The sequence below is a fragment of the Myiozetetes cayanensis genome, unplaced genomic scaffold (assembly GCF_022539395.1).
Source record: "Myiozetetes cayanensis isolate MyiCay16 unplaced genomic scaffold, myiCay2020 scf1, whole genome shotgun sequence".
Classification (NCBI taxonomy): domain Eukaryota; kingdom Metazoa; phylum Chordata; class Aves; order Passeriformes; family Tyrannidae; genus Myiozetetes; species Myiozetetes cayanensis.
In genome coordinates this window covers 59,873,926-59,945,066 of record NW_026086604.1, presented here as the reverse complement: position 1 = coordinate 59,945,066, position 71,141 = coordinate 59,873,926, and the positions used below count along the sequence as shown (strand labels likewise).

Sequence of the window (71,141 nt, the reverse complement as noted above, 5' to 3'; positions counted from 1 at the left end):
AGACTATATCACAATACTTAGGAAGGGGGAGAAAAAAATTTTCTTCAGGCCCAGAAGATTCTTCTTCACTCTTATATTTCCTAACTTCTAAATGCTTGACTACAGCTACATAACTTTTAAAACAACTTTTTCTGTGTGTGTGAAATACATGTATAGACTACAGCAACTGTTCAAGTGTGAATTTATTTTTAAATAGAATTGACTCCCTGTATTAGTATAGGCGCTATGGAAGTGGAAACATTTCTATATTATCACCATCTATCTTTTGAGAAAGAGATGGATATTTTTACCTTGGCAATTCTGGTAGCACGGTGGAGGCAGTTTTACAATAATCTGAATATATTTAAGGTGTGCAGTTCATTTTTGTACCTAATGAATAACTGTGTGCCCAGGTGGGTGGATGGAAAATAAGAAGCTTTTGGATTAGATAGAGAAGGTAAAACATGTTACATTTATGCATGTAACATAGATATTCCAATGCGTTTGATAAAGTCATTGTTAAATACCATTTTTAATGCATGTGATGGCAATCAGTTTTCTTTGAAAACTGTGATTCCAGAAGGGGGGGAGAGGGGGGAATGTATGTACAGTTTAAGAACGAATACAAGTGTTTCATTTAATTAAAGCAGAAATCACATTATTTTCCAGTCACATTTCTCCTATGGCCCCTGTGGTGCTGTAGGCAGCGATGAAATAGAAACTGGCACAGCCTGAAAGGACTGCCAGCAGAGCGGGCACTCACTAACAGGGCGACACACGATTTCTTCTGCACCCAGTGGAGTCTGACACCTTGGCTCTGCAGCTGCCCCATGTGGTTACAAAAGACAAGCTACCAAATGCTTTGCTCACGCACATTTGGTAATTAATAGTAAAATGGTGACTAGGAGCACTGAGGCAAATTAGGAAGAGCATTATCAAGGGAGTACGGTGGAAACAGTCCAACAGCCTGCATCAGGGAGCCTCAGGCATGGAAAGGAAGGACACCTGCAGAGACATCTGAGGTTACAGAGAAGCAGGTAAAGTGAGAGTCTTCTGCCCCATTCCGCTGCAAAAAGATGGCTGGTCCAAAAGCATCTGTCAGTCCTGCTGGCAGGAGTTTGCCTGGGAGGTCTCAGTTGGAGGCAGCAGCTCCATCAGGTCCGTCACTGTTGGTCAGGCAGCTGCTGCCCCTGTTGCCGAGCTAATCAGCAGCTGTAACCAAGCAGCTAACCAGCTGGAGTTTGGGGAAGAAGATGCTCCATAGATATTAAAAAGTCATCTTTTGGGAGGACTACAGAGCTTTACTTCTTTCCAGCAGTCGTGATCGTTTCCTGGTGTGATGAAACTTTCTGTGTTTTCTAGCACTTCCTTGATAAAAATAGTAAAAGTTGCTCCTTTGTCTTTAAGGAACGTTATGTCTTGATATAGAAAAAGTAAGCACCCCTTGGGAATTACCCATGGTGGCTGCTGTGTCATTATTTTCTCTATCCCGCCCTTCCTTCGGCAACAAAAAGGGATCTTTCATTTGTCAGGAACATTTTGTGTTGACATAGGTTATCTGGGAGAAAAAGAAATTCACATACAACAATTGGCTTGCCATTAATTTCATTGCTTTACTTCTCCAACCCCCCCCCCCCCGGGTGATTTTGATATAAAATATGACACAAGATTCCAGTAAACCACTTCTGAAAGGCTCTGTGGCCTCTGAGCTGGTAGTCATCCTGACCACACGCTCTGCCCTTCAGAGCAATTTCATTCAACCTGTATATTGGCTTCCACTGAATGTCCTAGGAATTGGTAGAATCATCTAATTCAGCCTTATTTGATTGCTGCAAATCAATACAGAAAACAGTGCATTGCAACATTCTCATCCTTTGTGCAAAAAAGGACAACATTTTTAATGAGAAAGGAAGAAGCAAATACGACAATAAACCCAAGAGCCTGTTCATTTAGATAGCTTCTAAATGAAACATTTGTACTTTGTGAATAAATCTGCATCCCGATGTCTGATATCTGGAGAAAATCGTGACACACCTTGGGTATCTTCATGCTTGGGAGATAGATCCAGTTATAAGGGTAAATCTGCCACCTTCCACACGTTTGGCTCACAGTACTCTCTTCTCAACACATGATTGCATCTTAAATTTTGTGCTCAATATTTCATGTTTCTGGAATGAATGAATCCTGGGAAGGAGACAGAGCAGAGGGAAAACAGATATGCTATTTCTTGCCTTCCAGGTCCCATGGGAGGTATTAATTACAAGGCAGCCATAAGAAAGAATGCCAATAGCCACATATAGTCCCCTTACAAAAATAAACTTTCTCCAGAATGCACATACACTATTGAAATTCGAAAATAATTTCAACATATTGAAATATTAATTTTAAATGCATTACCCTAGGATAATACAACAAAGGGTGAGGCATGGGAAAGGGAAGGGAAGTACCAGGGGAAAAGGTGTGTGACAGAGATGGATTGCTCTACAGAAGACTTTCCCGTTCTCCTGTTGGTTTGGAAGACACTCTCTCTCATGGAATAGTTGCCTTAGCCACAGCAAGTGAGGGGCTGCTGCCCAAGCTCAACACGCTCATAATCTATGCAAAATAGCTAAATCCCAGTCCCAGAGGATACTAGCAATTTCCCTTTTTTCACAGACAGAGCCATGGTCATGCCATTGTGTGGAAAACATTAAGTTTAGGGAGGGACTGCTAGATTGATGCTTGTAGATGAATTATTTTAAATTTTGAGATGTGCATGTGAGAAGGAGAAAGAAGATCTTTAGATCATCCTTTCTTCCTCTGACTGATACCCAGCTGCTGCCACTTTGAAACCTGGTGATTAGTTTATTTATGTTTCCAAGGTTGCCTATGGGAAAAAAAAAAAGAGAGAGAAATTTGATTTTAAAATTATATACCTCCAAAATCGGTGGTGTTTAGGATGCCTGTCACCTTGAAAAGGTAGCGCTTGAAATAAATTGCAAGTGTGATGCATATCAGGATAAACCTCAGAATTTTCCCAGATAATCTGAAAAGTCTGGAAAAAGAGATGGGTGCCTGGGGCCCTGCTTAGGCATCTGTTTGCCATATGTTTTCACTAAGGAAATGAAATAAAATGTCAGAAAATCTGCAAGAGGTAAAATGTAGGAGGCACCAAACTAAAAATAGCAAGGCTTACGTGGAGACTGGACAGCTGGGTCTTCATGGGCTCAAAACGGAGTGTAGATAATGCAGTTTTTACCAAGTGCTTCTGAAGCACTGTGGTACTGGTCCTCAGAGAAGCCATAGCTGGTCCATGGATCTCCTCCAGAATATGGAGGAAAACTAGATTGATTTACCACAGTTGGATTGCCTGCAGTTGGATGCGGGATAGATTAGAAACATCAACAAGTTAAAAAGTTAGACGTGAATGAGATGCAGGCATCAGACGTGAAGAGGAACTTGTCATGACACCAGGCACAGGCACATCATGAGATAACCCTAGGAAAGAGAAATGTCAGTGTGTAGTAACTGATGCAGACCACTGGCAATTAATAGAGCAAAACACTTGAGTGCTCAACTAGACAGGGAACTGCTGGAAAGATGAAGTAGTAGAAGCGCAGAAATCTGAGTATAAATATGTACAGTAAGCTGTATAACTGTAGATAAAAGCTGTACACAAAGCCTATTAAACCTATTAAAAACTTATACCTATGTCCTTCAGAAAAGAAGCAATCTGTGATATTTTATTATTATTGTGGCTATCAACATTATTACTCAAGCTCTAGATTTGAGCTGCTGAAACTGGAATAGCTCTGTCAAAATGAACAGAGACAGAAGTTTGCACCAACAGGAGAATCAGCTCTTGTCTGTTTGCACAGAACATCTATCAAGGTGGTGTGTGAAGAGATACCTCTGCTGCTACTTAAAAAAAGAGTACCTGGCTGGGTCAGTGATGCAGTATTAGCATGGATGTTACTAGGACTTGATGAACTGTTTAGCCTTTTTGCTGTTGTTCAAAAATAATTAATGAAGTGATCTTGATTCCTTATAATAGATTCATTTTTAAAAGACCTGACCTGGAGATTTAGAAGGAAAATATTGTCTATGCCTATGAGTTTTTAACTTTGAGTATTTGCTGCTTGTGATGCTTTGGTCACTTCAATTGCACTGCAGTTTTTCTGCTCTGTGATTAATTATTGGAGTTTGGACACATGAATGCATGATTACTAATGATTAGTGAACAGGGCATACTCTTAATTATGCATGAATAGTCATTTTTGTATCTGAGAATTCAGCTGAAAACAGACATTCCCTGCACGTTTATGCCAATAAAAATCAGAAATAGGGAATAAATTAGGAAAATGAAGTTGGAAAGGAAAGTTACATTCAGAATTTGAATACAATTTCATAAACTTTTTTACACCACTTGTCATGTTCTAAAAAAAGTTGTCAGGAAAAGATTGCTTCCTCTTATTCAGAAGCAGAAAAAAAAACCCCGTCAGGCAACTCAGTCTGGCCTTGTGCATGATGATCATGAAAGCTCATCCCTAAACTGAGCCCTCCAACTTCAGACACACTGGAGCACTCAGTTGTTTGGTTCCACCAAGGCCTGCATCCCTTTCATCACTGGGAAGTAATGAGCTACACAGGTTTCAGATTAATTTATGATGGTCTTCTTAATGATGTGGTTCCATGAGTCCCTACTCTGAAGTGAGTTTTCAGTACTATGAGACTGTATTTCTCACTCTGCAATACATGTCCTCCATGTAATTTTTTAATATGCTTTTTTAAATTTGCAATTCGAGTCACTCTATGCAAATTGTCCTTTCTCTTTGCTTCCCATCCCACTCGTTTTTGTATCCTGTGCAAATTTAATGAGTGGAAACTGTAGCAATGACAAAATAATTCACTAATAGACTGATGGGAACCAATTCCCTAGTTAGATCCCTTTATTTCCATGTAATGTGGTGTTCAAACTCCATGGTCAAATGATTCGAAGGCACAGGCCTGTGAAATACCTGTGAACCAAAATGAAGTTGTAGAAGATAAAATAAAGGTTTGTTTGACAAGAATTACATTCTATGAAATCATATTGATTATTGTTAATGCACCTTAAATGTTCAATTCTGTGTTGTGGGCTTCTAAATGAAACTTCTCATTGCATGTCCAGGTTCAGCATCTGAATAATGCATCTGTAGTTTCATTGGCCACCTCTCTGCTCTTTTAAGATATTTGGAATATGAAAGATCTTTGAGATTTTTCCTGTTTTCCATGCTGTGTGTTTCCCTGTAGGCTGCTTGATTTGTGCAACTGTAATTGCAGCTGACTCTGCATCATATTTTTCCTCATTCTAGATGCCAGGTTTTCTGGTCCTTCTACAATGTTTTACTGGGCAGATTTATTCTCTTGATTCCTTCTGAAATCAGCAGAGAAATAGTGATGAACACATCTATTTTTTCTGAGCCTTTGTTCAAAATTATAATACCAGTTTCTAGCAATGGGCCAATACTTGGTGCAGAATTTTTTGACTCTCTTTCTCACACGTTCCTTCTAACTATGTTGCCCATTGATCTTTTCCAATATAGCTGGTTTTGGCAGAGTAATTTTTTTTAAAATTTGCAATTTGCCGCTGTTATCCTTTTTTTGCGTTCTCTGTGCTAATGTTTAACGAGGATTTCTGTATCTTCTATATTTCACAAATTCTTTCTTCCCCAGCGTGAATTCTTTTCTGCTTCCAAACTTGTGGCTTTTTTTTTTTTTTTTTAATATCCCAGTAGATTGTTCTTGAACAATTTCCAGTTCCTATTAACATTTCCCACATTAAATTAATGTTCCTAGCATGTTAAAGCAACAGGGATTCTTAAGCTCGGACAAATTGTCCCTTTCTGTTTCTAACTGGTATTACATCCAATGAGCATGAAATAAATGTAAGAGGGTTGTGATTACAAGTAGTCAAATAGGCAGGTCTTTACCATCTGAACGAGCTCCAGTATCTAATGTGTCTGTACTGGCTGCAAAATGCCTGTGAAGGCAACAGTCCATTGGGATGCATGAAAAAAATACTGAACTTCACTAGTATAGATATGTAGTTTATAAATAAATAAATATATGTATGTTGTGGTTTGTACTCAAAAATTTTTTAGTGATAGGGGCTCACAAACAAAAAGGTTTGGAGACCATTTTAGGCCTCTGTGATCCTAAAGTCATGATCAGCCTGCACAGCCCATTTCTGGTTTGTCCTGGCCATTATCAGGATGCTAGGCTAGATGGACCTTCATTTTAAACTATCATACACGCTTGTAATCCACAAAATTAAAACCTTCTGCAATTGTGGATGGTCTTCAGCTTTCTAACAATATATAGGTTTTGATTTCAACTGTTTTCTCCCTCTTCTCTCCCTACTTAATTACCATCTTTTAAATGCCCAGTGCCATAAATCACTCTTCTAATAGTGTTGAAAACAAACCTCTTACATGATATTTTCTTTTTTTAACCACCTACTCTGATTGTAATAAATACAGAGACAGTTACAGTAACATCCTTTGCTTTACATGTTATTTGCTTAACATACCATGCAGGTTTGCATGACTGATTTGGACTCTGCTGACTTGATGGCAACAGCTCTTCACATGGGGGTGTGGTCTACAATTTGAGACTCAAATCAGTAGTATACTTCCAAAAGAGCTCCTGTGGCCTAGAAATGTCTAGGTTTAAAACCAGTATTGGACCAATAACTAGGCTGTTATTTTAGGGCCTCCTGTTGGAAATGCTGTCCTTTTCAGCTTCATGTGTCTCTCTCTAAGTGCAGAATCACTTATTTGGAGGATTTACTGTTTAGACCATCTTAACGTGTCTTCTAGCCCTGCAAACCTGATGGGTTTTGCAGTCCTGGCTGATTCTGATCAAAGTTGACATCTCTGGGCTTCTGTGAGGAATGTGGGAAGAACATACTAAATATGTCAATTTAGGGTCTCCCCAAGGAATTTGACAATTGTTAGTCTGAAAGCACTCTTTTGGAAAAGCATGCTGACTCATGGCATGAGAGAGGAAGGATTTATTTTTTAAAGCAATAAGCTAGTATGGTAGGATCTGGATTAACTTCTTAACTTTTCCAAAGTTGCCTTATTACAGCACAAGCCTCTAAATGCCTCTGTCCATAAAAGTTCTATCCATACAGCAACTATAATATTTTTTTCTGTCTTGTTTCATTTATTGTAAATGTCTTTGGAGCAGGAGGTGTCTGTGGATGTTTCCAATTATGTATGTGAAGAGAACTTGGCACAATGGGCCCCTTATTTCAACTGGGAGTTCTGCAGGCTACTCCCATGCAAATAACGTATGTCAGTAAGGTTCTAAAAAAGTAGCCATGGATATTCTTGCTTCTATTTGACACTATGTGTATGTAGTAGATCTAAAAATCAGGTCAAAGTATCCTGACAGCAAATGGGTAAATAGGTGTCTATAAATAGCATTGCAGACCTGTAAGGAAAGGGCAGGAATCACAGAACTGCAGAATGATTTGGAGTTGAATGGGACCCTTGAAGATCATCTAGTCCAACGCCCCTGCCATGGGCAGGGACATCTTCCACTAGACCAGATTGCTTAAAGTCCCATTCAGCCTGGCCTTGAACACTTCCAGGGATGGAGCATGCACAACTTCTCTGGGCAACCTGTTTCAGTGTCTCACCATGCTCTTTATAAAGAGTCCAATCTAAACTCACCCTATTTCAGTTTAAAAGCATTGTCCCTTGCCCTGTCACCACAGGCCTTAGTAAAAAGTTCCTCTCTGTCTTTCTTTTAAGCTTTCCTTCTATACTGAAAGGCTGCAATCAGGTCTCCCCAGAGCCTTCTTTTCTGCAGGCTGAACAACCCCAGCTCTCTCAACCTGTCCTCACAGGAGGGGTGCTCCATCCCTCTGGTCATTTTCATGGCTCTCCTCTAAACCCTCTCCAACAGATCCATGTCCTTCTTGTACCAAGGACCCCGTAGCTGGATGTAGTACTCCAGGTGAGGTCTCACAGGAGCACAGATAAGGCTCCCACCTGGCAAAACTATGTTAGTTTTAACCTGGATGAGTTTCTTCCTGTTTCTCCTCCCATTAACATGATCCGTGCCACTGACCCAAGGAAGGGAAGGCACCACAGAGGGAAGAAATGGGTGGGCATGGTGTGTCTGCTGCTGACAGAAGTTCTGCCATGTGCCAGCTATTCATCTGCAAAGCTGCAGCCCAAACGACATGGCAGCCCAGACTGAACCAGGCCTCTACCTGAGCTGTAAGAATAACTCAGTATGGAAAGTGGAAAATGCCAACACCAAATAGCATTTTCCACCATACTTATTAGGTTTCTGTGATCTTTTTTTTCTGCTCCTGAGGGGCCGGCAGCACAATTCTGAAGCCTTTTTGTGTTGCGTTAACAACTCCATCTCGTGGGAAGAGAGGCTGATTTGGGGGCATGGAGTAAACCAAAAAAACCTCATGTTTTGTGAGAGAATTTTAAGATTTCAGTTAAGTTCATGATGTATATATTTTTCGTTTCTCAGGTTTAGCCATCCTGGATAACTTACCTTCAGAAGTCTTTCACTGAAAGCTACCACTTAGGTCTAAAGTGGGTGTAGTTCTGCATCTGAACATGCAATAGATCTCGACTCTCTTTCCAGTAGACTGAACTGTGTCAGCTTGCCCAGTCAATGGAAATACTTTCCACTGTGCTTCCCTCAAGAGATCAGTTTAAAACAGAGACCGGTACTTCTGTAAAATTTGAACCCAGAACCCTCCAGCTTTGGTGTTTTATTTTCACAACTAAAATTTTTTCCTCAACTCCTTAATTTCAAAGAGGCAGTGGTCCACCAGGCTTAGCTTTAGCAATCAGATGAAAAGCAGATGTCCATGCTGAATATTGCACAGCTCTGTACAGCACGCAGGAAACTTCGTGTAATAAAATTACTCAGGGTGGAAATTCTTGACTGTGGCCCAGTTCACAAAGCTTACAAAGAACCCTGCCATGAGTTTGGTCATGCCTTTTGAAATTAAGGGTAGGGGGAACCAAATTAAGTCACGAAAATAAAGTCCCAAAGGCTGGAGGGCTCTGGGTTTAAATTTCTCAAAAGCATTAGGACTAGGTTTTAAAACCGATCCTTGAAGTGAAATGCAGTGGGAGGTGTCATCAAAAACTGGGCAAGCTGGCACAGTCCGGTCTTTCCTCAAAAACAGGGAGGCAAAACATAAACTTCTGAGGCAATAGGCTTTTTTTTTCAGTTAAAGGCTTTCTTTGGATGTTATCGTTATCTTGTTTCAGTGTCTGTTGGAATACAGGGCTTCTTCCAGTGGTTCACTTTTGACTTGAATATCCAATCGAAGTATTTTGTTTGTTTTTTAACATTTATTTCATTAAGAACTCCTTATACAGTATAGTAATTCTTCTCTAGTTTTCAACTATAATTTAAAAAAAAAAATCAGTAATTTACCATCAAGGCCAGCTCTCAGTTCCTTCATACCTTCTGAGACATTTTTCCATCCTTTAAAGGTTTTTTAACCTCCCCATCACATAGGGAAAGATGATGGTGATCAGACTCAGAATTTATTCTTTGAATACACGTTTTCTGTTAATGATGTACAAAATCATTTTTGTATTAGAAACAAATTGTATGATTACATCTGTAACATAATGAAGATGGTTCAGGTAGTTCCATTATTTTTCTCTTGCTTTCTAGTCATTTGTAGTGGCTTGGGATATAATTATACTCTAACCAATGTGATTTATCATGTTCTTTTCCAAATTAGGGCAATACTGGCATATTTTCTCACCTTGGTTTTGTTTCGATATCATTGTTACCAGGAAGCCAGTTTGAAAACAATCTGGGGCTTGTTCTAAAGTGAACTGCAGAATGGGGATCTTACTTTGCTCAGTAGACACATCTCTTTCTCACCCTGAGCATGCACAATGAGGTAAAACCTCCCCTCTTGCTGGTGATGTCATTATAAATTTGCCTTCTTTCTTTGTTAACAAACAAATACATTTTGCTTTTTGAAATGATCAAAACTTCACTACCAACACAGGAATTGATAAGACATTTGAGTAAATGAGGACACTAACTCAGTTGGATAACCGTAACACATCATTAGTCATAGAATCACAGAATGGTTTGAGTTGGAAGGGACCTTAAAGATCATCTAGTTCCAACACCAATACCATAAGCAGGGACACCTTCCACTAGATCAGATTGCTCAAAGCCCCATCCAACCTGGCCTTGAACACGTCCAGGCATGTGGCATCCACAGCTTCTCTGGGCAACCTGTTCCAGTGTCTCATCACCCTCAGAGTAAGGAATTTCTTCCTAATATCTAATATAATTTTACCCTTTATCAGTTTAAAAACATTACCCCTTGTCCTATCTCTACACTCCCTGATAAAGAGTTCCTCCTCATCTTTTTATCTTAGGTCTCCTTAAAGTACCGTAAGGCCACAACAAAGTCTTCCCAAGGCCTTTTTCTCCTCCAGGCTGAACAACCCCATCTCTCTCAGCCTGCACTCATAGGAGAGCTGCTCCAGTCCCTGATCATCTTTCTGGCCCTCTTCTGGATCCACTCAAGCAGTTCAATATCCTTCTTATTTTGAGGGCCCTCACCTGAGCACAATACTCCAGATGGGGTCTCATGAGAACAGAATGGGAAGATCACCCCCCTTAACCTGCTGGCCACACTTCTTCTGATTCATCCAAAGATACAGTTGTCTTTCTGGGCTGTGAGCACACACTGTAGGCTCATATTCAGTTTTTCATGCACCAGGACTGCTAGGTCCTTCTCCACAGGGCTGCTTCCAATCAACTCATCACCCAGCCTGTATCCCTATTTGGGATTGACCCAGGTGCAAGACTTTGCACTTGGCCCTGTTGAACTTCATGAGGCTCCTGCTGGCCCAACTCTTCATATTAATACATAGCAAATTAAATGTCTATAAATGCTTTTGATATGCTTGAAATAAAATACTTAATATGATCTTTGGACGTTCACAGAACTTAAGCTTCTGTGAACAGAAGGCTTGTACTCTGCCTTGAGCAAGATTTAGCATCTACCTTTAAAAGTAGCTTGGAAGATGCAGCTAAGTCTCTATACCTTTCCTTACTACTTTTGCACATGCTGGCATAGAAGCCAGCTGGTTGTACAGAAACTTGGATTAATTTAAAGTGTAAGAAATGGAGCTTAACACAAATGCAGGTAGGACTGAAGTTACTTCTTAACCACGTGTGTGTGGAGGTGTAAGAAAGGTGGCTGTAAATCAGAGAAGGTATTAACTGAATCCTGAGGTCACAGGGGAAAAAACCTGTATACATACTGCAGAAGTCTATCGTTGAAGTAAGGTATAATGAGAAACGGATAAAAGATGGAAAATTATATGGGACTCTGCTGAAAACATTCCAAGCTGCCAACCCTAATTAGTGTTTGTGAAATCCCTGACTGTTGCCATGGCAATAAATGTGATACTACAAATGCAGCATTCCGACTTCTTCACAGGCTCAAGCAAAGTTGGAAAGGAGCAAATCCCTGTGTAAACATCAATATCGTCAATTAATTAGGAAACACAGCAAGATAAATAATAAGACCCCATGAAAGGTAAAATAATTTGTTTTCTGTCTACTATATTTGAAAGTTTCCCCAGTATCAAGCATGCCTGTAATTCACTTTCATTCTTCTGTTAAGTTTTATCACAGACCACAGTGGATTTTATCATGGAGAGAGTTTTTTAATGTATTACTTAGCAGGTTAAAGACTGTGGGTTATTTGAGCTATTTCAGCTACCTAAACACATTTCTTTCTTTAAATGTCACTTCGCTTGTTTATTTATTTATTTGAGATAAAATTCCCCCTAACCAAGCCCAGAGTTCTCTGTTCTTTTAAGAAAAATTGATAATCTAAAATGAAGCAGATCAACTCGAGTGCGATCACACGGCGTGTGCAGGACAGCCAGGGGATCAGGCACAGCCAGCATGGGTTTATGAAAGGCAGGTCCTGCTTGAACAACCTGATCTCCTCCTCTGGCAAGGTTACTCACTCAGTGGATGATCAGGGAAAGGCCAACATGGATGTTGTCTACCTAGCCTTTGACACCCATAGAACTCTTCTGGAGAAACTGGCTTCCCATGTCTTGGATGGGTGTACTCTTAGCTGGGTAAAAAGCTGGCTGGGTGGCCAGGCCCAGAGAGCAGTGGTGAATGGAGTTACATCCAGTTGGCAGCAAGTCACAAGGGGTGTTCCCCAGGGCTCGATGTTGGACCAGTCCTCTTCAATATCTTCATCAACAACCTGCTCAAGAGGACCGAGTGTGTCCTCAGCAAGTTCAGAGACTCTCACCAAATTGTGTGGGAGTGTTGACCTGCTGGAGGGCAGGAAGGCTCTGCAGAGGGACCTGGACAGGCTGGATCAGTGGCTGAGTCCAGTTGTGAGGTTCAACAAGCTGAAGTGCGAGGTCCCGCACTTTGGCCACAACAACCCCATGCAGCGCTATGGGCTGGGAACAGCGGGGCTGGAAAGCTGCCTAGTGGAAAAGGACCTGGAGGTGCTGGTTGACAGCTGGCTGAACATGAGCCAGCAGTGTGCCCAGGTGGCCAAGAAGGCCAATGGCATCCTGGCCTGCATCAGAAACAGTGTGTCCAGCAGGACCAGGGCGGTGATTGTCTCCCTGCACTCAGCACTGGTGAGGTCACACCTCACATCCTGTGTTCAGTTTTGGGCCCCTCATGACAAGAAAGACACTGAGTTGCTGTAGCATGTCCAGAGAAGGACAATGGAGCTGGCGAATGGTTTAGAGTGAAAGTCCCATGAAGATCGGCTGAAGGAGCTGGGATTGTTTAGCCTGGAGAAAAGGAGGCTCGGGGGGAACTTATTGCTCTCTTCAACTACCTGAAAGGAGGTTATAGACAGGGGTGGTGTTGGTCTCTTCTTCCAGGTAACAAACGATAGGACAAGAGGAAATGGCCTCAAGTCGCACCAGTTTAGATCAGTTATTAGGAAAAATTTATTCACTGAAAAGGTTGTCAAACATTTGAACAGGCTGTCCAGAGAAGTGGTGGAGTCACCGTCCCTGGGGGCGTTTAAAAGATGTGTAGATGGCACCTGGGGACATGGTTTAGTAGTGGACTTGGCAGTGCTGGATTAACAGTCAGACTGACTGATCTCAAAGGTCTTTTACAACCTAAGTGATTCAATGATTCTGTGAAAATATCAAGCAATGTGAAAAAAATGCCTTTTTCCCCCCTCACGGTCTTGTCTCTTGCATGACTTCAGAATCTTGCACTACTTGAGTAGTTTCATTATACACACATAAGTATCTTGCCATATACAGAACACCTATTTACAGCTGAGTCATGGTTTTACCCCAGCTGGCAACTCAGCCCCACACAGCCATGCATTCACTTCCTGCTGCTGTGGTGGGAGAGAGAATCAGAAGAGCAGAAGGGAGAGAACTTGTGAGTTGAGACAAAGGAAGGTTAGCAAGGAAAGCAAAAGCCATGCACAGAAGCAAAGCAAAACCAGAAATTCATTCACCACTTCCCATGGGCAGGCAGGTGTTCAGCCATCCCCAGGAAAGTAGGGCTCCATCACATCTAAGGATAACTTGGGAAGACAAAGGCCATCACTCTGAATGTCCCCACCTTTCTTCTTTTTCCCTCAGCTTTTATTGCTGAGCATGATTTCATATGGCATGGAAAATCCCTTGGGTCATTTAGAGTCAAGTGCCTTGGCTGTGTCCCCTCCCAACTTCTTGTGCATCCCCAGCTTCCCTTCTGGCAGGGTGGGGTGAGGACCAAAGAAAACCTTGGCTCAGTGTAAGCACTGCTCAGCAGTAATGAAAACATCCCTGTACTACCAACACTGTTTCCAGCACAAATCTAAAACTCAATCCCATACTAGCTACTGTGAAGAAAATTAACTCTACTGCAGCCAAAAGCAGCACAAGCTGGAATCCCACCCTCCTCTTTAAAGAAAATCCTTGAGTTTGTGGGTTTAGGTCAGAATCTTGATCTCATTTGACATTCGCAGTCATGTCACAATTTCAAGTATTCGAACTTCTTCTGTAATCAAATGCAGCCAGAACATTCAATATTATAAATATAAACGTAAGAGTGTCTGATTAAAAAAGAAAATAGAAAAAAAATTGCTATAAATGTTTCCATATGGTAAACAAGATTCTTTTACTTTTATTTGACAAATTACTGCAGTGGTAATTCTCACAAACATAGGTCTGGAATACAATTCTCAAATATGTATTTGCTCCTAAGAATTTGATTGATACCCCATTTATTCAATTACTACAGCAGTAGTTTGGCATTTTTGAAAGTTAATCTTTTTTGTCCATTAGTAATTATTGTTTAATCCATATCTTGCAATATTCCTAATGGTTGGTTTCATTAATTTAATAAGGAACAGCTAAATATTTGTTTTCTAAATACTATCTAGTTTGTATCACAAAACATGTGATTAACCATGATTTTGAATAGTCTCATGAGTGACTTTTATAAGCAGGGTAAACAAGGTCGGTTTGAATACCCAGGTTATTTTGAATTTTTCAGTGCTTTTATAACATTTACATATAATTCAATACAGTGGCAGCATAATGGAAAGAAAAGGAAAACAAAATAAGAGCATTCACTGGACACCAGCTCAGCAAACAGAAGGTTTTATTCCCAACTCTGTGACTGAGATGCTGCATGTCCTTGGGCATGGCATTCTCCTCTTTCTTTTTATTTTGTCTGTTTGGGCTGAAGCTTCTCCTGGGTGGGTACTGGAGGTGCTAATTAGGGCAGCTAGCAAAAAGGGGTCCTGATCTCTGCTGTGGCCTCTAGGTGTTGCTGTAATACAAATAATTAATCAAAAGACATGTTTCATAGAGAGAGTTGCCAAATTTTCCCTGAACCATGCTTAATTTTATACAGTTAAACCACTTTCTCTCCTTCCTCAGCATAATTGAAATTTTAGATTTGAATATTGGACAAATGAACTTGAAAGTGAAAAGTAAAAGTAGGGAAGCTCTAGAGAGAGCTTTGACTCACCTCTAGTCACAGTTTCTCATTTTTGGGTGCCTTGGTGCCAGTCTCTTATTCAAGGAAGGTCTCTACCAGAGGAACCCGCTATTATATTCCTGAATCAGCTCAACCTTCCACTGCCAGAGTAACCACTGGGCATCACATCCCTTTGCAAGGGCTCTGCCACTGATGTGGTTTAGGAGTATAAGCACACAAGGCACACAGAAAGACCCAAGTGCAGGTGAATTAGATCAGAATGTAGAGTATTCCCATGTGTAAGGACACAACTTAAGGCCCTAAAATAATTACAAATTGAGATAATTGTGAGTTCAGTTAAGGACAAACTTTGTCTTGGAGGGTGAAAACTCAGATCCTGATTCGGCTCCATCTCAATGTCTGCATGTTTTGCTTAACAGGGGACTAGGATGCAAAACACATTTTCATTATCATTGAGAATTTTAAGATCCGTAGTTTGATTTTAAAAATAAGGCATAGGAAAAAAAAAAAAAAAACAAAACAGAAAATAATTTGGAAGAGTTTGCCCGATCTCTTGTTTTGTCATGTTTCCAAGGAAGGAGCTTCCAGTCCTGCAGCTGCCAATCCTGCAGCCTACCAGAGCACATCATTTGATGAAACCCCCTTGCGGAGGCGTGCCGGAGCCATCAGTACTTATGGCGATACCCGGAATAGTGGCAGATGCCTCCCAAAACTGCATTTGTTGAAAACACGTTTGTAGTCAAACAGTTTTGTCTGCTAGGGGATAAGTGAGCCCTCCCGCAAAGCAAAGGCACAGTAAGGTAAGGAACTGGATGCACACTTAAAGAAAAGGATGAGTGATGTCTTCACAGGATTTCCTGACACAAAGGGGCAAAGATGGGATCGGAGCTCTGTCCTCTTTCTAGCCAGACACAGGTGCTATGAGCCCTATAGCCATCCCCTCTCTTCCTTGTGGCCTCATCAGTTGTGAGTTAATTACAATCCCTTTATGTCATGGAGGAGAAATACAGTGAGGGGTGAATTGTGTCTCTGCTCTGGTCCATGTGTAGTTCAACCTCTGGGACAACCATGGTCCAACTCTCAATATCTAATTGAGATTGCATAACCAGATACTGCAGGCATGTATTTATATAAAAGCTATTTTAATCAAAAGACTAGCCATTAAATTGCCAGTGTTCTTAAGCATGCTTCACCAATTTTTCCACTTTTAAGACTCAAGTAGACAATTTTTTTAATGTTTTATAAATGATAAAAAATTCACATCAGATTTTAACAGAATTAAGCATACTTATTCAACACACATGGGGCCTCTGAAAAAATGTTATTCAATTTAATAATTTTAATTTACATTGTATATGTACATGAGCATTTCTTTCAACCCACAGGTTAACACCACAAAAAAAAAAAAAAAAAAAGAAAGAAAAAAAAAGTATTCTGGTTAGCGAAGTGAAGAAACTCTTGAGACACTGTTGTCTGAAATAAAAGCAAGGCACTCTCCCTTAACACCTGATATATTCCTGAATTCTGCCTAGACAAAGGCATGTTCACACTGAGAGAGCTCTAAGAATAGTAGTAGATTTATTCTGCATTAACTCTTCCTCTTACCACTGCGACCTGTCACTGGTTGCACTCTAGGATGAATCAGTGTATTGACGTCGACATGAAGGACGATTCCACAGATGATGGGATTTGGGAGAGTATCACAGCTAAGACTATCTATGGAAGACTGGAGGACACAGACTACGTGAAATCTCACATGGGGCTCTGAACCTGCTACCTCCCACTCACATTCCACTTAATAAATAAACCTTGCTCAACAAAAAAGCAATTTTACTGTACTATGCTGATTTGCCTGAAAATCCTTGCTAAGGGCCCACTTGCAAAAAAGCTCCTGCAAGCCCTCATCTGGCTGGTGCTCAGCACCTGGCAGGATTTGTCCCTAGGTAAAAGTAGTTTCTCAAGGGACCTTGTGTCTTACACAAGGAGACGAAAGCAAACATACTTTCTTCGGATTTTGTGTCTGTATGTTTTTGTATGCGCACATGTGTGTGAGTGTGTGTATATATATATATGTATATATATATTAAGTATATACAAAAGCAAATTCAGTCAAAATATATTTATCTTGCTGGTCAGGCTTGTTACAGCAACCTACAAGAAACATTAGCTTCTCTGATATTTAATTATGCTATTATGTTTGCACATAAGCTTAAAAGTCAATACAAAAAGCAATACTTTTCCAAATATTATCTGCAGGTAAACCAGAAATATTAACTATAGTGATTAGAAGTCTGTTTCCCTATTGACACTACTATAAATCTTGATATAAGAATAATTTTTTCATAAAAGCACATCCAAACATAGTAAGTGATAAAATACCAGATTACTATTTGAAAACCATACAGTGACTCGATATCTGGGTTATCCTTTGCAGCAATTAGGCAATTCATTTGGCATCTGTTTGATTGTATAATTTAATTTCCATATAAACAGCATAGTTTAAAAAAAGACAAAAGCTAGAATGTTTAAAGCTAACAAAAGATACAGTGACATCAGGTTGACATTCAAAAATTTCCTTAGCAAAATGACCAACAAAATTTTGACTTAATACAGTGCATATAAAGTTTTTTAGAACTAAATTTTTAAATATTATTTGAATTTAGCAAAACATGAGCAAGATTTTAATATCAAAGTGCTAAACAGTACTGCCTTAGAAGTCACTGCAAATAAACTGTAAAATAACTCTGCTTGTGATTTGACAGATATTTTATATACAAATGGTTAATAAAAAGACACGCGCACACACACACGCACACAAATATAGTTATATACATATATATATATACACATTATATATATGTATATAGTTCTCCAACTGGTGTATCTGAGTCAGTGTGAACACCCCATTTAGTTATCATGTGTAACAGGGCTCCCATGAGCTGGCAGTCATTGCAATAAATACAGGCAAAGCCATTACAATATACCATGCATACAAACATTTATACAAATAAAGACACTATGCAACAAATTATCTCATATTAATATGGCATCAACAGTATAAACATACAAAAAGGAGTACGAACACGGAATGTTTAAACGCAGCCCACTATATCCTTCCTAGCACTTACATTCATACTATTTTACAAGACTTGCTTGTTCTTGAAAACGATCTTCTGTCTGTTTACTAACTAGTCGCTTATGTTAGGTCTAAAATGGAACTATCCCTGATGCTGACCCTGTATGCTCCAATCACTACTTACTCGGGTTTCCTTAGCTAAGGAACAACTGAGCCACAATTGCTCCCGTGTCTTCCACATACATTTGTCAATAAGTCACGCTACATGGAATCAAGTTCGGAAAACTCTGTCAGGTAAGTTAGTGCATGTAATTTTCTCACTTGATTTCTTCCATTTGTTTTCCTAGTAAAATAAATTAGTTAATAAACGAGACTTAGTAAGACAGCACTTTAAAAAATTGCACTTGAACATGGGAGCTAACAGCCATTGTCATTTTGCTATATTTGATTTGTATGAAATGTTTAATTGAATGTACTTTGCTAAAAAAAGTGAATTTTTGTTTAGATTGTGCTGATGTATGTGCCCTTGATGCAGGAAGTATGCTAAAGGTATCCTCACAAAACACATACTACCCTGGCAAACAACTATTTGCTGTTCTTGTTTTCAAACACAGCTTCTACAATTTTATTCCTCATAGACCATGAGGTGTTAAACAACAGATTTAAAACAGTCATGTTAACCTTTTACTGCTGCTGGGATAGCATTGTCCAAAAGTGCCTTATTAGCCATTTAAAAAACGCAAATCACACAAAAGAAAACAAAGAACACAACCCCAAACCAGTAAGCCAGTAAGTTTCAGGCCTCAGGTTGTAAGGACAAAGCGCCAGAAAAGACCTCATTTTAGACTCGGAGCTGCTTTTCTGTTAAGTGAGGGCAGAAATGTTAGCTGTAAGTCACGATCCATTTGCCTGCTCTGGTGGGCGTTTGCCTCTCAGGAGGGTGGTTTGACTCAGAAGGGTAAGGTGTCCAGAAACAGCCTGTCGACAATGGAAGGGGCTGGCACCAAATCTTCCAGTTTCAGGTAAAAGATGCGCTGCAGTCCCAGTGTGCAGAGAGAACGCAAGTCAGCCAGAACACCCAGTACCTTCTCTGCAGACTCAAGTGGTTGTCCCTTGTTTTGGCAACTGAAAGTTAAGTGATCTTTCAAACTGCTTGTGATCTTGTTGCATAGCTCTTCCACTTTCTTTGGTTCTTTTAATCCATGTCGTTCTGCAAAGCGAGAGGAAAAAAACACATCAGCATCTCTAGCACAAGTGGAGGCAACCCACTTTCTTCGGCATAAGCCAGAACCATACTCTGAAACTCAAAGCAAAAAGTGCTTTGAAAGTGTAAGACTTTTCAAAACAGCTGGGGTTATACAATGTCAGTGAACCTTTCTGCCGTGCAAAATAAGAGAGAGCAAGTTCTTCTCTTTAGCTGCTAAAACAGGCAACGGAGATACTCAGTTATGATTGTAATTTTAGTACAAGGAATCCAAGCATCCTGCATATCTGACATAATTTTTATGATATGAGACAGAATTAATTGGGTGATTTTCCAGCAAAACTATCACAGGAGGTGTTTTGGAGATTTCCGTGCTTCCCCACCAGTTGTGAATGCTCAATAACTATGGCAACCATTATTTATTCAGTGAATTCAAGTGGCGATCGATATCCTTAGCCAGCTCCATCAGTGCCCAGCCTAGAATTCCACCAGGAATTTGCAGACACTCTTATAAGAAACTAAAGGCACCTTACTACCCTTTGTTATTTTGATCAGCTGCTGCTTTTTAGCTTATTCATCTTTAAAAGCTCTAAGATAAAAGAAGCCTGGAAGTTAACTATTTTGCTTTGAGTGAGCAAAAGTGAATGGCTGCTGTGTTATCCATCGCAAAAAAACTCAGCACTCCTAAAATGAAGGGGAGCTGGGGTTTGTTCCCATTCAAATACCTTTTTAAAACACTTCAATGATGTTAAATGCATTCCCAGTTCTTTAAGCACAAATATAATGAATCAGATTTGTGGTTCATTAAAAGCAGGTTCATTGCTTGGGAAAGAATTCTGTGTTGTTTGCTATCAAGGTTTAGTGGACATATTGAAATAGAACAAAAAAAAAAATCAGAACAAAAATCTCAAATTTGAGATGTGTTCATTTGCCTTTGACTTTGAAATTCAAGGTAAGAACTGGCTTCACAGCAAAGTCATAAGAGTTCACACATGAAATAGAACTGTGCCAGATAGGGTAATCTAAGAAAATGCATGTTATATTAATTTAAATCAATTAGACGTATAAAACAATGGCAGCAGTGGATGAGGAGTAAATGTGGCAGTTCTTGTATTTGATGCATTTGAAGTCACCTCCTTCCCTGGCCCTCTCTCCCATCCCTGGCAGCCACCAGCCATATTGTGCCCATTGTTCCCAAGTCTTGTTCCTCTATGCCAGGAGGAGCAAGCAATGGGAATGTTCTCTGCCTGTCCCCTAACGAACAGTGAAAAGAGTAGTTTTCTTTGCTTCTAGAAGCAGGAGTAATGCCTGTGCATGTAAACTCCTTGCTGCCTCCCTTCACCACCTGTTTTGGCTAGGTGCTCTTTACAAACCAATAAAACAGAAAGCATTCAATGAAGGCAGTCATAATATGTAAAGGTCTGATTTTCCACTGATATTCATCCATTTTACACTTTTTTTTTCAACTGTACTTACTTAGGCAGATCTAGCTTCTGAATAATACTGGTCTGGGATCAGAATCAGAGATGTGCAGACATGTACGTCTCTGCCCAGCAGCTACTGTGCTCTATCATTTAAGTACCATCAATCTGCCCTGTTGTTTTACAGCAACACTCGTCCAAACAGTGGCATCTGCTTCAGACATCTTTTTCACCTTGCAGGAATTAAAAACCCTAGGTATTCTAAGTGCCTTGTTTACATTAAAACATGAGAAGTCAATGAATATTTAAAGCCTTTCCAGTAAATGGTGTATAGTGTAATTATGTAAGCCTTAACTATACAGGTCACTGAGAGTAAATACTTAGGCAGATTCTGCCATTAAAAATCTTGACAGATAAATATTTTATACAGGTTGGAAAGGCTGTAGGGCTTTTATTTTTTTTTTTTTTTTACCACTAGCCTACTGAGAGAATCTGCAGGACATTAAATTAATCTCACAGTCTTTGAAGAGTTCCCCTCCTTTAATCTGTTTTGTGTTCTAACCGTGTAAGTAAAGATATTTTTACAGATCTAGGGAGCAGAAATACTAGAATGGATCCCGAACCTGACTATGAATTAGCAGAGCACATTTTTAAACCGCTGCCTCAGTAGGTGTGTACCTTGCTGCTGAGTATGGAAAATTAGCTCTGGCTCTGGAGCATGCAGCAACTTTATTAACTTTTAGAGCCAGAACTAAACAGCCTGTCTTCCACTGACAAGTTCGGAAGGTTTCATGAACAAATCGTGTCTTTGGTGAATAGCCATGATGAAACAGACTGATGCAAAACATGCATGCAAAGATTATTGTGTTAGTAATCTTATCTTACATAACAAAATCATGGAAATTCAGAATTAACAGATACTTTGTCCTTAAGCATGGAAATTCAGAATTAACAGATACTCTGTCCTTGAGCTGCTCTGCACTGCCATAATATTAAAGCAGCCACCGACAAACCAAACTGTCCTCTCTCTCCTGCGTGAGTTGCCATACAATGGCTTTTGCTACTTACAGATCTCTACAAAGGTTGATTTCTCATGACTGGAACTGCCTCAGGGATGGCCAAAGCCATCTATGTGAAAGCCTTTCTGCTGCCATTGCAGTTTCTGGTGTTAGTATCCAACTAGTTTCTGAAAAACATACTTATCTAAGAAATACCTCCTCTCCTTGGTAGACTTGAGGAGTCTTGGTCCTAATTTACTCATAGATTTAAATTTGATAGGGTTCAAATAACACACTTGCTTGCCTTTTCCACATGCCCAGTCCTGTTTGCACAAAGAAAGACCCACACTCTTTCTTACTCAACCTAGAGGGAGCAGCACCAGGCACCTATTTTAAATGTGTGCAGTGGCAGTGAAGAATGTTTTGGGGTTTTTTTTTCACTTTTTTTTCATTTGCTGTCATCCACAGGATGTTCTTATCCACATGGGAATGATAAGACCAAGATTTACCCTCAGAAGGAGAGCTGGTCAAAATGGATAGATTTTCTCTAACTGACTGGGGAGGTGTGTAAATATTATTGTATTCAGACTTTCTTATAATGACAATTAAAGAGGCATATGTAAAGTGAACATAGGATTTCTCAGCCTTGTGTTTTAGGATATCATTGATTTTTGCAAGAAAAATGGTGATTTATGGCAAAGATGACTCATAAAAAGTTTTGCCTCTGTAAAGCTCTGCAAACTTAGCTCATCCCAGCAAATTGAACACAGCAAGGTTTTTATACCTCTCTCCTTTTCCCGGGAAGCTCAATGTGATTCTGTGCTGTCATTATGCTGATCAGCAAAAGCTCGATAGGAAGAAAGCAAAAAAGCAGGAAAATTTATCACCAGCTGTGCTAATTTCTCTTTCCCTAACTTCTGACACGAGGTTGATCGTGGCAGGGTTAGGCAGACTGAGCACTACGTTTGTGGGAAATGCCTCTCAAAAAGTGCAAATACCTCAAAGAGCTTGAGTACCTCAAAGACCCCTGGGCTTTGTGCTTTGTCTCAGGGTGGGTCACTTTTAGCCCTAATTTATTCTGAGGTGTCAATCTGACCAGAAACGCAACTGATTAACTCTGCAGACTTAAAATAGACCTCTTGATTGTCTCGGTTTCAATGTAGTTACATGATTTTCTCTTCCCCCTTCACAATCCTCTTCCCCTTCTACAACTCAAATAAACACAAGGCTCGGTTGCCTACAGCTTTCTGGTTCTCTCGTGCACACACTATTATGCAGGAGGATTGCAACTCGGCACGTCCCAGAGTCTCCTTTCCTGTAGCAATCTGGCCCATATTTATCCTGCCCAACTCTCAGGCACTTCGCAAGGATCCCCAACCTAGATGCACAGACTTCTCAAGCTCCCCCTAACATCAAGGAAAGATAGGCATTTTTAGGTTGTTGCAATTTTAGGTGGATGAATCATCTTCTGGAGGTGCCCTGTATTCTCCATCAGCTCTGCGAGGTGCCTAAAGTCAGGTGAGCTGGGTGACCACACAGAACACCATAGTCTGCTCTCCCCTTTGAGAAAACCACAGTGTAACACAGAGACTGTTGGTTGCTGTAGAAAGAAAGAGTTCTTGCCTCAGTAAAAGGTGGGAGTGAAAAAGGAGGAGTGAGTACTTTGACGCTGACAGTATTTCCCTCAGCTAAGTGGTGGGGGGAAGGCAGACAATGCAATCTGGAGGGGGTTTTTTATAACTAGCTCTCCTACACTCCTCCAGTCTGCCACCTGCTATGTAGACCCAGCACACGAAGCACCCACAGCAGAGGATATCCTGGCAAGAGGACTGAAGGATATTTGTTGCTGAAGAGTAGGTAAGCCCCTCTTCCAGAGGTAGGCTGGACAAATTCGTGTTCAGAAGGAACTGCAGCAGCCAGACTCTTTTTTAGCCAGACTGGACTCATTACTATTTCTTGGTATGACTGATGGTGCTAAAAATTGTGTTTGTAATCTGGAACGGAAAGCCCAACAGCAGGAAGACAAACACAAACTCATAATTAATTGAAACCTCACAATATTCTTCAATGGTCTCGTGCCAGTGTAACAAAGCATTAAGAGTATGAATTAGCCCAATATATACAGTGGTTCTGGGCTGGACTGTAACACACTTAAAATAAAACATATGCTGAAAGGGCTTGGCTGAATGAGGGCTAGAATGCTCTGTACTCAGCAGCATCCCACTGAGAGTGTCAAGTGGGCAAAACAATAATAGTTTGATGTGGATAGAGAAAGGAAGGGGCAGAGAGGAAGAGCGAATTGATGAGAGAGAGAGAGACTGAGAAAAAAAAACAACACTAGCAGTTCTAGAGCAGGCAGAAGTTAGAGTGTGCCCTTGAGATGATCTGCACTGGACTCTCAGTCTATATTTTCACACCATTAGAAAAAAAATGTAAACCGGAGCATTATAAATGGTGATTTGGAAAGTTAAGGAAGCATTTTCAAGTACAGGCTGAGCTAATATCTGGTCATCTTCAACACTAACCAGTCTAGCATGGAGTGGTTGTGCAGGAACACTTATGATCCATAAACACACTAAACTGATAGAAATTGTCCATGTGGAACTAATGACAGAACTTGTCCCAAGATGACCAGCACTTCCTTTTTATGTTGGCACTCTTCTTCAGCTCATTAGATCCTACGTACCAACAGAATAAGTGATCCAAAGAAAAAGAACATGACAGAACTAATTTTCTTGCTTTCATGGGGATGTGGGGGTGAGTGTGAGTCCTAACTACATTCCTCTGGGTGATACTTTGAGTGACACTGATGTGCTCTGGAGGAAGTTGTGTCCTGCCTTTCTTAACCAGCTGAAGGAAGTAAAAAAAGAGAAGAGAGACAGAGAGAGGAAGATGCTAGAGGAGTACCTTAAAGTAAAAAGATGAGTTTTGGCACTACAGAGTTTTAAGTTAACTGTTTACAAGACACAATAAACCAGATGTCACTGCTTTCATTCTGCGTGCTCTTTCAAGCTGGTGTCTTATCTGAAAGGACTCAAAACTTCAGCAGCAATCTGACATAATGCTTTTCCTTTTAGGCAACATACTACAAATTTCCAGAAAATATAAAATAAATAGAAAAAGCACAAATATACAGAGTCTCTAATGATTTATATAATGCAAAATAATATGCATGCCTTTAGTTTTCCTCAAAGCAAACAGTGTGGTGAACTAGTGAGTCCTGTGATACTCACTAAGTCTCTCGTCGTTCTCTTCAAAATAACTAAACAGAACAAATTACCATATATGCTTATAACCATGCACCCTATGCTGTCATCTGCAGCTGTGGTTGAGATAGGAAGTGGAGCTTTGCAGCTCCAAACAAGTCAGCAGGGTTAATTAAAGGTTCCTGGAACTACTGGGGCTGTTACTGGGGAGACGATTTGACATCCCAAAATGAGAGAACAGCCTTCAGTATATCTTGGGATACTGGGAACAGTGGAATGTCTTTTAGTCTCCAAAATTGAATTTCACATTTATTCCCTCTTCCTTCACTGGGAAACAGATGTTAGTTCTCCCTGTCATTCTTGCAGAATAGAGAGAGAATATGCCAAAGAGAGTGGTGACTCCTCTCACTTTTCTCCCTCAGCGAAAACTGCCAATGACTAGTATACAAGAAGGTTTGTTTTCTTTGTTTGGACCATGGACAGCACCCATGAAATCAAGAAGAACAAACAGGTCATTATTCCCAGAAGCAATTTCTCTTTATCTGGAGAGACAATTCTTGAATTTGATGCCATCTAAGATACTGTACAGTATTAAAATAGGCTATGATTATTATAGATCACAGGGTTATTGTCTGTTCCTATTTTTGGTTAAACCATCAAGTCGTGAAGAGTTTCCTAATGCAAAATAAGAACTGGAGCAATCTGTGTAATAATCAAGAAAATTTTGCTCAAGCCAGGATTTTTGTTTTGCCATGTTGTTACTAAAGACAAACAACTAGATTCACAAAACAGAGCTTTCCTGCTCCTTCCTATCTCTCAGCCTAATTACATGGATATCCATGTAGAACATGGGAGGTCCATGTTTAGATTCCCTTCCTGCTGGAATCAGATCGGAGACTGGGCCCTGAGTGTCCCTCCGAGCATCAGCTTGTCCCCAGATCATCAGGCACAACAGCCATTCTGCAGCCCGTGAGACATGTCAAGTTGTCTTAAGACAAAAGACAGCGATACTCAATAGTCAGATATCCCATGTTCCTTGAAAAGGTAACTCTCTCGGTCTGACTCACAAAGAGGACTCGAACTAGGTTCTACTAACTACCCGTTGCCTCCAACAGTTCACTACAGGAGAAAAGAGTACCTTCCCCAGAGCTAAAGAATAGCACCTGGAACACCCATGTAAATCTAAGCCAAACCTCAAAATGATGCTTAAAAATGTTCAATATTTTAGATTTTTTTCTGGTTTCAGATTTCCAAATTTTCTCTTTATTATTTTTTCTCTTTTGATGGGACTAGCTGAAAACCAGTACATGGTTTGTCATAGTCAAACCACAGGGAGGAGGCAAGAAGCCATTTCTCATTCTGGGATGCCACACCAGAGGCAAACCTCAAGGCTTTCCTGAATAAGAAATTTCAATACACTATTAATGAGAAAGTCTCAAAAGAACTCTGCCCAGCAGCACTTTGTGGTGTAGTGTTCTCTTAGCCATAATCACCTGATTTCCTCTTACAGGTTTGTTTCTTTTTTAATATCGTTCATCATTATACAGTACCATCAGTTTTCAGGTGACCAAATTTGTGGCTGAGTCCCTAAGTTAGCTAACTGCCCTTGGACATCTGAAACCTCTGAATACGTCACTAGAGCTTTGGTCTAATTTAGATCACATGAAAGTATACGCTGTCCTTAAGAGCAAATCAGTAGAGATATACCAGCCTCATGAAATAAAAGAATAAGCAGAAAAGTACATTCATTTTAAACACCATCTTATACAGGTGAGAAAATCAAGAGAAGATTGACAAATACAGAAAATTCTAAAACTTTTATGTACAGAAGGAGTCTCCTTTTAAAGGCAACAGTTGCTTCCATTTGTTTAGAAACTTTGGGAAGACCAGCACAATATAGCAAACTCCTGGAAGGCTTATGATCAAGGAAAGGAAGAAATGTGGGCTGTTACCAACTAAAACCTATTTCTAATTATCCTAGGGTGACCTGAGCCAATCACTGGAAAACTTTTGGCAAGCAAGCAGTGTCTAACTGAACAAATTGCCGTGTTAAAACGGTGCATGGTTTTGTAAGGAGAGTAAGTTTTTGTCCTACACATTCGTTTTTTCTACGTTCACTTGGCTTGCTGGGAATTCTGTTCATCAACCTGCATTCTCCTGGTCTCCAGGAAGATAACCAAGAACACACTACCTATGTCTATCTAAAAAAACCATATCTAATATATAGTAAATGATCTAAATCATTGATATGTGCTATATATATATATGAGCATATATGCCTGCATGAGCATATGCATGTATGTAAATATATATGGAGAGAGACAGAACCTGTCCTTGATTTAGAGATACCTAAATGCATACACATACATAAATACTTTATATATGTATATCAGTGTGTATACACATACATGTATGTATTTATAATACACATATGTAAATAGGTGTGAACATATGTCAGTGGACATATTAATTGGGAATGTTCTTTTTCACTTTAACGTACTACTCATTTCAGAAATTTTTTTATACAGCGTAAAGCCAACTCCAATGATTTATTCGGATCTTATATATGTTTTCAAAGAAAGTAGAATCTGGACCTTAAAGTACCCTTTCCAACCGCAGGAGGAATGAACAGAAAGTAATCAAAAAATTGAAAATGCTTTTCTTAAGAAACAAAAGAGTTACACACATACACTACCCTTCACCAAAACGCAGGAAGGAAGCATACCATGCACACTTTGAAGCCAAAATCTTGACCCCACAAATGTCATCAGGAATTGGTCAATTTTAGGTTTTATATTTGTCACTGAACATTTTATCTCAGTGTTTCCCCAACATTATCTCGTCCTGCGTAAAATGAAGACTTTGCGTTTGGTATTGTTGAGCCCACTGCCTGAAAAGTGGTGGATGCCTGAAATGCAGAAGGAAATCAATATCTATCCCAGTGGAGCTTATAGTATCCCTGGGAAGATCCAGCTCAGGGCACACTGAAGCCCTGTCTCACAGTGATGACACAGTTGCACCATTATACTACCAGCTTTTCTGAAATGAGTATGAGGTTCTGTGTAGAGACAACTGCTGCTCCAACTTTCCCTGTGTGCTTGTCAGACACCCTTAGTCCCAGCTACTCCTACTGCCACCAGCTATGCCTCTTCAACTGCAAGAAGCCCAAGGTATGCAGTGTGTACCTTCAAGGGGCTTTGTTGTTTCAGGAGTGAGAAAATTACACTTTAAAAGGTTATGCTCCCATGTTTTGTACTCACTGCCCAGATTTAGCAGATTCTGACATTAGCTTCCTGCTGTTCACCCCAGGAGGCAGAAGGGGTGATACGGTCACATGCACACCCAAAAGCTTCAGTACAGCCACAGAATATGACTTCTTTCTCACTCTTCTCTGATTTTCTCTCTCGGAAAAGCAGTGTGAGGAATACCTAGGGGTAGCCTGGCTACCAAAAGGAGCCTGCCTGCCACATGAAGCAGTTTTTCTGGTCTAGCTAGCTTGTTGAGGGATGAGCTATACTAGCTGTATGGCTTCTAGCTCTCGAGCTGCCTTGATATAAGTATTCCTACACAGAAGACCTAGCTCTGGGCATTTCATTAGGCTTTTACTGGGAATTCAGCAAGTATTTTGAATATTTCTGTACGAGCTACACAATTTGCTTAGAAGCAGTTTGTTTTTTAGAGGCTATTCCAAGAAAACAATGAAACTGCAAAGAAATAGTTAGATTGCATTTTAATAGGGGTGTCTGATAGCCTAATGTTAATCCACAATTTCAGTGTGGTCATTCCAATACTTAAAAATCATACTCACTTTACCCTGAATATAGCTAAATTAACTGAAATTGCTTGAATGTCCATTAAAGCAAAGCACTAGAGTCTGAAGCTTTCTATTAACAAAGGAACGCTTACCTGTAATCATAGTTAGAGCTGATAGACTTGCTAAGGCTGGGATATCAAGGTTAAGGCTCTTTAAGTTTAAGGAAAAGTCTTTAATAGAGTCGAGCCACTCCCCAAATCCACGAAGGCACTGAAGTCTATGAAGCACGAGTCCATTGCAGAATACAAACTTGTCCTCAGCAGTATCAGACCTCAAATAAAAACAATTGAAAAAATTATAAATGTGTCTTCTACTTTACAGCAAAGTGCATAACCAGTATTGAAGCGTCTGTCATTTAAAATCCAAGGCATATTATCCTGAGACATATGTGGGCATTCACGTTTGACAATGTGCTTCTCCCTTGGGGCCAAAGTACAACAAACAAGCTTCTATGATTGCTTACTTCGTAGAGTTATAAGCCCGAGGTTAGCTGTAGCATGTGGTGTAGACTGTCTAATTAGTTAAGATTTTGGTCCTGCCCAAAGGCATAAACAGAGAAGACATTTTACATTAAATACTGTATGTTTGAACCAAAGGAATACTAAGTGAGTGCATTTTGAAATACAAAACTAATAAAAAGAGAGACTCTGCAACTCTCAGTATTTACTTAGCATCATCTGCATTTTTCAGATTGTAAAAATTGATAAGGAAAAAACAATGGAAAATGCATGCAATAATGCACCACAATATAAATAACAGCTTAAACTCTTTTATATGAAAAGCTGTGTGTAAGAGAGAAATTACAGCCAAGCTCTCCTCTCCTTCCCCTCCCCATGGCCAATATCCCCGTTAAAGAACACATGCAAAGGTCATTTTCAACCTAAAGAAACAAAGGCGTAATTTAAATCACCAGTCTGCAATTTTGCAAGTCCCTGAGAGTGTTTTTGGGCAAAGTGTCTTAACTAGTGCTAGACTGACAAATAGCTTCTTGCTCTACTAAATGTCTCGGCATTAAGAATTAAACCAATCTGAACAAGATTTTAAATCATCTTCAACCCTTTCAAAAGGGACAAAGATGTGCACATGTAAAAGAATGGGGAAAAGAAAAAAGCTTTCACACTGAAGGTGCTTTTCTATAGTTCATGCTTATGAGTATGAAGCAGACTTGCTCAGAGAGTAATCAATTTTAATTACTATGTAAGAAGAATATGGGGAGATCAAATAAAAAGAAGCACATTAGTGAGACCTATGCTCTCTTTATAAATCACCTTCTTGTTTTTTTCTGCAGCATAAAACAAATGGAACACACTTTGGAGGCAACATTGTTGGTTTTTTTGTGCTTTTTTGGTACAATTAACAATGTTCGAAGATAGTACCATATTTATCCCTTAAAAATATTTAGATGGATGATTTTTCACATCACCTTAAGAGGAAACGAAATAAATAGTTACCTGATGGAGAGTCTTAGTACAAACAGCTCCAAAAAAGCTGATTCTATGAGTAATGTCTGATCTTCTTTTGGGAGGTCAGTAAATCCTGGGATTTTTTCTGCCCAGCCTCTAGTTATGTCAATGGAGGCAGTCAGAAGATTATAGAATTGTTGTACATGTTCTGCATCTGTGCCTGCAGCAGCCTGATCAGTGGAACAGTACTAAAATGAAAGCCACAGAAAGCAACGTTATATGCATTTAAGGGCATTCTGTGAAACATACAGCATTATTTGCCCGACAACATATCCTTCTGTGGCAAAGCTGGTATTATTAACAAAGACATAAAAAGTAGGTCTACATCTATCTACTTATTTGGCTACCTTGGGGCATTTTGCTATTCAGACATATATTGCAAAAATATTTCCATGTGTATAGAAGTATTTTCAAATTTATAACTAAAATATAGTATCACATTTTGGAAATACCTACATGCTATTAGTAAACAGAAACAAAAACCTGGTGGGTAGGATAATTTGCATCACAGTAGAAAAGGAACACTATTTGGCTTACTACAATTAAACACTTTTCCCATTGATGAATTTGTCCCAGCATGTCAAAAATGCAGATTTCTTTCAAAACCTCTCAAAGTGCATTTTATCTGACAGTGATAGAGACACATAGGATAAATCATGTTTTATCTGACACATGCAGCATTGCTTCATTTGAATACAGAATTGGTTCAAAGTAAACCAGCTGCCCATATCACATCTTTTCCTTCAAACTGAAGCATCTGAGGCTCAGCAGAACCTATTATCTTGCTTATGTGGCCATAACTCTTCCTGGCTACCATCTGACAGTCTCAGCTTGTTCAACTTCCCTGTGACCCTCTGACAGTTCCCTCCCCACTATCTCCTACTTCGTCACCAGTGGATCCCTGTCACTCCTGTGACACTGCTCTCCTCTTTCTTGGCAGAAAATACAATGAGAGCTTCCATGGCTTAGTCGGATTCTGCGCTTGGAAAGCTCTGCTGGTTTTCTGAGCAGGTGCTGAATAGTGTGGCATTTATTCTAACAACATCCTCACCATCAGACATCCGAGTTATTTCTGGGAGAGACTTCATACCTATTCTCTCACAGGGACTCAGCCAAGGAAAAGTTACGGTAGTCTCCATGGCTAAAAGTGTGCACACCCTTTGGAAACAACTTCCCACATGAAGTTAGGGCTTGAATCCACCAGCCTTAAGGTCGCTCTAGCAACTCCCCAAGCCAGAGTGGAAGCAGAAAGACGCACAACCCTTTCCCAATCAGTAACAGTGGGCTGGCAGCCTGGGAGGACCTTATTACAGCCATGCCACTTGGGCTGCAGATATCACCCAAGTTGCTAACTGTAACCCAAGAGTCGCCTCTGTGCAGGACAGAGAGTGGGGGTCAGCAAGCAGAATGTCTTGCGTAGCTGTCCTGTTCTCTGCCTCTCCAAGCTGGAGCTGGTTGCTGTTGGCAGGTGAGGGATGAATGACAGTGTCAGAGTTGCTGACTGATGGGAGAAGTACAGCAATCCTAGAGACCTCTCGCTGCATCTGGGGCACCAGTACAAGTCCTTAGTGACTCTGTTTTGCTTATCCAGCACTAACAGCACAAGTTTCTCATGGTAAGTTCCAGCTCACATGCCTAGTCAGCTAGTGAAACACGTGCAATCCTTCTTCTAAAGTACATGTGGAAACAAATTCTGCCCCAGCTACTCCAAAGGATCCTGTGACAGTGAGGCAGGTAGAGGGCACAATACACAGAATATGGGGAGCAGGGGTAGAAAATCTGTATGCTGCATGTTTTATGTGTTCAGTGCCCCACCTAACTGGAGCAGTTGAGGGTGCTCAAGCAGCATGAACCAACTACTCCTGGCACTGAACTGCAGCAAGATGCACTGACATAATTAGTGGGTAGAAAAAGATAATTTGATTTTTCCGAGACTATGCATATTCTGGTCCCTCTTAAAGTGAAGCTGCAGAGCAAGCCTCAGTGATGTTCATTTTGACTCTGGGAGATACGCTTTGCTGTGCCTGACTGACCTATGGCTCCTTCTTTCTACACAGGGAAACCAAAGAGGCTGATGGAAACTCCTGCCTCACCATAGGTACTGCTAAGGCAAGACACACTCTTGATACTTTGTGCAGTAACGAGGAAGGAAAAAAAAAGGAAAAGAAAAAAGATACTATCCATTCTGAATGGGTTCATTCTAAATATAACTCATCACAACTCAGCGTAATTATGCCAAGTGTTAATTTGTTCCCAATATTTATAAAACATTCCTTTAGCAAAAGTAAGGCAAAGTTTTAACATTTTCTAATGAAGCTGAATGCCGCATTATGTTGCTTAACTGTGAATGCTACAGTATGGTATGCCCTATCTTGGACACTGAATTAAATGAAATTCATATAATAAAATTATAACTTGTATTTGTTATTACAGTCTAGCCCATGAGAGCAATTTTAGAAGAAAGGTAAAAAATGACATGGAATTGTATAATTATTAGCTGCTGCAATACATCACCACTCACTACAAAGAGTTAGTACTTACAAAGAATAGTTAAAATAAAATATTATTTACTTGTAACAGACTTATGAGGATATAAGTAACCATGAACAATACATATGGTTCAGTTTTATGCACCAAAATCTGTGGGGTTTTTTCCATGATTATTTCACTGAGAAGAGGTGATATTTGACCTAACTTGTGACCAAGACAGCTGGTAAGCCTGCCCTTGGTCAGGAGGCCACAGTACGGAAGGGCTACTATCTGCATTTCTAAACCTGCCCTATGCAAATTGGAGGCAAACTAGGGAGAAAGCCAGAAGACAAAGCTCTGCCTCACTCACTTCCTCAGAGCTCCTTTGGGAATTAAATGAAATCCGACTGTTTCTTAAGGAGGGGGTTGCACGTGCAGCAGGCAACATTAACTTGTATGTTACATCTAAAGAAATTCGAAAAGCCCGATGTTGGGAAGCCCGGTAGCACGACCTAGCTCTACCCTTTGCCTGCTTTCATCAGTCCTTCATCGACGGCTGCAGCTGCAAAAGCCCAACAATAACTTCTCTGCTAAGAGGAAAAGCTATGCTCATTTTTCCGAAAGCCAAGATAAGTGCTTAATTCTGTGACTGGGGAAAGAGGGATTTTTACCTCTTTCCTAAATGCTGCACTCCTCCTCTGAAAAGGCAACATTTCTATTTAAGCTGGTGTCTATTCTGCATGAATAAGAGTGGCAAGGTATAGGGTCTGTTTCTCATCTCACTTTCTTAAAAGTGTAAACTCAGGGAATTGTACTAGTAAATAGGCATGAGACCGGACTACGGCCCTTGGCAATTGCCTTTTGAAACCAAGTACCTAAATATACCACTGCTCTGGACTGGTAAGTTAAAACCAGTGCTGAGATGAAAAGCAGCCATGTTCTGCACAGAAATGCTTCCAATATGTTTTGGTGAAATTTTGTAGCTTATGTAATTTATTTTTTATTTTGGGTTTGGTTTTTTTTTTTTTGGTTTTTCGTGTGTGTCTGTGTGTGTGGTTTTTTGGGGAGGAAAGGGATACACATTTCTCTCTGAAACTTTTATCAATATTTTTAAGACAGTCAAGAAACTACAGCTTGTAAACATGAAGGTCATATCTGCAGAAGTGTCAGGACTGATTCCGAAGCCAGGTGTAAAGATCTGCCCATTTGCTGTGCTCAGCAGGGTCACAGCCTAACTGAACATGCCGTAAGTTAGTCTTTACAGGTACATGATTACTCTTCAAAGGAATTTTTTGGCATTGCAGTATGTTTATGGCATGTCTTATTTAGTTAATCTTGGTTTTTAGGCAGCATTTGTTTATGATCTCCCCTAACTTTTCAAAATAAGTATAAGGGTTTATGAAAAACATAAGAATCTATTAATTTCTTGTAGAATATTTTGGTGTTTTCAGTACCTCTGGGCATAACAGACTATTATATATTTTATCATAAAGAAGAACGTAGATATTAATATGTTCTAACAGACAATCATACTTAATCTTTTAGTTACCAAGACTAAATTAATATCCTGCCAATCATATGCTTCCTGTAATGTCCAACAGAATTGTTTGAGAATTAAATCTATGGGCTGTTTTCATTAAAAGACAAATAATTACTTCAGGACAAAGAAAAAAGTCACATAGAAATACATAGTTTTCATTCAGTTTCTTGTAAATGCAAAAGAAATTTATATGAATAACTGAAAAAAACCCTAAGGTTAGATACTGCTTTCTTGGCCTGGGCTTATATATGTCTCCAATTCTGTGGAACCCAGAAGATTTCTGTCAAAGAGCAGAGCTTGTCACACACCTTAGTATTAGCAGAATGACCCCCGAGACATTCTGGGTCAGTTCAGGTACACGGAAATTTGGCTAATGCATTCTACCCCTAGAAGGCTGTCAGATGCTGAACAGCTAGATTCTTAATAATAACTTGGAAAATTATATGATTTAATACTTACATATTAGCTTGAAGGAAATACATTACAGTATGTTTAAAATTACTAAATTATATATTTAAGTAGTCTAAAGTAGAATAATGTAATTTTTATATCATTGCAATCAAATATATTTTAGGATTAGATATTACTTAGCAACAAGTGATAAATGGCCAATGTATATATTGTCTGAGTATAGCTGCTATTTTTTACAGTCTCACATATTATCATATTTCATTAAGGGGAAAGAATTGATCTTGTTTTTCCTTAGCTCTATTTTTTTCTTTTCTTATATCAATGTGCCTAAAAAATATATTTAACAAGCCATTTCAATGTCCTGTATTTTAAAAATCATAGAATACTTTTTTCAGCTTTCAATATATTCCACGAATATTTAAATGGTGACTATGATACATTAAAGAACAAGGGTACATAAACATATAAACTCTGGTAAAGCTTCGCTGAGATATTTTTTCAGAATTTTAATTTTAAAAGGTTTTTAAAAAATATGAATTTAACTGAAGAAATGCTCATGCTGGCATATCCAAAGCCAATCCTGGTCCCATTTAAATAATGGTAAAATTCATATCGATTTCAATAGAAATGGTCCTGTCCATCCATGTCCTATCCATTGCGCAGCCCTTATATTTGAATATTAGGGAAGTACTATTAAATTTTAGCCTTCAGAACCTGGAAGTTAGGATACTGGACATATGAGTACTGCTCCTGAGTTTGGTAAATTAATCAGTCTCATGGCTAGTGTTTTGGCACAGCCTTTTTGCAACAAGAATGCTCTATTTATCCACATATTTTTGCTTTCACTCACCCATGGAATATACTGCAGATTATTTTGTGATTGAGATCCTCACAGTGAACAGTTACTAACACTAATTTCTACTGCACTTCCTTTCCCCTCCTTTCCTGTCCACCTGTCACAAAAAGACAATGACTGGCTGGACCAATTTCTACCCTCATCCAAATTTCACACTTAATTTAATTTTAGCAAAACCAGCCGGCAAAGTAGAAATGCAGTTCACAAATCATTTCTAGGCAGAAAGCAAACAGTGAAGGAAAAGTGAGACGTACTCTTGAATAGTCAAGCTCCCTGGGCGTGGAGTCGGTTAAAGCTCGTACGAGGGCATTCATCATGCTGATGGGAGGAGAAGGTGGGGAGGGCTGGGAGGGTTCTTGCTGTAAGGGGCTCTTTGGTTTGGAAGGCAGCCGACCTCTTCTCCCTTTCAGGCTGTCGGTACGGACAACTAGGGGGAGAAAAACCCAAGGGAATCAGTTGTGAAGATACCAGCGAACAATGGATCAGAATGAACGCCCTGCTTTTTTTATGGTAGCCAGCACAGCAAAAATAAGGGTGGTTCTCCAGTTTCAGCACATGCTCTTGATGCCTTTGATTGCAAAGGAACAAAAATGACACCAAAACTGTGTCAGACCTATGACCATAAGTAGCAATGTAGCTGCTCACTGAAAGCCCAACTGTGTTCCTGGTGTCCGTGCTTTGCTTGCAGCACGTCTGTGTGCCCGTGTATGTATGCCCGTGACATTCCAGTGCGGAAAGAAACCTGAATGTAAAACATAAATTTTAGTGTTCCTACTGCCAGTGTCCCTTTTAAATGGCAGAGTCGTTCTTTCAAAGTAATTTTAGTTTCCTTGAAGCATTTGAATACCGTCACGCTATACAGCTTATATTATCCATGTCAGTATTTGCAATGGGACTGCTCACACAATATTACTCACATACTTAAATATTTGCAGAATTGGGACTAATGAGTTGATCCTGTTTCCATTTAAATTAATTGCAAATTTACAATCAGCTTATGGGAATGAAACAAGATCCTGTGTCAAAATGCACACAATCCAGTGCAGCCCCCGTGAGATACAGGGGGAAGCCAACAGCATTATCGAGCAACATTCAAAGTTAATAAAGGAGACATTTTGGCCAGTGTCAAATTATCCTCTTGTGACCTTGCTGTTCTTGAACTCTGGGGTCTGTAGTCTAAATACGATAATAAGGGTGAAAAGCAGAAAATCAATACCTTATTACATATATGCATATTTGGGGTATATGTAATATATGCATATATTACATATATGCATATTTGGGGTAAGTTATGAATCCCAGCACTGTTGAATTCATTGTAAAGACATCTATGTTGACATGCACACATACACAGGTTCATTAAATATAATATTTCAGTTTCTGGAATGATACTAGCCATCGTCCTTACCTTCTTTAACCATGCCGACACTGAGACACTTCTGAAACCGGCAGTATTGGCATCTGTTACGACGTCTCTTGTCCACTGGACAGTTTTTATTTGCCAGACAAACATATTTTGCATTTTTCTGAACTGTTCTCTGTGAAAATGCAACACAAATATAGTAAACTGATTGTTTCTTGAGCAACTTAGAACCTGACAAAATGCGTTTTAATTACAACATGAAAAGTGACAGTGCAATTCATATAATTAGATAAAATTAATTTCCTAACACACTAGCCTGCAGGAAAAACAATTTTATTAGTGTTAGCTGCTGACAATGAAAATCATCTAGGATTGTTCTGAAGCAAGTCTCTGGAGACAGGCAACTTTGAATGATAAAATCATATCTGAAATTACCAGGTCATCACATCTACCTTTGGGGATTAGATTATCTCCGCTTTTAATATCCCTTTGGGAACAATTTTCTACTTGGTTCATTCCCTTGATTATTGCTGACCTTATTAAAATAAAATCAAAATGATCTGCAATGTACTTCTCTTGCTATCACTATTGTTAGTCAAATACCACAATAACTGGTTTGGTTAGCCATTAAAATCATCAGGGAGAAAAAGAAAAATACCAGAAACTGCTACAAAATATGTTTAGCTAAATATTATGGAAAAGCTAACCTGAACTGGGGGGAAAAAAACCAGACAGAATTATAGTGTAGTTATGTACATTTAATTAACTCCAAAATGATCTTGAAAAACATAGAATAAATTTAAAATTTGTAAAAACCTGGTAAGCTTTGGAAGAATATAACAAATGTTGATGCAAAAATGTATTGTGTTTCCATACTTAAAATCAAAGATATATCAATAAATAACATCAAAAAAGACATTAACCGGAAAGACACCAGGAACAAATTTATCAACTCAACACTCAATATTAAATTTTCACTCCAATTAAATTAATGCATAAATGCTATTTCATAATTTGTGTTAGTTATCAAATAACAGCCCCAATGTACTAAATATAACAGACCCAGCAAATATTGTTTATTGTGATTTGGAGCTGAAAACAGTTTAATTTTTCAGAACAAGCTCTAGATACTGTTACAAATCGAGGATATGCTATTAATTTCCACAGGGGCAGGTTTGGGCTCGTAAGAGCTGCCATTTCCAGGTTATTTGTGTTCACTCTTCTAGTTATATTTAAATAACAAATTAGTTTTATAGGAGATGTGTATGCTACCATGTTGTCAAAGGATTATTATTAAGTAACACTGACAGCTCCACCTATAATAATATAAACAATGTTTTAAGCCCTCCCCACAAATATTTTGGGACTGTTTTTGTTCCCCTTGTATCTTTCATCACAACAGGGGCATGATCTATCTTAGCAGGAAGGAACATACCAAATCAAACCCAAATGTATCAAATCTTAAAGCTGCTGCCCAGAACCATTCTACCAAAAGTCTATCCCAAGCTCTTTACTTAAGCTATTTTTGAAAATAATACTGGAATCTGAACTCAGCCTGCTGAATGGAAATTACAAAGCACCCAGACCTAGGAGCAAAAAGGTGTATTCAGCTCTTAAAAATGTAAGCACAAAGTTTCCACTGAGAAACTGCTGTGTGTAAGTTATTTGTGTTGCTATTCAGCTGCAAAGCTGCCTTCGTTGCAGAGCAGGCAGCAGGACTCAGTGTGGTGCTTAGTCACAGCTCTGCAATCAGCTACTGAGGGCTCACTGGGCTCCTGAACTGAAGGGTAACAACGAGGCAGGAACCAAATGCAACTAGAAGTGCTTGGGTTTGTCCCATGTGTGAAACCAGTTTCTTCCTGGTGCTGAACACCCTGCAGCCCCCCTCACCTCACCTGCCCCAGGGAAACGAACGGCACCATTGCCATCACCTAAAACATCCAGTGGACTTTACGCTTTCAGGGTTTCTTTTCTCAGTGAAAAACAACACTTAATTGGACTGGGTGAGTGAGTAAAACCCAGGTTGAATGTATTCCAGGTAGTTTCATTACAGAATAAATGCAGTTTATAGCTCAGACAGGGGTGACCCGTGCTCTGTTGAGGGGTGCTGGCAGACCAAAGATGTGGTTTTCCCAGCTCACTGCCATGGTCTTTTCTCACCCAAACCTGTCTGATCCTTTTATCCTACAGAGGGCTTTCTGTGGCCTTTTTCAAAAACTTTGGATGGGTGACCATTCCACCCTGCTGGGGGGCCTGAATTTTAACACACGATGCCCACGAACCCCCAGGTCAGGACCAGGAGCATGCAGAGGCAGTTGGGGAGGGAAGTGAGTTGGGGGGAAAAGGGGAGGGGAGCAAACCGCAGAGCTCTCACCTTGAAAAAGCCCTTGCAGCCCTCGCATGTCCGCACCCCGTAGTGCTGGCAGGCAGCGTTATCTCCACAGACAGCGCAGGTGCCTTCCCCGGATGAAGAGCTCCTGCTGGGTGGAGATGGGAGGCCACTGCTGCCACTTCCGCTGCTCTCACCCATCAGGCTGGAGGTGGCTGTGTTGAGGCCAAGTGGTGAGAAGGCTAAGGAGGCTGGTCTTTTGGCCAGGTGGAGCCCGTAGGAATGGCCCTCCATGGGGGCCTGGCTGGCGGCAGGTCTGTCGGAGCCCAGGGGCAGGCTCAGGGAGGCAGGGTCATAGCACATGTGGGCGGCCGCCGATGGAGTGTGCGGAGGCGAGTGCTTGAAGTGGAAGAGAGGGAAGCGTGGAGGCACGGTCTTCATGGGGGTGGCATCCATCAGGTGGCTGGGAGGCAGGCAGGTCTGCGTGGGCTGCAGCGGAGGCTCGTCCCACAGGCTCTGGTGAGCGGGGAAGCCGGGTGTGGTGGGCGTGGAGGGTGGAGATTGCTTGAAGTACATGGAAGTGCTGGGCATCCCCTCATCTGTGGACGGAGGCAGTGAGGGCTGATATGGGGACAGCCGGGTGTCTTCCATCTTTATGAGGGGCCTCTGGCCAGAGGAGGCAGATTGCATTTGGTAGAGGCAGGAAGGCTTGAGCTCATAGCTGCCAGAATAACCCTCCATAAAGGTGCTGAAGCTGGGAAGGGAGGTGGTGGCAGTGGCAGTGATTTCGGTACTGCTCAGGTCCATGGTCAGCTTGGCATAGTCAGGGTTCATGATGTCTGAGCTGTACTCCGAGCCATACGCATAGGTCTGAGATGCATAATTTGAACCGGGTGGTGAAGGACTATACTGCGCTTGCACACAGGGCATATCTGCAAGGGCAAAGGGGAACGTTAACAACAACCCCAGTACACCAAGGCCACAAACTTCTTTCCTAGAAGCTCTCCCGCAATTCAGAGCTCAGCTAAGATACCCAGCTCCCATTCTCACCTGGACAGAGGGCATTTGAATTAGCCTCGAGCCTTTGCGCTCCAACAAGAAATATGCATCAGGGATCGACTAAGTATTAGGTATTAGGGAGCCTGCTCTCATCCAGTCACAGGAGAAACTCAAATTTATACCAGTGTCAGTGGGAGAAGAATCTGTCTCAAGTTGCCCTACATCTGCTGCTTAATATACATAGGTGTCAATGAGAATTAGACAAGCAGAATGAGAAGAGTTTATGACTCTAAATCTATCTCAGTATGTGTGCAATCATGCTGTAAAATTTTCATGAAGGGCAAATGAGATTATCAAATGCATAATACTAAAAATTATATTTACTTTAAAAGAAGAAGCATCTGTAGCACATGTCAGAGGAATTACTCAAATCACAGGGTTTGCTACTGAGGACTTGCAAGGATCAATTTTGCTTACTCAACTCTGGGCCTTTGAAGAGTATTTCTGATCAGCTAATAATTGAAGGTTGCTGTCTAATTAGCAGTTTTAAGGCTTATCTTCAGTAGAATGTTCTCCTTAAAAAAGCAGGAGGTACAACATATCCTTAAATTTGCAAAAATGTAAGATAAAAAGTATGTGGTATTTCTGTTTTTATGGGAAAGAAAGGTTGAGGCCACTAATAGAGTTGGTTTTATCCATTAGTCATAAAAGTTAATGCAGTTCACTGATAGCTGGGATGGCTGAAGCAACACAGTGCCTGGCTATAAAGACCTGATTTTTTTTTTCTTTTACATTTCCTACTGGTCTGCTATTTCATTTGCTGGTCACAGGAAATAATGAAGCCAGTTCTGCAATTCATTGAGGTTTGACTAAACACTGTTGAGATTCTAGCCCAATATTTTCAACCCAAACTAAAAGTGTATGGTGTATTTTTGTTCCAAAGCAGAGGAATAAAATGCATCAATTAGTATAAATTTTTTCACAAAGAGAAAAGTAAATATGGATAAAATGTATATCAAAATTAAGTGCAGGTCATCTCTGCTTAATGATGGTAATTTATATTCCAAAAGCACTTAAGAAGTAATTCATGCTAAAAAAAACCCCACAAACCAACCTTGAAAATAATGAGGTTTTCTTCATTATTTTAGGAACTCCTTGCAATTTTAAAATATTCACTTGAGTCTGGCATGCAGGAATCCAAGTAATTTGTGTTAAATCAACTTTTAATTCTTTCCTGCCCACTTTGCAGATAAACATATTAAATTTCAATTATCATGCTGTCACAGACCATTCAGATTTTTCTTCTTCTCGAGAAAACATTAAAAACTGAGAAAAAAAATGTTGTTGTTTCCTGAATTAAGACCTTCCTGCTCATAAATCCAAAAGCTTGAAGTAAAAAGCAGGACAATCCTTTCCCAAGCCTTGCCTCCCAATGTTATTTATATATGATTCTACTGTTCTCTTTTTTTGCCCAGTCAATTTCTATCCATGCCATTCCATGCACACACATTTCCTGGCAAGTCCTATCACTATCACTTGTTAGTTTAAGGACCGTCTGTTAAAACACAGTGATCAGTGTTTAATCAAATAAAAAGGGAAAGAAATTCCTACCACACCCCTTCACTAAAAACTGACTGAGGAACTCAGCTGAGTGAGTGGACAGAAAATGTGAGAAGGGGACATGTGGATACACAGCTTTATGAAGGAATAAGACTTTTTTGCTAGCTCACAAAATGAGCAGGAGTTCAGGGAAAAAGATCATTATGCCTTTTTTTTTGCATTTTTCTGAGCATAACAGGGTTATGTCACTGAATTCTGTGAAAAGTGGAATAAAAAAAAACCAAACAGAAGTCTAAAATAACTCTGATCTGAGGACTGAAAAAATATCCCTAACCTAAAGGTCTGGTCTCTCCTGGCTCTGTGGGACTCCTCCTACCTTGCTCTTTGCCAGCGCACTTGACTAATTCTAACCCCTACTTTTCCACTTAGGGCAGCAGTATTAATTCCCCTGCAAAGCAAATAACCTGGGATTTTTTTCTTCTTTATCCAACAATATTAAAGAAAAAGAGGAAAAAAAGCCCCACGGGAGGTGCACTGAACAGCAACCTGCCATCAAAGCCCAAATGAATGGGTAAAAGGATCGGGGTAGGGACACTGAGAGCTATTAACATACTATTCTGCTATCTTTGCGATAACTTGAGGTAAGGGGTGCTCAGTTTAACACCAGGCAAGCTGGGCTCCTCAAAGGGACACCAAGCACTCCCACCCATCTTCCCCTTAAATCTGGAACGCCTTTGGCGGGGGGCTGGCAACCTCCGTGTGCCCGGGCACGGCGTCGCCAAAAGCGCTGTGCCAAAAGGCAGCCTCTTCCTCCATCCTTTTGGGATTTAAACGCCCCGCGACGTCGGGGTCCTGTGATGCCAAAGGGACTTGGGAAGGGTAGGGGCCGCGGCAGGAGGTCTCGTGCCACCTCCCTCCTCCCCATCCTCCCTCTCCTTCCCCGGGGCGGCAGCTTACCTGGCGGGTATCTTGCGCGCTGAATGGTGGGGCTGGAGGTGCGGACGGAGGCGGCGGCGGTCGGCGGCGGCGGCGGGGTGGGTGCCGGCTGGGACCTCTCTGCGGGGGCGGGCCCGGGGCCTGGCCTGGGCGGGGGGCGCTCTTCCGACCCGGGCTCTGTCCGCCGGCGGTGGGGAGACAAGGCACAGTCAGGGGGTGGCGGAGCCCAGCGGGTTAGAGAGGCGTCCCCCCCGCCTCCCCCCCGGCGATGCGCCCCGGGGGGACACGGGGGCACCTTCGCCCGCGCTCGCACGGCAACCCCCCGCCTCGCCCCGCGGGTGGGAAGGGGAAGCCGGACGGGGAGCGCGTTCCTGCCGGCTCCCGCTCCCTCATCACACAAAAGGCAGAGGGCACCGGGCTGGGACAAGGGAGTCGACGGCTTGTTCTCCGGGCAGGGAGCCTGGGGAAGGCAAGAGGACAAGCCGGGGCGGGGTGACTACAACAAGCGGGGCATCATCCCCGAGCGTCCACTTCCCCGCGAGAACTTTCTCTTGTTGGGGGGCAAGGACCGGGTGTGGAAGCAGGCTGGAAATTTCTATTCAAGGTACTGGCCAGACGCGGGTATCCTGCCATCCTGGCTAGCCCGCGGTGTCTCCGGACTCCGCTCCTCCATTGCGGGGGCGGGAGCGCAGCCCCCCGACTCCCCACGACCCTCTGGACACTGCGAGCTCGGCCGGGGCTCCGCGGCAACGCGGGGGATGCGCGGCCGCGCCGGCCTCTGCCTACGGGAGCCGCTCCCCGGCGACACTTTCTCCCTCTCCTTGTCTTTCTCTTGCCTTCCCCGTGCCCCTCGCCTTTGAACCCCCGCCAGCTCCCGGGATGTTAAGTGCCTGTCAGCTCATCCCTTTCTCTCCCGAGGGTTTTGTTCCCTCACGAGCTCCTGCGAGGCGGCTTCCCGCTCGGCGCGGAGCGCCCTAGGGCTCCTCTGCCCCCCCTGAGCCACCGGTTACCTAGAGACACTCGCTGCGCTTTTAACCACGCAGCACCCCTCCGGGCTGCCGCCGCCCGAGCCAGGAGCGCAGGGCCGTAAGGGCTGTAAATTAGGAGGAAATAACTACCCTTGTCAAAGCTCTTTTCTTCCTCCGTGCACTTTACATTCAGCCCCGAGTGACACCCCTCCCCACCCTGTAATACGAGGAGGAAACCGTGAAATACTTCATTGTGATTGTGACTTCTTCAGGCGAGTTTCGAAACCTTCATTTACCCGGGAGGGACTGAGGAGGGGGAAGCTCCATTCAATTAAAAAGTTTCGAGCTAGATTTCCACCGCCGGTTAGCTGGAGATTTTTTTTTTTTTTTTTTTTTTGAGAGAGGGGATGAATCGCCCCGAGCCACACGGTCACTCCAGCAAATATCCACGAGATCGGGTGAGATTCACCTCCGAAGAAACCGTCTGGTCTGGTTTAGTCCATTGTTTTTTATCGGGGCTTGACTCCAGCATACAACGGTCTCCACGGAGGAGAGAAAAATAGGGCGAAGAATGTAATCGAGTGAAGCGGCTTGGATAAAAGTTAGCGATTCATTCCCAAACTTTTTTTTATTCCTGGAGAAAAAAATCCTATCCCAACACACCAACTCCCCTACATAAAACAGCGTTTTCCGCCCTTTCCCTGGGAAATATCCTCGCACGGAATCCATCGTATCCAAAAACTGAGGGTTAACTAACAGCATTTTTAACTAGCCGCGCTAAGGTGAGCCGCATCTCCGCCCGGGGCAGAGTATCGCGATAAGGCTGCCCTAATAACCGTCCCCCGACATAATATCACAACCGAGCGCCCGCGCTTTGTCGCCTCTTTCCAAGACTGAAACTTCTTTCGCAGCTATTAAGGCGAGAAGGCAAAGCCGAGAGGCGCCGCGGGGGCAGGGAGCGGGGCAGCGGCGGCGGAGCCCAGCCTCCCCGCACGGTACCACCCGTGCCGGGGCACCGCGGCCCCTCGTTACCGCTCCTGACCTCCGAAGGGAAAAGTGTACATTTCCTAGGAGCAGATGCCCGGCAGACGTGCCGAGCAAACATCCCAACTCATTTCAATAGAATATGTCACATTCCAGCAATTACCTCTTGGGCGAGCTCTTTGGGCTGCCGAGGGGGGCTGCTGACTCCCAAAGTGAGATGAGCTCAACCTGCTCCGCCGTCCCCATTAGACAGCTGAACTTGTGCAAACAGAACCACCTATTTCCCAAGCGCGGCTAAAGGAAGGAGACAAATTGCTGCCATTCATCACCGGCGCAGTAAACTCCCCGCCGCCGCCGGCAGCATCATTTCCATGACAACAACTAGCAGAAATACCTTAGTACCACCGGCTCCGGCTCCTGCTCCTCTCAACCACAGCCCTCCCGTTTGCGAGGGGCAGTGGTGCCCCGGGCACGGCGGGAGTTGCCGAGCCGGCAGGGAGTCTCGGAAGTCGAGCGACAAATGAGCATCCACGGGGAGGATGGGGGAGGCGGGGGGGAAGGTAAGGGAAAAGTTTCAGCGAGAGCCCGGCACGGCAGTGCGTCGGCTTGAGCCGCATCGCCCGCCGCCGGTACCTCCCCAGCATCTATCTACCCCGGCGGCACAACTTTCACGGAGTGGGGACACGCCGCGTTGTCCCTCTCCCGCAGCCGCTCCCGCTCACTCGCATACGTACTCGGTTGCTGTGGAGGTTCCGTCTTTACATCTAGTTTGTAGGTGCCCGCTTCCTTAAAGGCGTGTGTAGGCGCTGTCCAGCGGCAGGATCCGAGACACAAAATCCCTCAGACTCCCGGTAGCTGCAGGTCCGGAGGGTGCGTTATCCCGAGGCATGGAAAAGGATTGCAAAAGCCTGAGGAGCCAGGAGCCCGTCCCCGGGCGGAGGGAGGGAGTGAACAGGCGGGCGGGTGAGGGATGCCGAGCGGCCGCCGCTGCCGCCGCGATGTGCCTTTGTGTGTGTGTGCGGCGAGAGCCGGGCCGGGACCTGTGCCCGTGTCCCGGTGCGAGTGCCCCGGGGTGCGCGTGTGCCTGCGCCGGAGAGAGGGGACCGAGGCGCCTCTCTGCGCTGCTCTCCCGCTCCCTCTCTCTGAACGTCATTTATGTGAGAGGAGCCCTAGCGGCCTCTCCATAGAGCGGCTGGAATGCGAAACGTCAATAGTGACGCCATGGGAGCCTGACGCTACTGACCCCCCGCCCCAGTGTGTGCGCCGCGCTCCCGCCGCACCGCGCCGCGCCGAGCCCTGCACAGCCGCGCCGAGAGGTGCGGAGCCGTGCGGAGCCGCCGGCACAGCTGCCGGCAGCGGGACGGGCTTGGCCGGCCGGCCGCTCTGCCGGCCGCCTCGGGGCCGGTAGCCCGCCACAGCCTGGAAAGTCGCTCTCAAGTCAGATAATATTAATAATAATTATTATTATTATTGTTGTTATTATTATGATAATGACAATAACAACGTTAATATATCTTTACTGAAGTGGCTCAAATGAGAAGAGCTTTGCTTAGTTACTTAGTTGTAGTTTCAGTATGAATTATTAAAGTTTTCTTTCACTTTTTTCCCCACTTTTTATCTTTTTGCGTTTTTTTCTCTTTTTTTTTTTTTAACTTTATTTTCCTCTATTTTTCCCTCTTCTACCATTTTTTTTCCTTTCTTCCCCCCTCTTTTTCTTTTCTTTCGAAACTTTCCAGTGCGCAGGAGCAAGGAGCAGGTTGCGGGGAGGTGCCGCTCACAGAGCGGGCAACCGTGCGAGCGGCTCTGAGAGCGTCCGGGCTCCTGCTCGTGTGTGCCTGTGTCTGTCAGTCTATGCCCGCGTGTCTGCCTGTGTCTGTGTGTGTCTGCCTCTGTCTGTGTGTCTGTCCGGGGCACCGGGTTTGGGGCGGATGGGATCTCCGCCGCCTTGCTCGGTGCCGTGTTTACATCCGCTGCCGGCAGCCGGGATGCCCGCGGCTGTCACCGCGGCCGTGCCTCGCACGGAGGGGCTCCGCCAGGCCAGCAGTCTCGACGGACGGGGGCCGGGGGCGGCCCCGAGGAGGAGCGACCGGCGGCGGCACTTTCGCTTTGCCTCCCGATGCACCAGCCCGGCACCGCCGCGAAGCCCGGGAGGCGAAGCCGGGGCTGGCACAGCACCCGGCGGACGCCGCGGCCTCGTGCAAGCCCGGGATCCCCTTCCCGAGGCGGTGCGCGCCGTCCCCCCGCGGGCGTCGGGGCGTCCCCCCTCCCTCCCTCTCGTCCTGGCGGCGGTGCCGGCGGCGCTGCCAGCCCCGCTCCCCCCGCGGGGGATCCCGCCGGGCTCCCCGCTCGGCCGCGCTCCCCCTGCGGCCGCCGCCGGCCCCCGGCGGGGCCCGGCCCGCGCGCCCACGTCACCGCCCTCGTGCCGCCGCCGCGGCCAATCCACGCACAGGACGCGGCGGGCCCCGCGCGGCGGGGCGGGGCGCGGCGGGGCTGACGCACGGCGGCCGCGTCATTGACGCAAGCGGCGCTGCTAAATTTAGCGCCGCCGGGCCCCGCGCGGGGCGCGCGGGATCGCGCGCGGAGGAGGGGGCGGGGCCGCGGCCCATTGAGCGGCGGCGGCGGCGGGCGGGCGCGCGCGGGCTATTTTTGGCACACCCCCTCCAAACTTCCCCCGTCCTTCCCGGGTTGTGATCCGGCCAAACCAAATATAGATGCGGGCGGGTATTTATAGCGCCGGCGAGTCCCATTGTCGTGGGGCCACGCCCCCGCCCGGCTTCCTCTGCGCAGGGGGTGGAGTGCGGGGCAGAGCACGGGGGGGACCCCGATGCGCACCCGAACACTTCACCCCCCGGCAGCCTCTGTGGAGAGGGAAAGCCGGAATCGGACGCTGGCGGGGCCGTCTGACCCGACTCTCTTCTCCTACTCTTCCCCCACCCCGGCTCCCAAAAAAAGGCGTGTCGGGCCGCGTTTGGCGGCTGGGCTTCCCCTCCGCATGGCCGGCTCGGGGTGATTACCTCGGTGCAACGTGCTGTTATCCCATCGCATCCCATCCCCATCCCATCCCTGCCCGCCCCACCCGGCGAACCAGTGTTGACATTCCCGACCCGCGGCCAAGCGCCCGCTGCGGTGGAGGAGCAGGGGGTGGTGGGGGGTGAGGGATGGAGGGTGGCGGAGGAGCTGGAGGCAGGATGACCCCCCCGCCCCGGCGGCGAGGGACGCGCGGGGTGTTTCCGCGGCGGGGATGCCCCGCTCGGCCGGCCGCGGCGGGGATACCCCCTGCCTGACGCAACGGAGCGGAGCAGGGGCGGCGGCGGGCACGGCGCATAGCGCCGCGGTGACCTCATGGCAGGAGCGGCGCTGGTTGGGAGTCCTCCCCCCGCCCCCCCTCCAAACCAGCCCTCCCTCCCCACACGCTTGTTGAGTAAGCGCCGGGAGAAGCGAAAATGCCATGACGGGCCGGTGCGCTCATCCTCGGTGCTGACATGCCGCGACAAGGGAGATTCCCTTTGATGCCGCTGCCGGCGTGGGCGGCTGAGGGCAAGGGAGGGGAGAGAGAGAGGGTGGCACTTTCCGCCCACCGCTCACCCCGGGCACCGGCTCCGATAAAAATACTCAGCTTTCCATGCTGTCATTTCTCCTTTGCATCTCGGCCTCTGTGCTGGGAAAGGGACTCCGCGGAGCGCCTCTGCCCTCCGGGGCCACTCACCCCGCTCCAGGCGGGCTACCCCCAGGGGCACTAAAGCCCCAGTGTCATCCCGAAACTCGCATCTCCGCACTGAAAGCGCGTGCGAGAACAAATCGTCGGTGCCAGGTGGACGGTCCTAGAAACAGTATTGCCCTCCCCCGCCGCTTTTCCTCCCCCGAGTACTCCGTTCAACTTCGCAGCTTCCTCGAGCTGTTCCTGTCTCCCACGACGTGAAAATATCGTCATGCGAGAAGGCTAAAAAAAAAACCACCCAGCCAACAAAACCCACTCCAAACCCAAAACCGGTGGCAAGAGTGTTTTGAAAGCCTTTAAAATAATCTTCGAGGCGCTATTTAAAGAACTGCTACACAGGAAACGGGATATTTGGAGAAAACGATTAGAAAGTGGCGTTGAGAGCGCTACGCGCTTCGGGGCGATGCGGGTGTTTCGCAAGGAGCTGGGCGCCTCGCTCAGCGCCCGACCTAAGGCAGCAGTTCCCTCTGGGGAGAGCACGGTCTGCTGTCCTGCAGTTATTTGTGACGTGAGAGGTCACTCACTATATGCCGTGTGCTTCCCAAGCCGCGAAAAGGAAGTTCTTCATGCAAGGAACTCCCAATTATTAAGCATAAACACCGGGGCGGAGGGAGAGATAAGGGGCCAGGAATAACACAAGGCAAATTGTCTAACTGCTGTGTACACAGCTTGATTCGCTGGAGGCAGCGGTGCAGGAGGGAGGGCCAGAGGATGTCGCTCCCGGGGCTTACTGGATAACTCAGGATAATAAAACCAAGCACTGCAACAAGGGGAGGAAGCCTGCTGCAATGTGAAGGAAGCCTTGGGAGAAATAAAGCTTCAGGAAGTGGGGAAGATTGTCAAGGGACATTTGCTGGGTGCTGCCAGAGTTGGGGAGACTGAAGGTTACACAGGGGCACTGGGAGCAGACAGTGTGGAGAGGCTGAAGAGTTCCAATGCCCGCTCACTTATTTGCATTTATGGACAACTAACTTGATGCCAACTTCTTATCAGAATTTGCAGTTGTCTTCTCCAAGATCAGAACTTGCACAGTCCAGGCCAACCTTTAGACTGCAAATTTCTAGGGCCAAGGCAATGAAAATGTCACTGTTTTTAGGCTTTTACCACAGGATACCCAAGTCAAAAAACACAATCCAGAAATCCTGATCAGCTGCCATCTATCTGGAGGCACCTAAATTGGACAGTGAAAGGACAAGGGGGAATGGCCCTAAACTGCAAGAGGGCAGGTTAAGATTAGAAGAAACTTTTTACTGTGAGGATGCTGAGGCACTGGAATAGGTTGCCCAGAGAAGTTGTCAACTTCCTATCCCTGAAGATATTTGAGACTAGGCTGGATGGGTCTTTGAGCAACCTGGTCTAGTGGAAGGTTTCCTGCCCATGACACAGGGGTTGGAACTAGATGACCTTCAGGGTCCTTTCCAACCCAAACAATTCTGTGATAGATTCAGTAGTGCCATAGAAATGGCACCTAGTCTAACCTCCTATGCAAAGAGTATCCCCTAGGGTTTTCTTTATAAAATTTCCTATCTTCCTCCAGGATGTACAAACCAACTGTTCCTCTGCCTAAATGACACCTTCTAGGAAAACTCCAAAAGAGGAGTCAGTTGGTGCATCCATATTACATAATAGCTCAGTAGTTTCAGCACTTGAACAGAAAATAGAACATCCATTCACATAGTTTGTCTGGGCAAGGGGACAAGGGTAGGGATGGGGGAACTCAACCTACATTCCCCACCTCCCAGGAGATTACTGTAATCCCTGCATCATTCTGGGTGGTATCTCACCTACCTGTTTGAAGTGGTGAAGCCACTTTCAGGTTTGTGTGCAAGCACTGTAGTCTAGTGCTTCAGGCTGTCTGCTGGGATGGAAGAGATCTGCCTATCCATTCCTGCTCCAAGTATGGCTTGTGTTATTTCATATCACACACCTATAGCATAAAAATACTATCATGGCCTTAAGCGAACTTTCTTGCCTGACTGAGTACAATTTCTATGTAAAAGCTCCTTTTCCCCTCCATACCTTCCTAGGCAACCAATAACCTGGTGATGAGGCCATTCTCTCACATAAAGGTCAGTGTGGATATGAGTCTCCTAAAGGGGAGAAAGGAGCTGAATCACAGTTCTTCTGTTTTCTAGGAAGTGCTGTAACTGAAAAAACTACAGAGTCAACAGAAGATAGTATCCACCTCCTTCCAGCTCTGTCTTTGAAAAAGCTCACAAGTGAGCATCTTCAGTGTAGGGTTCTAATACCCTGAGACTTCCTGCAGTCCTAAGCTACGTATCCTTGCTCCAGAGGTGTGGGATTTGGGATATGGCCCTATCAACTTGTTGCAGTTAGTCTGTTTCATACCCTTTTCTCACCCTGCAAGCATGCAAAGACTTAGATGATTAATTTGGATTTCTGAATTTGTGGGGATGGGACAGTATAAAAACTGGATGGGATACCAGTTTTTAATCTGGTCATTCTAAAACATAGTTGGATTTAGGTCTGAGTCAGAATCCTGCCCTTCAGAAGAAAATTCAGAAAATAAATGTAACAGTTCCTGGCGCTGATCAATGCAACTAAAGTCTTGAAAACAGAATGTGATCCTGGTCAAAATGACTTTAGCTGAGTTTGATAGCCCAAAACAGCAACTCTGCCTCAGCTGCCTTACATGGTTAGGCCAGCAAGTTTCTAGATGCAAGGTAGTGTGCTACAATAGGTTGTCAGGACACCTGATTTATCACTGCTGTGTTTCCAAACTGAAGGAGGAACTCATTCCACCTTCTTTGCTTGAAAGGTGTCCTTGTCATATAGAGGTCATGATGAGGAAGAGGAGAAAGCATATGTTAGCCTACTCCTTGCCAAAACTGAGTCGTAGTCTTGACTAAATCAAGTCTCAATCTAATCTAGCCTGCTGTCACACTTTTACAGTCAAAAAGTTTATCTTTTCTTTTCACAGCTGGTTGAAGAAATGGTTGTGTGGTTTACGCTCAGATTTTCCAAATGACTGTAACTGGATTGAGGCCATGCATTGGAAATTTTTGCCCCAAAGGAAGAAATTTTGAGAAAGATTCAAATGATTCAAACCCAGTCTTTTATGAATGTTAGAAATATGCACAGTATGCTTTGTTCACAATAGCTCTGTTTTCCCAGACAGAAGCTCCACCAACTGGTGGAATTGCCCTGGAATTCTGCAATACCACAGATGGGGAGGCTTGAATATTCCTGGACTGACTCAGCCTGTTCACTTTGCCTGGCTTGAAAGACAATAGACGATTCTTTCTTGCTCGTGGAGATCCAAAATGAAAAGTAAAGGAGGTCACATACTAACAAATGGAACTACTGCCTTTTAGACAAACTCCCAGACTGAACTGTGATCATATTAAGCAGAGGCTGTTGAGAGCATAATTCCTGCTGCCCACGTAAGAGCTGATTAGGAATGGGAGAAGCCAGGACCAGACAAGGTTCAGACATGCGAGCATGGCAGATTATTAAATAAGGAGATGAAGGAGCATTCAGAGGGATCTTAAATTAAGTACATTAATTATGTAATAATGAAGCAGCTTTAAACTGGATTTATAATGGATACAAAAGAACTGCATTTTGCATTGGCCTTGATACTTTCAAAGGGACAATCTTACTTGATTGTGCTCACTTAAAGAAAAATGAGAGAGAGGGGAAGAAAATAAAAAAAGCTCCAGCTCATCTTACCCTAGGCAAATATCTCAAAGACTGTAATGTTCATTACAGAGAGATGGATTTTAATAAAGAATCAAGGCCATAGGGCTGGTTTATAATATTTTATAAATATCATAAAAATATATAAGTTAATAATTAGTTAATATTTTTAATAAAAAGCTAGTATTTCCCCCTCCATCTTGTAAGTAATAAAATAATGGCAATTAATAAAATAAGAGCAACCATCATTATTATTTTGTAAGTTATTTTTATGGCTTCCTTTGGAGCCCTTCATTTCTAAATTTAATTCTTGACTGGATTGTGAATCTTTATTCCTAAGGAGTCTCTTTACTTACCACATGGAGTACTACACAAATGCAACTGTAAAGAAAATAACAATTTGTATCAGATAATAATTTAGGCTTGTTCTGCTGGCACTGCCTTTTTGGCAGACCTTCCGTTTGTGTTGACAAAGGATAGCTCCTCAAAAACATCAACTTGTTATTTATTTACTTTTTCTAATATCTTTCTGTGAGCAGAACCTTTTCAATTTCATCTGCTTTTTATTATATCGTCTTTCCAGTTACCCTGTTTGTTTTGCTCCTAATGATCTCCAAACTATTTACCTATGTCACCGAGCATTGCGTTTCATTTACTGTCTCTCTCACCTCTTCTTGGACTGCATTTGCTCTCTTTTCTACTATTTTCCTCTTTGTCTCTTTGCCTTCTCACTACTGTGCTATCCGAACTGCCCATTTCCAAGAACCAAGGGGTAGCACTTCTTCAGCTGTGGTAGGATGAGGGGTTTGAGGAGAGGAATGGGAAATCCCAGGTGCCAAGGCAACTGACTGTCCAGGTTTGGTTTTTGCTTCATCTCTGTCCTGGCCTTTGCCTTTGTGCATCTGCCTACTCTGTTTCCCCATCTGTAAAATTACAACAGGGGGTTTAGGAAATAAAGGCATAGAAATGAAAGCTAATTATTATTATTGTTTATGTCTTACTAATGCACAGGCCTCATACCCGTCAATAGCAGTGATTCCTTTTTTTCCCTCTTATATAAAGAAATGAATCATTTACCTGAGAGGATCTGGACTATTTCTTTCAGGCTTATCATATTTTAAAGATCAGAAGTGGGCACTAGTATCACGTCACAGGTTAAGAGAGTTTAAGCATCAGCTTTCTTCAATCATGTCTAAACCTTCTGGCGTCTCTGAATCAGCTGAGATACACTGTTAGAGTAAGCTGATGAAATCAGTTCCATTTCCTCCCCCCTGCTCTTATACAAAAGAACAAATTGTGGGGTAAGCACTCTAGGCCTGAACTTACAGCCCTGGCTCCAGGAATAGGGTGATGAGCTCAGAGTCCAGTCTTTGGGGTTGTGAAAATCATCCTGAAATCCAAACTTGAATGAAACTGGCAAGTCATGGCTGCCGCAGCCCATTTGCGGGCTGGAAATGTCATCCCTGGAGCTGTGTTACACACGCTCCTCTGTGCAGCCCTCTGGAGATGGTGGGAGTGAGGAGTGCCAAAACAAACTTACAAACAAAAGGAGCAAAGTGCGCTGAGCACAGGTGTGCTGCTTAGGTGTTGTGGTTTAACCTGGCAGGTACCTAAACGCCACACAGCCGCTGGCTCACACTTCCCATCCTCCCCTACCTCCCTTCCCCAGCAGGATTGGGGGAAAAAAAGTAAAATTAATGTGTTGATATAAAGACAGTTTAATACGAGAGAAATGGAAGGGAAAGTAGTAGTAGTACAACTACTACTACTATCACGACCACTGCTTGAAATATACAAAACAAGCAATGCACAATGCAGTTGCTCACCATCTGCTGCCCAATGCTCAGCCTGTTCCCAAGCAGCGCACCCCAGCCAGCTTTCCCCCAGCTCTATATGCTGAGCATGATGCCGTATGGAATGTCTCTTCGGTCAGTTGGGGTCAGCTGTACTGGCTGTGTCCCCTCCCACCTTCTTGTGCACTCCCAGTCCACTCGCTGGTGGGTTGGTGCGAGAGACTGAAAAGTCCCTAACTTAGTGTATGCGCTGCTCAGCAGCAACCAAAACATCAGTGTGTTATCAACATTATTCTCATCCTAAATCCAAAACACAGCACTATGTCAGCTACTGGAAAGAAAATTAACTTCTTCCCAGCCAAAACCAGCTCATTAGGGAAGCTTAACTCTTCTAACAAAGAGCAGGAACCTGCTGCCATTTCTGCAGAAAAAGCTGTGAGGAAAGCGTAGGGGGATGCTATTACCTCAGACCCTTCAGGAAATCATTTGAGCTTGCAATTGTCTTGGGAAGTCAATCTTGAAAATTGACTGTTCCCTCCCATTTCAAGGAGGCAAGGAACTTGACAGTCTCATGTTATAATTGCAAGCTACGTAAAAACTTATGGTGGAGACTGCGATGTGGTTCAAATAGCAAAAAATTTGAAATACCAAGAAGTGACAGTCAAACCCATCTAAATATAGTTTTAGAAAACAACCATCACTGCTTCTGGGGCACCTAGAGTAGAGATCCAAAATTACAGAAAGGATATGTGTCTCAGTGATGGAGATGAGGGGGAGAAGGCAGAGAGGAGAAATTCCATGCCTCCTCTTCTGCTTGCTGAAGTTATCGTCTGAGCGCTTGAGCTTTGCAAAGGCAAACAGGAAGCATTGCAGTGGAACTGAAAATCAGTGGAGTTGCTCACTGCTGTACAAGTATCCCAACACTGGCAGTGTCCAAAGCCAGCTTGGAGGGGCTCTGAGCAACCTGGTCTAGTGGAAGGTGTCCCTGCCCATGGCAAGGGGGTTGGAACTGGATAATCTTTAAGGTCCCTTTCAACCCCAACCACTCCATGGTTTTACGATTCTATGTATTTCTCTGGTAAAAGAACCTCCCTGTTTTCAAAGGAGCAGAGTTGTAATAGATTCTCTTTAATTCCTGTGATTCTTACTGAGAAGACCAGCAAAGGTCTTTGCAAAGACTACTTCAAGTTAGCATCATCCTGTATAGTTTTGACCAGTCTCAATTCTCTGCCTTAGATGAAGGGAATGGAACGTTGCACAGCAAGAGAATTAATGTTTGAACAGTCTCCTATTTTTTACTAGAACATGTTTTGTATTTTTATAATAAATTTGTTGGGGATGATGAGGCAAAAGCTTTGTCATGTTGCAGTTAAAATAGGCAAGCGAAACTATTTAGAAGTTCTGGGCAATTTAAAAAGCAAATTTCATTCCAATTTTCTCTTTCCTTCACCAAATCTTTCATGTGCTGAGTGCTAGAATAACTCTGGTGTTTTCACCCTACCAAAATTCCCCACTGATCATTCTGTGCAGTTGTGGTTCCGTGCAAGGGGCAAAAAAAGCTTCCTGCCATCTGTTCTAAATTAGATATATTTTCATATTATATTTCCCTGCTTTATTGTTTTTTGTTGCTGATGAAGTAGCAAAAGCTAAATTTTCATTACTTCTACGCTTGAGAGTTTAGGCAATTCCCTTTATTTTCCATGCTGCTGTTCTTAATTTAAGCCACGGTATTGCGTTTTCAACAGACAGGTAACACCACCGAGCTATCATTCATTATACCTGTTCCTAGCATGGTATTTAATAATGCCAAGAACCTGAAACACTATCATAAATAGGCTTTTATTAAAAATTGTGACATTTCACGATCCGTTCCTTTTCAGCTGTCCGGTTGGTTCTTTAATTGCTTCGCCGCGTTACGAACTTTTCTGGAGGGCTCCGCGTTACCTGCAGGGTCCGTGTGGCCCCAGCACGCTCCATAAAGCTCCCTTCATCTCTCATTTCTGCTCACGCGCTGCTTTCGGGTTTATTTTTTTTTTCTCTTTTTAAACTCCACCGGCGGAGCCGCCGCCGCCGCCGCCGCCGGGCTTCCCCACCTACCCGGCGAAACCCACACGCTGCCCTTTGCCGCGCCGTGCCCCGTCAGGACTGAGCTTAAGCGGCGGTTCCCGGGCAGAGCAGCCGGCTGGGGCTGTTCGCTTTCACCTCCTTTTCCCCCACCGTTCACCGGGGGGCCGCCTCGGGGAGGGATCCCGCATTCCCCGCTTTCTCCGGGGCTCCCCCCCCGCCCGTGTCCCCCGCGGGGCGCGGGCAGGTGACGGCTGCGGCGGCGGCACGCGCGCCCGGTCCCGTGACGCGCGCGCCCGGCTGAGCGCCGCGTGACGGCGGCGGCGGCGCCAACAGGTGTCCCCGCGCCGCTTCCCGGGACACCCGGGGCGCTCCCGGCTTGGAAGGCACCGCCGGAGATCCCTGCCAAGGCAGGGTCACCCAGAGGAGGTGGCGCAGGGAAGCGTCCGGGTGGGCTTGCGGTATCTCCGGAGAGCTCGGAGACTCCGTGACCTCCTTGGGCAGCCTGTTCGAGTGCTCTACCACCCTCGGCGTAAAGAAGTTCTTTCTCATGTTGGGGTGGAACTTTCTGTGTTTTAGTTTATGGCCACTGCTCCTCCTCCTGTCGCAGGGCACCACCGGGAAGAGCCTGGCACCGTCCTCTTGGCACCCGCCTCGGAGATACTGAAATGCATTGATGAGATCCCCTCTAAGTTTCCTCCAGACTAAAAAGGCCCAGCTCCCTCAGTTTCTCTTCGTTAGAGAGATGCTCCAGAGCCCTCGTGTCTGTTCTCGGAGCGGGGAAAAACTCCGAGAAGCCTCTCGGCAACTTTAGGAAGCCGGGAAGGAGACGGGGCTGGAGAAGCCCCCGCTCCGGGGCACGGCGCGCCGCCAGCGCGGCACCTCCTCGGCACCCTTCCCACGGGGGCTCACTGGCCCCGCGGCGGAGTCCCGCTCCCCCCCACGCCGGGATGTGGCCGTGGGATGCGTTCTGGAGCTGCCGCGGGGCTGCCGGGCCCCGCCGCTCGTCCCACGCAGGCGGCGGGAGCAGCGGCGACCCCGGCCCGCCAGAGCCGAGCGGGAGCAGCTCCGCTTCCCGGAAACCCGGGGACCGACTCTTTTACGCCGTTTATTTTCCGCGGAGGGTGGGGTTTCCCGGGGTGGGGGGGTCGGGATAAAGGGAGGAGGAGGAGGAGGGGGAATCCCCCCGCGCGCGCCGCCAGCCAGCAACCGCCGCCTCCCCGCCCCCGTCACGCGCGGCTCCCCCCGTGCCCTCCTGCCTCCCTCAGCGCGTGCGGACAGAGAACAACCGGCCCTTTCCTTTTCTTTTTTTTTTTTTTTTTTTTTTTTTTTGTTTTTTTTTTCTTTAAGTTTTTTTCCCTTTCCCCTCTCCGCCCTCTCCCGGCTATAAATAGCCCCCGCGCGCCGTGCGTGTGTCACGTTCCCATTACGTTCGCCTTACGCTGACGCACGGGGGCGGTGCGCTCCGTGACGTCAGCGCGTATCCGGGCCAAGCTATAAATAACCTTCCGGAGGGCCGTGCCAGCGGCGGGCGCGCGCGGACGCTCCCGGTCACGGGGCCGCCTGCCCCGGGAACAACCGGCCCTGGCGACACCGCTCCCTCGGGGTGCTCCGGGCTGGGTGCACAGGAGCTTCCCCGCCCCCCGCCATCCCCCGCAGGCAGTTCATCCCTCTTGTGGGGGAGGGGGGCTGCGTTCGGGCAGCAGGTGATGGTGTCCCTGCCTTCGCCTGGCGGCACAGCGGGTCCCGAGCGGCGGCAGCTCGCAGCCAGCCGTGTGTTCTGAATCATAGAATCGTGACATGCTGACGGGTTGGGAGGGACCTGCAAGGTCGTCTAGGCCCAAAACCCCTGCCGTGGGCAGGGACACCTCCCATCAGACCATCCCCGTCCAACCTGGCTTTGAACACTGCCCCAGGGATGGGGCATCCACAGCTTCTCTGGGCCACCTGCTCCAGTGCCTCACCACCCTCACAGTAAAGAATTTCTTTCTAATATCTGACCTAGATTTCTGCTCTTCCAGTTTATACCCATTACTTCTTGTCCTATTGCTGCAGCTCTTGATGAATTCAGCTTCTCTGTAGGCCCCCTTTGGATACTGGAAGGCTGTTATGAGGTCTCCACGCAATATTTTCTTCTCCAGGCTGAACAGTCCCAACTTTTTCAGCCTATCTTTGTAGACACACAAATCATTGGGTGTTCAAGTGTTGGCTGTGAGTTAGGAATTCAGCAGTTGCTCTGTAGTCGGCCCAAGTCCACGCGCAGTGGAGATAGGAGTGCGTAGCAGAAGTGGTAACTTTGGTGATGTTGCTGCACTCCCTCTAGTCTCAGATCCCAGGTGGGGTTACAAGAAATCCAGGTATATTTTAGCTAATTGTTATAAAAGTAGGTAATGTATTCCCTGCCATGCAATGGATGTCTCATAGGCTTAGCTCCAGCCATCTCCCAGAAGGTAGGCAATGGTTTTTCTAGATCCCTTTAGGTCCAAGGAGGGAACTGGATGTTGCCTTCTCACAGCCTAGGCAAATGCTCTAGCTGGTGGTCTGTTGTGTAGAAGTGGCTGTGGTGGCTGGTCTCTGTGTGTCAGCGTGCACTGGGCCCCTAGGGGCTAGGAGTGTAGCAAGATAGCTCATTTTGCAAGCAGCTGTGCTGGCTGAAGATGCAACTTTTCCTCAGCAATTTGCTGCCTTTCCTCTGCCAGTTACCGCCCCCACAGCTCTTGAGCTGATGTTGGATAAGCAAGCAGCTGGATGAACTGTACTAATATTGCCTGAGGCGCCCTAGGGAGGATTTCTCCACTCTCTCTTGCTGACGGAGGTTTGGATTTGGTTGTCTATGGCTGTCTGTGATGGCAGCATTATACGGCAATGATACAGTCACCTGTTGCAGTGATATTTGAAAGAAGATACCTGCCTGTTGCTTTAGGTGTTGTGACAACTTACCTGTGAGTATGTGGGATGCCTGGGATCCAGGGTGGGCAGACAAATCCTGAGGTCAGTCTGGTTGGTAGCACCTCTGTGTCTGTTTGCAGCAGGGCTAGATGCCAGGGAACCTCTCTGGGTGAGAATGTGGGCGTGGGCAGCGTGTTTGGCTTTCCTGTCTGGGCATCTCATTTGTATCTTAAGTGTGTAGGTCTGGGTTCAAAGACAGGCATGGCTGAGCAACCTATTAAAAAACAATTCTGGAAAAAAAAATCCAATTCTAATGCTCAAACTGTTACTAAATAGCAGAATAATTAAATCATTACTTAGTTTTGACTGTAAGTTTTCTAGGTACAGGAGCATCACAGTGATTATCTCATGTCCCTTATTGCTTGCACCATGGTGTGTGTTTCTCCCAGAGAGTCTTTGCAAAGCGCTAACTAAGAAAACGTAAATAGCGGATTTGCTTAATATAACTCCTCCAGTACTTGGGATTTCAGGCAATCAAGCTATTTTAATAGTTTTCTGGTGCATAGTCTTTTTGTTCTTCATTTCGTAGGTCAACATCTAAAAGTTGATTGATTTACTGAAATTATATGATACAGAGTACTTGATGTTACATTTTTCCTGTCTTGTGCTTTTATATCAATGGAGTTTAGAAAAGCAGCTTCTCCTACTAGGAGAATTAGCCACTTCAGTGATTAGCCACTTCAGCCACTGACTTCTGTTCACCTGGGGAGTTTTGTTTTCTAGCCCTGATAGAGTAAACAAACTAATTTCTGTCTGTAGATAAAGTGAAAAATTTACAACTAGCAGTGTGTTGAATAGTGATACTTGTAATTCCTAATTGCTAGTCAGCTTTCTAGGGTATATTGGACATAGTAATTTTTTGGAGAAGTTGGAACATTTTTAAATCTCATGTTTTTTCAGATGTATACCCTTCCCTGAGGTACATGGGCTGTTGGAACATCGTGCAGAGACTACGTCAGCCTTCTACCATCATTGTTGATGGTAATGTCAGCTTCAGTTCTCAAGGAAAATGGTTTACTTCAGTAATTGCATTCATGGAGAGAAACTCGGTGATTCTGCAGTAGCTTTATTTGTAAGGAGGAGAATTTTCTTAGACTAGACACATGGCTGCACAGGTGAGCTGGAACTAGGAACAGCTCAGTTATCTGGGACAGATTTCCTCTGGTTGCAATAAATGTTCCCTGGGACACCATCAGTGGGATAGATGGTGTCTTTGCCTCTACCTAAGTCATCCCCAGAGTGTGAATTCCAAGCCATTGGCACCTGTCTAGAGGCAAGTGAAAGGATGAGAGGATCTAGTTACGAATCAATCCCACAAACTAACCTACCTTTCTGAAAATGGTGGAGCTAAGTCACAGCACCGTCTTTCCAAGAGAAGCTGACTTGGTATCTCTGCTCTGTGATATTTCAAAGAGAACTTTGGTGAAAACTACCATACAGTGCCACTGGTGGGCAAAATGAGATTTTTAGATGTATTTGACCAAAACCACTGTTAGCAAGCTTCCATTAAACTCATCTTAAGCTTTTTGTTAATGGGCTTTGGGTCATTTGATGCTTAAAGATCTGCAAGGTTCAAGTGTTTTACTAGATGGCCATTTTTAAAGTTCTTGGTAGCAAAAGCTCTTTGGTGTGTAGTGAACTCTCTTCCTGCAGAAAGTGTAGAGTTGGAACGCTTGATAGAAGTGGGCTGAGAGAAGCTGACTCTAACACTGTGTCACTTCTTGACGCTGGGTCCCAAGGCCTTGAATTAAGGAGGGTGAAAAAGTTAGAGGTGATCTCAATGGGGCTCAACACTAACCATAAAAGTAGCAACTCTTTCAGTTCACGTTCATAGACAGTAATTCCAGCAGTGTAGTGAACAAAGGCAGAGCTTAGGAGAAAGCAGAGAAAGATGAGTATGACACACAGTCATAATAGCAAAAAGCTAGTCTCCTCCATAGCTGTCTCCTCTGGCTTGTATTCCTCTTAATTTTCAGTACTGGGACTAAATGTCCTCTACAGTGATGCTGTCTGTGATCAGGCTAATTGGTAGTGTTTCTGTCATTGCAAATGGTAAAGAGTAAAAATGTATTTGCAGCCACACTTGATCACAAGAAAATGCATGTTAGTGTGACAACATTGTACATTCTTTGAGTTCTTCAAAAGAAGTATGGTTTGTTGTTTTCTTTTTTAAATATCTGTTCTTTCCAAAGGTTTTCTCTAACTTCAGGTAGACTGGGATATTTCTGTCAGTGAAGTCACTCCAGTCTGTTTTGCAGAATTCAATGTGTCAGATACATTTTTTAAAACAAAAAAGAAAAGCATTCTATTCCTTCTGTGATATATGTCTAGGAGCAGATTTGCTGACTTTTATCTTGAGCAAATTCTTGTTGCTTCCTTTCCAGAAATGTTTCATTTGATAAAGTGAAGAAAATTAAGTTAGAAAAACATGTTTGGATGGAATAGAACAATGTGCATGATTATGTAAAGATCCAGTTTGGTATTTGAATTACTAAAAAGCGTGGCTTGGTACGGTTCTTGAGTATGATTGTAACAATACTGTGTGCAAGGGTTCCACGTTCTAAAGAAGTTTTAATTGGCATTGTTTTCCCTGTTCTCTTGTTTTTCATTTAACGAGAAGCAAAAATGGGATAGAGTGGGATGCTGTAAGCAGACGAGCACAAGATAATGTGGTTTGTTAATGTCAGCCTTCAGCTTACGTCTGTGGTCACACTTTAAAATGCCCTTCTCAGTTTCTCTGCTTTCTGTTCTTCTTTTCAGTCTAATCTCTCTTCTGCCTTCTACTTCTAGAGTTTCCAGTCTCTGTTTTGGGTCTCCTTCCTTCCACAGTAGGCCAGTTCTGGACTTTCCTGCTCACATATCCCTAACTGACTAATGTTGTTCATTTATGTATTAAAATTAAGAAGTGGTTTCATGTTAGCTTTCTAGGGGTTTAATAACAATGATATTTACCTTTTTTTTTCAAAGCTGGTCTCCTTGTGGGAGAAGTGCTAATGAAACCTGTTAATGTCTAAAGCATGTGTGGCTTTTTATTTTCTACATTCAGCCTTTTTCTAAACATTTTTTTACATTTGGCTTTCATTACGTATTCTTCTACTGACTTGGTTGTTGAGAACCGACTTCAGTCATGAATCAAAACTAGAAAGGAGTTCTGCTCTGGGATCTGGCATGTAATGGAGACAGAGCTACTTATATATGGTGAGATTTGTGTGTGCCTTTACTTATAATGGCCTTTCCTTACTGACTACATCTTCCCTCTTCCACTTACTTGGTCTGCAACTTGCTCAGTCTTCCATAGCAAAGCAAAGACTTTAGCACTGGGAAGAAGATGCAAGTCTGAAATGTGATCTCTTCTTCTCTTTAATATTTCTTCTTCTTTTTTTTTTGTTTCTTCTCTTTAAATTCTTAAGACTTTTAGAGCCACAGAGCAGCAAGTAGTCATGGAGGACTGGTGACTGCATTCCATTTCCCATTCCCGCAAGCTGATTTGGAGAAAGACTAATCCCTTCTATGCGAGGAGAGGCAATGTGGTCTTTCTTTGTATGAGGGGCACAGGTTACTATCACACTGGCCTTTTTGCTTGTGTGTGTCAAAGTGACTTGATATTGTATGCATTCTCAGTAATTTATTTTCAGAAATGTTCTCGGGTAAGTTTGTTGGTCTCTTACAGTTAATTTGATTTGTCAAAAGTGCATGATGTGCTTAATTAGCTGCTTACTCTTAGTTGTGGAAGAAGTTCTACAAAAATAAAGGAAGGTAGAAATAACCAGCACAGCCTTCTGCAGTATGTTTTAATTTCACTTGAATTTCTTCAGTCAGTGGTGGGGGAAAAGCTAGAAAATGGGTGATTGATGATTTAAGTGATTGTTCTTGGCTGTGATCATTCAGACATTCTGCTGATTGTTGGTGGAGATGATTGGGTAGGGGAAGGGTGGGTGAACAAGAGGAATGATTGGAAGTCGTTGGTAGAAGTAGGTAGGAGTAATAAAACAGGAGGAATAGCAGGTAAGAACTCTTGTTAATATTGGATAAGATCTCTTGGTAATATTGGGTAAGATCTCTTACAGGTTGTAAAGGCTGGAGTAAGTGCATTGGGAGATTATTTTTTTTTCTAAGAACTAGGAGAAAAATATGGGAAACATCATGCTGAAGTTCTACAACTTGAATAAAGACCTTGTTTGATTTAGAGCTTGTTTTTTGTGAAATTTCACAAAACCTGATGGTTTATCATTACTTCTGAATGATGCTTGAATTGCCCTTGTAAAATCAGTTTGTGCATCCTGGTATAATAATTATACAGATGTAAAGATTTGTGCTTGGATGCTTTCACATGAACAGTAGACGTTTTCCTTTTCAAAACTGTCCTAATTGTTTTTTAAAACTGGAGAAAGGAGTTAAGCACTAAACTTCAGTAAATTCTTGGCTGAACAGTGTGTGGGATTCAGTAGAGTCAGGGATACATAATTGTACAGATTTATTTATATTTAAACAATTTCCTGAATAAAGATTGCGCCTCTCACTTGTATAAATACTGAACCACTCCCTCCCCCCATAATTTCACAATAACTTTTGAAGCTACAAATCCTTGTGCTCTGGTTGGCTACTGACTTTTAGTAGCCAGTCATATGGTATAGATTTACAAAGCTGACGCAAAATGGAGCAATTCATCTCCTCCCTAATACAGGCTGCTGAAAGCATATCTCCCTGAAGCTCTGCTCATTTCACTGTATCCCTGCTGAGTACCAAGGCAAGTTCAAGGTTTTGGTTTTGGTCTTAGACTTTACAATGCTTGATGGCGGTGGCCCAGGCTGCCTGAGGGAGCACCTTCTGCAGTCACGGCCGCTCTTGACAGCTGCATTCCATTGGAACAATGGCATTGTTGGCGAAATGGGCAATGAATGGGAGAGACAAACTGCTTCTGCAGCTAGCCCACAACTGAGGTATTGATTCCTGGAACACATCAGGGTGACTATAAACCTCCCTGTCCTCAGAATTAAGCATAAAATTCACTTGCTTCAACCACGACTTTCCACAATGACCAGGAAAAAAATAATCTCTTGGGTGTAGATAAGGATGATCTTGGTTTCTTTTTAAAAGATCCAAATAACAGTGTATACAAAAGTATAGAAAAAATAGTGTAAATTTTATCCACTCTTTCTGTGCAGTTTTTGGTAGTCTACCTCATGACTCCTGCTCTCAATACTTTCACTTTACTGGCTAGCAGTAAAATGTTACTTAGGCTTGTTTTCTTGGGTGAGGAAAAATCCCAATCAAAGAGAAGACAATAGAAAATCAGTGGAAAAGAAACACAGAAGGCTGTTCCTAAAAATTTTAGTTTAATTTTTTAAGTTTCCCTCTTTCCTCTGCACAGTTATTCTTATTATACTTTTTGTTTACAGATGTGTTACTGATTGTTGAAATGCAAGAGTCAAATTTATTAATTGTTGCAGGAGTGTTGCAACTGCACTTGGGACAAGAAAGTCACTGATCTGTTGTAAGTTGCATTTGAATGAGAGTAAGGAGATCAAATAGCAGGGAGAAAGTACCCACTACAATTTTTTCCAGAAAAGCACTGGACAATGTCAATGTTTTAGTCCTTTTGCTCAGTAGTTCAGTTTTGAGCCTGAGCCTAAAGAAGCTGTGAATCTGTTCCGAAATAGCTAACAAATGGCTCAGTCTTCAAAAACAGAAGTCCACCAAATCGGGTGTCATTAGAGGGTGACTGGAGCCCAAGTGTCTGTGGTGCCAAAGGAAGCTGGTGGGTGTCAGGTTCAGAACAAGAGGAGGTGGTTCTTTGCACATTGTGTCACTAAGCTCTGAAATTCCACACTCGAGGACATGACAAATAGCAGGGATTTGCCTGTGTCCAAGGAGGCAGCAGGGCAGAAAAGCAAGCCAAAGCTATAAAGATGCAGCATGCAAACTCGGGAGTGGTTGAGAGCGGAAGGTGTTCCAGGCTTGTGTTCTGATGCTGTTACCTGAGCATTTCTTTTGGTCAGTATTGCACAGAATGCTTGGTTAGGGGGATCACTGACCTGGCACAGTGCAGCTGTCTGTATTTTTATGTTTAAAAGCAGTCTGAGGAGAGAGAGAGGAATGACAAAGCTTATGCAGACATCAAATCTAAAGCTGGTTGTAAAGCAGTGCAGAAGATCTTGCAGTTCAGCATGACTTAGCGAGAAAATGGCAGAGGAGATTCAGAATTGATAAATGCGAAATAATGTGCATGCACTAATCATACATGCATGGCGATGTGCTCTATATTACCAGTTATCACTCAGGAAGGATCTTGAACTCATTGCGAATAGTCCTGTGAAAATGTCAGCTCAATACTCAACAGGGGTCAAAAAGGCAAGCAGAACAATGTTAGAAAGGGGTAGAAAGAGCAGAAGGTTTAAAAAAAAAAAAAAAAGAAAACCCCATCATACTGGTATATGAATTAATGGAGATCTTGAAAACTGCATGCATTTTGGGCCACCTTGTAAAAAGGAAGGTAGAGTAGAATTTGGAAAAAAACTCAGCAAAGGAACAAGGATCATTGGAATAGTTTTCATATAAGGACAGAAAAGGTTTTCCCCTTAAATGATAGATGTCAAGGAAGAGGGATTGCATATGATAGCTCTTTGCAAAGAGATAAATAGTGAATGGGAGAATACAGAGCAAATAATTAATTTCTTATTAATAAATCAGAAAGAAAAATAAAATCTTCCGGCTGCAAGCTTGAAAACAAGCAAGAAAAGGTACTTCTACAGGAAAAAAAAAAAACAAACAAAACACAAACAAAGGTAGGGATGCCACTTCTGTTTCAGAAAGACCTTGAACTGACTCTTGACTACACGGAGATGGTGCTATGCTTTTCCCAAAGTAGTCAGTATTGGCCACTGTCAGGGATGGCAGTCAGTGAAATTGCAGCCTGTGGAGGGGAATGTGCTGTATGTTCTGAGCCCTGACATCAGGGGTAGCTGGTGTGATGCTCAGCAATGCGGCCTATAGTGAGTGGAGGAAGCATCTTGTTCACAGGATGTGGTGTGTGCATGGAACAGCTGAGAAAAGGAATGCTTTGTTCCTGGATATAAAAAGATGGAAATTACTGAAATTCAGTGTAAAATCATACAGAAAACCATGGCTTAGTTGGTTACTTGCCACACATTGGTTTGATGGGTGATTATAATATCAAAGTCTTTATGTTGTTTTAGTAGGCTGTGGAAGATGATTGGTGGGATGGTCCAAGGCCACAGTCTCAGTTGTATCTTAGTAATGCCAATGTAATTTTTATCCTTAAAGCCTTTAAAAAGCAAGACATGAATGAAAAAGTTGTTTTTACTGAACTTTTTGGATTTGTTAACTTCATGGACAAAGTCAGTCTTATGAATACATGTATATACAGTATATCAGATGCATTTGCTGGACCATGGTCTAATAATAAAAAGAGAAAATGAAACTTATAAAGTTATTGTTTATTGCCTATTCAAGACTTAATCACTCACACTGCCAGTAACTGTACTCTTACCAATGTGTTCTTTGGTTGTTTGTTATTATTTATTTATTTATTTTTATTTGTTTTTGTTAGTTTGATTTTTTCAATAACACCCTGTATGAATCAAGCAAGATAATTCTGAAATACATGTTTTCTAGTGCCAGTCTGCTCAGCAGCTGTTAGAAAGTATCAAGAAGTTAGCCCCATTAAAAGTTTCTCCTGAATCAGACCGAAGCCAATAAGAGAGATTCTAGGGTTAAAACTTCTGCCTATGATCAAGTTCTGAGTAATGGTGTTCCAACTCCCAACTTTGAGACAAGCACAATAATTAGATAACTAGGGGAATAGCCCATACAAGGAACACTTACCTCCTGAAAACAGGTCTTTGCTGAGCCCTCTACATGTTCATTTTATAGTTAGACAAGTGATTTTCAGCCTTTCCATTGGAAGGCCCAGGAAAGTGTGCAATGGTGGAAGGAAGAGCAAATTTAAACGTCTCATGTTTTGTGATCCTCGAGTCCACCAGTGCTTTGAGGGTCTCCAGAATTTGAAACAACTTATATAGACTCATAATGCTAATAAAATAAATAAATAAAAACCCCAAACCCCTTCTCTGCATGGACACAATTTATTGCAAGAACATTGCTGACTTAGCCAATAGCTTACTCTGCACATTTATTCATGCATCGACTAGAGATTTTCTTTCAAGAAACTTGCTGGCATATGTGTGACAGACGATGAAAGATAGTCTGGTCTTCACGTGAGTCCTCCCCGCATGCACACACCTCTTCTCCCTTGTGATTGTCTCTGATGCGCAATATGATTTGTCTGAAGATAAGACACCAGGTGGAAATCGCAGGAGAAACTCTCTGGATGCTCTCCTAAGGAATACATTTGTTTTTGGATGGATGAGTAAAAGTTACGGTCACATATGGAGACAAAATCCTGAAGAAGGTCCATAGGCACTTTTTAATTGTGTATTCTGCAAGGCCAGAGACTGTAAACCTGTATATTTCTAGCTGAACCTGCTGATATTATAACCCTTTAGACCTACTTATATTCTATACTGCATTGGTAATATTTAGATACTGTATCAGCAGTAAATCTAATCATAATTATCCATGTAATCAGTGTCAAATTTCCTGCACCTGACTGAAAGTCTTCTTTCTACTACTCTGCTACAATAGAGTTGGACCAATAGAATCTGGTCCAGTTATTCCGGACCAAGAGAATTTGTTTAAGTTTTCCTTTCTGCAGTGCTAAGGAAGTTATGAACTGTTAAGAAAGCTGCTGTTCTGTTCAAATATTATTCCTTGAATTCTTCATTATTAAAACAGATGAACTCTCCCTATATGCTGGTTTTCCCTTTCCCTTTCCTTTTCCCTTTCCCTTTTCCTTTCCATCTTTGGCACATTTAGTCAGTTATCTTCGACTTAGAGGCTTTTACTGCAGATCAAATGTACTGGTCTTTGGCTCCTAGGATTCCTCTTTAAGCCGTTAAAAATTCTTTTATGTTCTGTCATTTCCAGAGGCTGAAACAGACTGAAGTGATATGTTAGGTGACAGACGTGATAGTTTTATGATTTGGGGAAAAGTATCTATGTCTTTGGTTTTGTCCTAACCTGTTATAATACAGGATTCAGCTGACTCCAGGTTTCTGTCCTAGTGTTCAAATTCCACTGGCCTTAAAAAGAGCTTTGTCCCTGATAGCAATGACTTATGGCAATAGCTGCATTACATTGTAATTAATATAGGGGAAAAACTCTACAACTTAAACCAAACTCCAAAAGGTAGAGAGTTTGTGAGAAAAGACCTAGGCCCCTTTTCCTAGAGCTCATTTTGGAAGTCAGCTGTTGAAGAAGGAGAATGCTTATTAACCTCATGGCATTTTGAACTTATCTGTAAAATGGATTTCTTTAGTAAACTTTGTCTTTGCTGGTCTTTCACATGCAACTCTGCAACTCTTTTTTTTTTTTTTAATCTGAAGCACAAAGGATTATAAAGTTGCCATGTCTTTTCTATAGGGGCAAAGGATCAAAGCTTCACTTAGCATCCATGTTTCTAACACTTTCTTTCTTTTTGATCTACTTTCTCCTTTATGTTTTTTCTAAATTCTGAGTGGGAATCAAGAGGGCAGAAAAGTGGGGGAGGAGTGTGTTCAACAGAATTGGTTTTCCTCAATACTCTCCTAAACAGGCTCTCAGGAAAAGGAACCTTCTGCTTCAGGACTCTCATGCATTAATAGTGTGATGTCCTGCCTCTACATTTGGAGGATACCCATTTGGCTTTGTGATTTCTGCAGGGAGCTTTTGTACGGAAACAACTTGCCCAGTGAAGTAGTATCACCATGTGTGAAACTGAATTGGGCCAAATAGAGAAATTTTGCCAGCTAGGTGGAGCTCCCCCACTAAATTTCTTCCTGTCTTGATTTTGTACAGCCTTAATCACTATCACTGAATCTGTAAGTTCATTTAAAAGATGGCCAGTTTACAAAGAAATTAAAATAAAAATGTGGGAGAAGCTCTCTCCTCCATGGACTTTGCCACAGGCCGAGATAAGCACACAGTAATCCAGGATTTTATGGATCCATGCTGCTGTTGAGTCTGTATCTCTTTGTGGTGTTTTTATTCAGTGCAATCGTGGAAGTGCTGGTAACATTCTAATTAGTTTTCTTCCCAGATAATGGTATTTTAAAAATAGTTTTTGATTACTAAAATGTAGCCCATTGCTGTAAGATAAATTTACCACTTAGCTGTAATAGACACCTGTTCATGGCAAAACTTACTCTTCCCCCTACAATCAAATAGTGATTCTCTAAGCTTGGCATCCTTTGTTTCCATACTTGCTGGGACTCTAGAGAGCACCAAATCAGGTGATTTCTGCCTAGGTATGGCAAGGATGAGACTTCCCAAAACAGCCTGAGATGCGAGGATCCGATGAGGTTCGTCATGCGTTTTTATTCTGTCTCCACAGTAAACAATTTGCAGAATGTTTTAGGCATTAACGCAGTCCCATAATTTTTCTATAGACCTTTAGTGATGCTGAAAACACTTAGTCTTTGGTTGTTTTCAGTAAATATATGAAGTGAAGCTTAGTACATGACTTTCCTGATAATTCAGGAAGAAATACCAAATCTAGATTGCTGTCTTACAGCAAATTTTTATTTTGGAAAAACATGACTGCTTTGTTGAGGCTGTGAGAAGAGCCTAATGTATATCCTCATCAGTGTTCAAAATAGTGGATCTGATTTTGTTAAAAGCACACTTGAGGTCAGTCACTGTTGCTCAGCTTCTGAACTGTTTATTGTTTTCTGTGATTTTCATGTGGTGGGATAAAAAGTTAGGGTTCTGGATTTGAAATGTAATAAAATAGAGCTAGTAAGAAGCTAATTTCTTTTTCCACAGAACTACTTTTTGTGAAGTTTAAGGACCATATTGAAGTATAATTAAGTAAGGCTTTTTGGGAAAAAAATGAAATAGTGAAAAAATAACTCTCTATGCCAGTAATCAAAGACATTTGTTTGAAACCAAATTTCTCCAACAGAAGTATATGTGTTTCTACTGTAATATGACAGTATACTGTAGACTTTTGTGTGATCATGTATGAAATATATTGAACCACTAGCAATCATTGTTTCAATTCACCAAATAACTGACTAAAAGGAGAACAACAGTATCGTGTCGTAGCATTAATAATGGCAAGTGCTTTTTTTTTTTTTTCCCCCCTGAGGATATGCATACATTAGTCTAATGTCAAAATTACTCTAATTTCACCCTCAACTGTGTGGGAAAAGTTTAAAGAGTTTGAAGAATCCCTTTAGTTCCCATTAAGGCAATCTCTGAACTGCCTGCTGACTGATTTCTGAAAAACAATGCTCTGAGGAGTAGCAACCATCTTCAGTTAGTGTCTCATGTTTTAATAACTAATAGTGGCACATTAACACATTTTGTCACAATTTTGGTATAACACAGAGGATGAGACACCAGAAGGAGAAGGCAGGAATTTGGAGAAAACATCAGAAAGTCATTTTCACATGCCTGAATGAAGTGGTAACTACATTTATGATGTTGTGGCAAAAAAGGATATTTCAATGCAATGCTAATTTAATTTTATAAATACAGAATTGTACCGTGAAGCAAAAATCTATTTTTATATATTTGTTATTCCAATAACATTGGAAAATTGTTGACCCTAAAATTATACAATTGTTAGAGCTTAGCAGACTCTGTATTTATTTACAATTGTAAATCCATTCACTTATTAACTGAAGATTTTGTTAACGTGACAATCTTATTAATTCTGTGCATTATGCATTATGTGCATTCTCATGACACTGTAGACCTAAGTTGTGCAATCATGACTTTTTCTTTTTCAATGAGTACATCTAAATTTTGGAGGAGGATGAGGCTTTGGGGCCTTGGTCTCAAGCAACAGATTCAGTCTTCTCTGCAACCTAACTGCAGTTTTCCAGCTGATGATTTTGAGCTAAGGAGGGACCTGGTGTTCATTGAGTCCCATTGACTGTTCAAGACTAATATTCAAAGCATGACCTGGATTAGTGACTGAAGATCTATGTCAGTACTACAAATTTTGGTTACAATAGTGCATTCACTTTAAGGACTACCACTTAAAATAATAATAAAAAAACCCCAAAGAACTTTTTCTTGAGCAGAGCTTTGTAAAAAGATATTCATGTTCTGGACAAAGTCACCAGAACATGTCAACACAAATGTTCTACTTTTCATAGAATTGTGGCATCACAGAACCATAGAATAGTTTGAGCTGGAAGGGACCTCTAAAAACTATCTAGTCCAACCCCTTTCTACCATAGGCAGGGACATCTTCCACTGGATCAGGTTGCTTAAAGCCCCATCCCACCTGGCCTTGGACACTCCTGGGGATGGGCC

General features: G+C 43.0%; 1 protein-coding gene across 1 annotated transcript; it reads right to left on the bottom strand.

Annotated features, from left to right (window-relative positions):
- Positions 1-16,292: 16,292 nt before the first annotated feature.
- Positions 16,293-45,714, bottom strand: NR4A3 (nuclear receptor subfamily 4 group A member 3). The gene is made up of 8 exons (XM_050311525.1): positions 45,308-45,714; positions 42,643-42,798; positions 39,172-40,058; positions 36,843-36,972; positions 35,689-35,861; positions 30,147-30,346; positions 28,788-28,966; positions 16,293-19,262 (listed from the first exon to the last, which is right to left on the bottom strand). The coding sequence occupies exons 3-8, from the start codon at positions 40,054-40,056 to the stop codon at positions 19,003-19,005; spliced, it is 1,827 nt and encodes a 608-aa protein (XP_050167482.1). The 5' UTR covers positions 40,057-40,058; positions 42,643-42,798; positions 45,308-45,714; the 3' UTR covers positions 16,293-19,002.
- Between the last annotated feature and the right edge of the window lie 25,427 nt (positions 45,715-71,141).

Excerpts from the sequence above, each read along its gene's own strand:
- NR4A3 (XM_050311525.1), bottom strand. The coding sequence starts at position 40,056 with ATGCCCTGTGTGCAAGCGCAGTATAGTCCTTCACCACCCGGTTCAAAT. Across the intron at positions 36,973-39,171 it reads GCTGCAAGGGCTTTTTCAAG|AGAACAGTTCAGAAAAATGC; the intron begins GTGAGAGCTCTG and ends GCATTTTCACAG. Across the intron at positions 28,967-30,146 it reads GTACTAAGACTCTCCATCAG|GTCTGATACTGCTGAGGACA; the intron begins GTAACTATTTAT and ends TTTTTATTTGAG.